Here is a 64,441-nt window from a genome sequence, read left to right on the forward strand (position 1 = left end):
AGAAGACCTACAAGCTCAGCTATTTTCAAGTGGCCAAAATGTATAGGGCTAAAGTGGTATAGTAACTAAAGTTTTCAAATAAATGTAGTTGAGTAAAAGTTAAATATTTGAATCTGAGATGTAGTGGAGCAGCGCCGTCGCTATACATATACGCGCAAACACTGCAAGTAGGGCGACACACCTAGGGGGGGGGCATCAAAAAGTGCCATGCGGCATGCCGACCCTCGACAAACGGTGAAAGTAGTAAGCTATCACATAACTATAACCAATGTGGCTGGTCAATAAGACACTTTAAAGCCCATTTTATCAGTTTAATTAGGTATGCACGGGACAATTTCACATGTTGTTTTTTAGTGCATATCTCAATCCCCTTTTCCATTGTTCTTTGTAGGGAGCGTATACACCCTGAGCACTGAGAACAAACAATATTTTCTGCAGTCCGTGTCTTACAGGTCCCCTCGGCATTCTCTAGCACATGGGCACTAATTTGGAACATGGGTCCGTGTCAAAGTTTACAGGCACACCACAAAGTGTTATTCTGGAGCTGCCACCTCCGTCTGGAATGTATACGTGTCTCCGTTTAAAAGCCCGGCACCAAACAGGGGAGAACATGTCTGAAGAATTAAATATGGCCTGACCACGGCATTATGACATTATGTCACGCGCAGCGATGCCACAGGGAACAGAGAGATCTGTATCTAATTTGTCCGAGCAAATCCACTTTGTCGAGAGAGAGAGCGAGAGAGAGAGAGAGAGAGAGAGAGAGAGAGAGGATAAGAGGTTTCTGCCCTCAGCAACGATGTGCTCAACATAGGGTCATTTTTGTGTAAAGGACGTACCGGTACATCTGTACTGGGAAATGAGTGCACACAAAGTAGCCTACTGATATAGTAGCCTAAATTAAAAGATAATTCGATAACTACTACTAACCTGGCACACCTGGACACGCCTCAAAGCACACCAGAGTGCCTCGACTGTATGAGGGGCACTGGTTTACAATGTTACCCGGGTATAACTGGAGTCCACTGGGTAATCTCATTCGTGTACACTGTACAAGCACACAAACACGCACTGAGGGGAGTCATGTGAATGAACCGCGTCGCGCACACAAACACTTTGACATGAAAGTGTCAGTGAACAGATTCTTCTAGAGTCACAAAGGTGATGTGTGAGCATGAGAGAGAGAGAGAGCATTTAGCTATTCTATTTGTACACAACTTATCCCAAGCTAACTATTTCTGACAGCAAATGTTTAAGTTGAGTTTGAGATAAAGAAAACCAAATGTAGGCCTATGACACTTGGAAAAGATCCTAGTTCAATGGTGTGTGTGTGTGTGTGTGTGTGTGTGTGTGTGTGTGTGTGTGTGTGTGTGTGTGTGTGTGTGTGCGCGTGCGTGCGTGCGTGCGTGCGTGCGTGCGTGTGTGCGTGTGTGTGCCACAAGTTAGAAAGTAATTGCTGACTGTCTTCAGCGCAGTACATGCTGCTTTGCTGCCCTCTTGTGGCATTTTGATTGATTGATTGAACTATTTATTAACCGTTTGCAGAAATACAGTAGCCTACATTTCAAGCACAAACTCAATACAAAGACTGTTAACTGTGAGTGGACAACCCAATTAAGCATTACACTTGTTTACAAGAGGGTCCACCTTGTTCAATTCATCAAAACATTTAGAGACGTACAAATAGACACTTCTATAGTCAAAGAACAGAACAGGAATTCATCATAAAGGAGGTAAAAAGGGAAAAGAAACATATACAGTGAGGGGAAAAAGGGGTGGGCGGTGGGGGGGGATTCAGATTTTTACGGGGGCCAGTTTCGAATTGCAGCCGTCCGTAGGTGCCCTTTGAGAGCGGTTTTGAAGGCGTCAAGGGATTTGCATGTCTTAATGACTGTTGGTAGGGCGCAATGTCACAATGGCGCTGAAACGCTTTATGCGCCTCAAGAAAACTTTGAAAGATGCTTGATTCAATATTTAAACGTTTGATTTCGACCAAAGGAATCGACCATTTCCCGTCAGTTAGTGTGTCGGGCACCATATATGGTGCCCAGGTCTCGTGACATCGAAAAATGAACAAGAATTGAGATCACGATTATCACACGATTCTCATTTTTCCATCAAAATATGTGTTGTCTTTAGTCTGTATAGTTGCTGAACATTACTACATTCAAAATGTCACCTGGAGCCAACTACTGTGGCTTTAAACAGACAACATCAAAGTGCTTGACTTGACTTAAACCTAGCCTCTCTTAAAACCCTGACCCGAATTAATTTCTACTTGCAAAAAAGACATTTCAACCTTACTTTTTACTACTAGGACTTATCAGAGGAAATTATGTAAAAAATCAAATAAAAATAAGTTTTATGCAAAGTTTATAATTATAATTTAATAATTATTAAAATAATAATAAAATAATAATTTACATTTGGGGGATATCTTTCACAATAATGAATAAAACATGTTCGAGACATTCTAATGATCACAAAAAATATATATTACAGGCATCTTACTTTTATCAGAGTTAAAGGTCAAAGGTCATAGGTTAATTTTCATTAAAAATGTCCAGAGATTTTGAAGTTGTGTAAATTTGTGCCTCTGCGGGTATTTATATGCAAATAATGGCAATGACCAATGGCATTGCAAGACTAAACAATGAACATCAATGATGTTTAAGTAAAAAAAAAAGAACATAATTATTTATTTATTTTTACCAAGAAGCATCATTGGGGCTTACAAGGTTTTAAAGTCTCTCTATTGTGTGAACTGAGTGGTGCAACTCCCCTCTCCTCCCTCCTCTCCTCTCTCTCTCTCTCTCTCTCTCTCTCTCTCTCTCTCTCTCTCTCTCTCTCTGTCATTAGCAGGCAACAGTGCAGCACTAATACTATCTCACTCTCTCTGTTTCTGGCAAACAGCGCCCCTACTGGTACTCATTATACTGGTGCTCATACATACATACACAACTCTGTTCACTTCATGGGGCCAGTCCTTCACAGTGGCACACGCGTTACATGAACCACGCGACCGGGATGATTTCCAACCCCTCAATGTCCTGAATTGGCTGCGGCACGCCTACTCTACACTCTGCTCCATTGTGGTGGAAAGCCTGGTAGTCCAGTAATAATGTAATTTGACCTCAAACTAATTGCAAAAAAAACAAACTCAGCTGATTTTGTATCTTACATATGTCCTGAATAACATACAAAAAGTTGCCTGAAATTGTCTGAGGGGAAAGGGTTGAAAATGACCTGTACAGTATGGCCACCATAGACATCCAATATAAGGCAAATCATTTCAGTGGCCATAGCTGTTGTAATATACAACATGCTGTGTACTTGTACAATGTAGTTGTACATGAATATACATGTATGTAATTATATGTATTGTGCACTGCCTGAACTGTAACATACTTTAGAGCTGTGTTAGGGCACGCTGAAGGCCGCGTGCTGCAGGCAGTGATTGTGATGTCTAGTCAGTGACGTCATTAGGACATGAAGTATCCAAGCTATATATGATTCTGTACGTGTAATAAACTGTGTGAATGTATTAATGTGACCAAGTCTTCGTGTCATGTTAATTTGTTCTCCCGGAGCAGGCCTGCCCAGGTATGTCCGTCTGTCCGAACCATGGAAGGGTCAATAAGGTCGTCACACACCAGAACCAGACGAGGGTCCAGTACAGAAGGGTCAATAAGGTCGTCACACACCAGAACCAGACGAGGGTCCAGTACTTGGTATATAATCATAACAATAGCCACTTGCCCAAATGTGCTGACCTCATCACATTTGTGATGACGGCTATGGCCGTTATTAGCCCAAGGAGTGTTTTTATGCAAAACTAATGCTTGGAATGGACTCAGCATCGTGAAAACACCCTAGTTTGACATGTCACATGCTACTTAAAGCAAAAGGAAATTTTGAAATGATTTGCCTTATATTGGATGCCATACTGTACAGGTCATTTTCAACACTTTCCCCTCAGACAATTTCAGGCAACTTTGTGTATGTTTTTCAGGACATTTGTAAGATACAAAATCAGCTGAGTTTGTTTTTTTTGCAATTAGTTGGAGGTTGACTCCTTTTTTCCCATATAATGCCTGTACTATGGTGAGGCGAGGTTGGCTCCATAGACTTAGAGCGAGGCTAGCAGCAGCAGCAGTACACTATACAGGCTACAGCTCCGTTAGAAAGCCCGACCCCAAATGAATCGAATGAATGAAGAAGCCGCTTATATCGCTTTTGCTCAGTGGATGGGACATTTACATTTAAAAGCTATCGGATGGACGCGTGGATAAGGGCATGGTTGTGTGCAATATCGGAGGGTCATAATGACCAACGTTAGCTTCCATGCTAGCTGCTTCAGCTTAAAGAGAGGGTAACATATTATTTATTTGCTAAACTGTTGACACACTTCTCTCAGAAAATCCTTAAGTATGTCAACTATATATAAAACATTTTTTTGGGAGGAGCCACATTTGATATTTTAGCTTTATCAACTGAAATGATCGACATCCGCCATTTTGGAGAAATAAACTTCGGGTTGCCTGATGACGCGCACCGCAGCGTCATCAAGGGATGTCGAAATCTTGTCTCGGTGGAATGCTAACTCGACACGCCCATTGACTGCCAGGATGCCGGGCGCACACTACACTAAAGTATGGAGCAACATTATGTGGACGAAAGCAGCTTGGTATTCTAATAACAAGCACAAATAATAAAGATTAGCCAGGAGAAGAAAGCTGAGTCTTCCATACACAAGGGCCACCGATTCCTGTAACTGTCCAGACTCCAGCCACCAGCGGGACTGTTTCACGTGTAAGTAAACTTTGCTAGTATTAGCTGTTGCCAACTTGGCTATGCTAACCAGCCGATACATGGTGGAGCATCGCACGTTATGCAATTGCATCGGTTTGATAATAATTTATTCTATGCAGCGTTCCTTTTACTATCAGGCTACTGTAAGTGTGTATTTACTGTAAGAATTGAATAATCAAAAGGGAATATTGTGGTAGGGACGGGGGCATTCGTGTATGATAACATGCATTCATTCAACCCAAACATGGAAGCTAAATAGCCTCCAAGTATTTTTCTTTTGCATAAATGAAATTAATATTTAGTGGGATATATTCCAGTCCGTAACAGTGGGCTAGTCTACCGTTCTAATCAAGTCTTTTGTCATTTAGGGGGACATTGCCTGTGTCATGAACGCCAGAGGTGGGGACTTGGACTCGAGACTCGAGACTCGACTTGGACTCGAGTCCCGATTTTGATGACTTTAGACTTGCTTGATCAAATCAAAAATAGACTTGGACTTGCTTGGGACTTGAATGCCAAAGACTTGAGACTTGACTTGACTTGAACGCCAAGGACTTGAGACTTGACTTGACTTGAGCCCTCTTGACTTGAACATTTTCAAGTCACTTAATACCTTACAGCATCTGATTATCTTTTTTATGACATGTAAAATAGTTTGGTATTTGTATATAAAGGGATGCCGCGGATCGGATATCGGGTCGATATCAGCCAAAAAACGTGATCGGGATCGGATCGGACTACAGCGAAAATGACCGATCCATTCCAAGCACTGCAAGCACTCCACTCCAGTCCATTCTAGTACTCCACTCCAGGACTTTATTCCTCCAGCAGTGTGCGCTACAGAGGCATTGGCAGCCCCAGTCACACTTCACAGTGGCAGTCTTGCACAGTGCAGGCTGCTAGGCTAGCCACTAGCTATTACTGCGCGCTGCTACTCAGTGTGGAGAAAGCCACATTGACAGCCGCTCCCGCATGGGAGTATTATATATTCTAAAACAAAAAAGACCCAACAGCCGAGTGCAAAAATGGATTCGCCACCGTGGCAACAACAGCAGCAAAGTTTCAGCCTTAGCTCCATGCAAGCTAATCTTTAGCATTGATTAGCGTCAACATCTTAGACGAGAGACGGAACAGCGCAACAAGCTGACAGCTGAGCATGACGACATGCTCATGTTCTTAAAATGATATATCCCCACAGTCCCCAACAGTTGGTTGACAAATATGACCGCTGTTTGTCAATACTATGTGACAGACCATGCTATGATGCTAATAACTGCTTAAGTGCTAACCAATGCTTAAATAAACAGACACTATTTCCATTGTCACGGACAGACAGTGTGCTGTGTAGCTGTAGGACAGTATGCACGGTTTGGGGATCAGGGGTCCCCACTCCCAGCCAAATGATAGGTTCCATTTGTACACTCTAAATTGACATTGATTTTACAATATAAACAAATACAAAATAATAATTTGGGGTCACAGAGATACAAATTGCTGGGTCCTTAAAATTTTGTGCATAATGTGCATAATACTAATAAATAGTATGGATAAAAAAAGGCATAGAATACAATAAAATAAATTTGTCACTAGAACACTTCCACATTTGAAGTATAGGCTCAAGTTGTTAAAAATAAATGGGTCAGTTATTCTCAACCTATACTCATGTGGAACTTGTTTGTTGACTATTATTCTGGGGAGGTGTTGTTCTCTGTTTTGAGTAATAATATTATCACTTGATCAATCCTGATTCAACATTCCAGACTATAAAATCTGTAATAAAAGGTAAAGATAAAAAAAATGTCTGACAGATTTGGGAAAGCATAGAGCGACTTAAATATGTGCTGGATCGGATTGGATCGATATCGGATCGGTATCAGTTATCGGATCGGTTTTGATGATTTTAGATCGGTATCGGATCGGGAGTGGAAAAAGTGGATCGAGGCATTATGTAACATTCCTCTTCTACCCTGGATTTGAACACCTTTTCAGTGCAAGTAATTACATTTTACCATTGTAATAATAATAGCCTGCTTGCTCAGGGGAAACATTTAATTTGTGTCAGATCCTGTGTCTCGGTGAGACATGACCTTTGACATGATCTAAATGGCTCAATAGATGCTCATGATTTATGTAAATCTTTACATATCATTAATTAGTATTATGTCTTGGTGGGACTTGTTTGGGACTCGAAACAAAAGGTAAGGACTTGGTTGGGACTTGAAACAAAATGCTTAGGACTTGATGGGACTCAAAACAAAAGGTAAGGACTTGGTTGGGACTTGAAACAAAATGCTTAGGACTTGGTTGGGACTCGAAACTAAAAGTTCAGGACTTGGACTTGCTTGGGACTTGAATGCCAAAGACTTGAGACTTGACTTGACTTGAGAGCAAAGACTTGAGACTCGACTTGGACTTGCAACATAGGGACTTCCTCCCACCTCTGATGAACGCCGCCACCATGGTCCAGACTACAGATTCCGGGGAGACTGCAGAATATTGTCCGTCATATATATTTTTATATTGTAAATAAAAGTGATACATTTTGTTGCAATATCATTTGAAGCTGAGCATTGAGCAATGTACATTTCTCTACTTGAAGAGGTATGCGTATGCCTACATAACTATAAATGCCTATATGAATATAATAATGTATATGACATTCTACGATGTTGAGAATCACTGCATAATTATAGTCTAGGTCGTCTATTTCTACTACTGTACATCATAAATCATGTTGTAGCCTATAGCTAAATATTTTAACTGCGTTGATAGAATGGTTAGAATTACCATTGTAGGCTATGATAAATTAATAACATTAGGAACGCAGCCAGTTGGTAGGTGTGTGAATCAGTCATCTGATGAAAAAGGACACGTCAGAGGAGTGGACTTCATTGCACTTCAATGGAGCAGACAAACAAAAGGAACGAGGTGTTTGTTGGTGGTGATTGGTGAACTTTTATCAGCTAAAAGTAGTTATGTTTGCAGAAATTGACTGAATTAACAGTATGCCTATACAATACCCCCACCCCCACAATTATACTGTATATAATGTATAATCTCTACGGCCCTACGAGTCAACATGCAGTCTGTCTAGAGAGACTATGGCTCGCCAGCGTTCAATCTGCTTTTGCAATTCATATGCATATCTGACGTAATGATATTCAGTCTTGGTTCAAATTATACCTTGGAACCAACAGTAGGTATAATTTGAACCAAGACCGACGCATGTAGATGATAAAAGATGGGAACGTTGATATTATTAAGCAAGCACATGATGTGACTGCAATATATAAAAGTTTTCATGTCAAGGACCCCCAAATTGACACTAATCAGCCCGCGGACCCCCATTTGAAGATGCCTATAATTTCAGGGACCACCATAGGCTACGAGAAGATGTTTACGGCTCTAGCAGTGATTCTCATCCCGTTTTTTTACATTTAACATGAAAGCACAACTCAATACAATTACTGTGGAGTGGACGACACACTGATAAAGCATTATACTTATTTACAACAGGGTCCACGTTTAAATGTTATGTTTTATGTTATTAAAGTCTTTCTTCTAATTATCAACTTTCCTTCATGAATATGCTTCATGTCCCGTATTAATCCTATGTTATCATTTGTCTAGAAAAAAACCCTCCATAATAATCATGCCAAGTCACCCCGCTTATAGCCTACTAGTACCCACAGAGAAGCACTCATTCTGGGATAGCTGCCTCTCAGTGGCCCGCTGTAACCAGCCTGGAGAAGAGTTAAGACACGCCCCTCGCAACTAGCCACCGACGCTAGCCCTGTTTCACTATGAATATTGCAAAAACGGTCTGCTCAATTATTAAGAAAACACAACGTGTGATAGCCGAAATATCCCCGGTCATGGTCGTTAACAAAGTTATATATTTACTCCCTTAGTAGAGTGTTTAATATGGTAATTCCCACAGCCACTTTTCAATGTAATCCTATGGGGGCCCGACAATAACCCCCCTTGATGACACGCCATATTGACTCGTGACTTTCCGAGGTGAATGGGCGGTGCTTCGGGAGTTGTTACCTCCTTCTTCTGACAGCTCCCAAAGTACACACAATGACACTATAGTTGTATTGACCATTGTGTTCACAATTATTACACAATTCAATTGGGGAAAGTAGTGCCAAACATGTTACCTACTCTTTAAACATGTCTCGCAGAGGACATCGGAGGCTCGCCACAGCACGAAGCTGTCAAGCTCGATGCAAAGCATACTGCATGAAGCAGTAAGCGTGGAAGTCCGTGCCGTGGTCAGACAATGGTCTGCCCCAACCCCATGTGAGATGCACTCCTCAGCAGTTAATTCCACAGTTTTTGATTGTATTCCTTTGTCTGAAGGGCAGTCCATACTGTCTCCGACCACCGAACTTTTCGTCGGAAAGCTCCGGTACAACTACAACATGACGTCACTCGCAACTTCTGAAACGCATTCCTCCGATTTTTTGTTCTGAAAGCTGCACTCCCAGATGTTGTGACTCTCCGAACTCTACTTCGGAGAAAAAATAAAAGTCTGATCTTCACCCCCCCCCCCAATAAAGTTGTTTTTATTTGATTTATCATGGCCCACCACGCAAAGCACATTTGACTTCATATAGACACTTTATCTGTTGGGGGAAAAATACGTTTTATTCATCATTCTGTGTTGCCTAGAACTGGAGGTCTGGGGAAAAAAACAATAACATTAAGTACATCTTTGTGATGTCACAGATGTACTTCATAATGTTACCGTTTTTTCAGACCTCCAGTTCTAGGCAACAAAGAATGGGGGGACTTTTTATTATTTAAACACAACAACTCTAAGGTATATTAATGACAGTAAAATGTTGAAAATTAGTGGAATTCCATAGTCACTATTCATTGATTCACTCGGATACAAAAAAAAACATAAAAAAAGGTTTCTCACTGTTCTCAGGTTGAATATTGATATGCGATTAAAATGCCATTAATCAAGATTAATTAATTACAAAGCCTTAATTAGTGAGAGACTTGAATCTGTTAGTAGAGAGATGGCAAGTGGATTTAGCCTACTTTGTCATGATTTCATGTTTAGATAGCATTTTATGTAGAGATTTCACTGTAGGCTATAAAAGCATAGCTTCATGGATATTCACTAATTCACTGTTACATTCTTAGCTTACTTATGATTCATGATAACTATTTTTATTTATGATGTATTGTCATGTTTTGTTTTGTTTTTTGTTCTTTCTGGATTAGTCTGCTAAATGCCTAAATTGTAAATTATAAATGCTCTTTAAGTTACAAACAAAGTATTTTTATATTGTGGTTGCGAACGCAGTGAGCCACTTACTATGACAGCAGGGGCTGAGTGTCTGTGTGTGTGTGTGTCACGCTGTTACACCACCGGCCCGCCACCAGAGGGCGCAGCTGTGGCACGCACGCACGCACACACACACACACACACACACACAGGGCGCAGCTGTAGCACACACACACACAACCACACACACACGAGCTGCGTTCGCTTCACGCGTTTGCGCGTCTTACTTGTATAGATACTTTTACTAACTTTAACTGCACAGATTACTTATTTCACCACTGGACTTATAGCACTGTTGATTATAGCATCTTCATGACTGTCTTGTCTACTTTGCAATAGCTCTCAAGACATATTCAGATCTGAACTCCTTTTTGTCAGGTGAAACCAACAGGCCCGTTTTTATTAGCTACCTTGTCATGATTGACTGCCGTGCCAAAGACAAATGACAAAGATCATGATGATAAATCAAACATTTTGCAGGGTGAAACTTCATGAAAAACTCTTCCCTGTATAAGAAGAAGGGAACAGTTTACAAAAGGTAAGAACAGGTACAAAAAGAAAGTAACCAACATTACAATAAGTTAAAAAAGGAGCCAATCTGAAGGATGAAGATCACAGCATGACATTTAATAGCAATTCGTCATTAAGACCTCTAGGTGCCAATGTTTGTAGTGTGAAGATCCAGAACGCCTCACTTCTTTAACAGCAAATCATGATCACCACCTCTATGTGGCGGATCAACTTGTTCAATGCCGCAGAAGCATAGTGAAGAAATGTCATGTTGATTGTCTTGTTGATCATTAAAATGTACCGCCACATGGGTAGTCTCTATCATTTCTCCGTATAGAGCTTTTATGCTTGCGTATTCTTTGTTTTAATTTCCTAGTGGTTTTGCCCACATAGGCTAAACCACACGGACAGCACAGCATTATGACACGGTTACTGGGAAACACTTTGCTTGAATGGGGTTGGCAAAAATGATCAGTTTTATAAGTGTTGTTGCATTGAGTGCAACTGCCACAGCGATAGTCTGTAGTTGCCATTGGGTAGCGGGGCTATAGTGTCTGGCTGGCCTGTAAAGGCCTTTGGTCTGCATGGACAAGCATATCTTTAATATTACGGCCTCACTTATTTACAAAAAGGGGCTCGTGTTTAAAGATAGGCGCTAGAGCCGGGTAGAGGAGCACACTCTTCTGAGACGTAAAATTGGCTTTTGGGAAGGCCTCTTTTAAGAGGTGTAGGATGGAAACTCTTAGCCATTAAAAGGGTGTTCTTGTCAGGGTCTTTCCTATACAGGGTGGTAACTAGTGTGTTGTTGTCTTTAACGACCCACATGTCAAGAAAGTGAACCTTTTGTGAGCTGTATTCACAAGTAAATTGTACGTTGCTATTTAAGCTGTTTAAAGTAGGTGAAACGCTTGTAGTTCATCAATGGTTCCTTGATATAGAAAACAAATGTCATCAATAAATCTATACCATTTAAAAATGTTGTGCAAATGTGCATTTCGTTCTGGGTTAAAAACATGATTTTCTTCAAAGAACCCAACATATAAATTAGCATAGTTAGTCACACAAATGGAACCCATGCTAGTACCAGAGACCTTTGCCAATGATATAGTGTATATAGTCTATATGCTTGGCTGGCGCTTTGGCATTGGCTTTGGGTCAGATCAACATATGGAATGAATTCTGTCCATATATGGAGTGTGTCTTGAGTGTACAGGGTTTGATGAGGTTACGGCCCTGTTGAGAACTCTAGTTTTCGCCGGCTGCCGGGCGCGGCTGCACAAATAACTTTGGGGCAGGCCCGTCTAGAGTTTAAATGGACAGGTATCAGTCAAAAGGGACGGCACGCATGGACGATAATAACCCCCAGCAGGAACCTGAGAAATGGGAGAGGGGGAGAGAGTAGGAGAGAAAAGAGTTTTGTGTTAATCGTTTGTTCCACTTTAGCGATGTGAAATTGTGAATGTAGGTTTTCTAGTGCTGGTAAGGCTACTTTGAGGGGAGTGGGGAAAGGAGCTACTATGGTGGTGAATGGGGTGGAGGTGGTGGGATGCAAGAAGCCTGTAGGAAAGTGGCTTGTGTGCGACGCGTGTGGGGGTCTCAAGGTTCGGGAACCCCCAGGGACACCCAAATGGTAGCCTCGGTACCAGGCTTTCATTTTTGTTGGTGCAAAAATTGAAAGCCTGGAGGAACGCATTGGCCGCTCTGGTCTAAAAGTGTGAGTCAACCCTTCCGGGTGGGCGTCTCTCCAAATGATGTGATGTAGCGCTGCACCAGGGGGGAGAGGAGGGGCCGGGGGTGACGGACAGATCGATGAGATCCAATCAGGGCGTGCGCAAATCTGAGCCGCGACCCGCCCCTCTAGACCAGAAACCTAACACGTTAGCTCAGGCTACCCAAATGGTAACTCTGTCATTTCTCTACCGTTTTGGACGGGGGTGGGCTCATTTGAATCGTGTCGCCCCCTGGGGGCGTCTTTGGGGGTCTCAAGGTTCGGGGACCCCCAGGGACCCCCAAATGGTAACTCTGTCATTCCTCTACCGTTTTGGACGGGGGTGGGCTCATTTGAATCGTGTCGCCCCCCTGGGGGCGCATTTGGGGGTCTCAAGGTTTGGGGACCCCCAGGGACCCCCAAATGGTAACTCTGTCATTTCTCTACCGTTTTGGACGGGGATGGGCTCATTTGAATCGTGTCGCCCCCCTGGGGGCGTCTTTGGGGGTCTCAAGGTTCGGGGACCCCCAGGGACCCCCAGGGACCCCCAAATGGTAACTGTCATTTCTCTACCATTTTGGACGGGGGTGGGCTCATTTGAATCGTGTCGCCCCCCTGGGGGGCGTCTTTGGGGGTCTCAAGGTTCGGGGACCCCCAGGGACCCCCAAATGGTAACTCTGTCATTTCTCTACCGTTTTGGATGGGGGTGGGCTCATTTGAATTGTGTCGTGGCGTCTTTGGGGGTCCCCGAACCTTGAGACCCCCAAAGACGCCCCTGGGGTGGCGACACGATTCCAACGAGCCCATCCAAAACGGTTGAGAAATGGCCGAATGGCCGACATATCCACGGACCTGGCCGACATATCAAACGACCGGCCGACATATCAAACGACCGGCCGACATATCAAACGACTAGCCGACATATCCACGGACCGGCCGACATATCCACGGACCGGCCGACATATCCACGGACCGGCCGACATATCCATGGACCGGCCGTCATATCAAATGACCGGCCGACGTTTTGCACCGGCCGGCTCGTAGGTCGGTACAAATGGATTCTGCCCGACCGGCCGACAGATCAAACGACTGGCCGACGTATCGCACCGGCCGGCCCGTAGGCCGGTACAAATGGATTCTGCCCTTGCTGGGATTCTGGGTGGTATTGGGATTGGATATAAATAGGGTCAGGTAGATTGGCATGGAGGGCGGGGAGTGGCGTGAAGGGCAGGATCAAGGTGTGTTCCTCCGCCTCCTGAACATCTGTTGTTCCAACTCCATTTCTTGGTTAGAAAGTAATTGCTCTATAGACGCCTTAACAGACGACGTCACACCGATAAGCAACATCATGCGTGCGCATACCAGCAGTACAAGAACCCTGCCTCTCATAAGATGCAATAAAGTTCTAACTGCAACTGTGTAAAAAATGCACCATCAAACTTTCAGATGCTGTTTTTCTCCTAGTGTGGAGGAAGAATGATTAGGATTTTTATTGTGATTTCTCTCACTCTTGAAATATAATTATAATCCATTGGTTTCTGTTGTGTGTGAACAATAATAGCAATTCAAATCAGTTCAAAACTACACCTACATTCGCTGTCATAAGAACGGGAGGTGCGATCATGATCACGGTAGCAGAGCCTGTTTGTCCATGGCTGCATGCGCGCACCTGTAACCCATCATAGTGGAGGATATTACTGAAACGATCGTTCACTTTATGGTACAAGCACCAAATTTGGTACACAAGTGCTTCAGAACCTACTCTCTCAGAAAAGTATGTTGTCCACTTGAAAAAAATAAATGGCCACCATTTTTCAAGATGGCCGCCAAATGAAAAGGGCCTTTTGTGGCGGTTCTGGACAACCGTGGGTCCGACCGACTCGAGACCGGGCACTGCACTCCCTGTGGGTGTGTGGAACGTGTGTGAAGTCGGTGGGGCGAACGGTTCTCCGGTTATGTGGATTACAGATGTACAGACACACACAGACTTGAATATATGTCAATGGGCAATGCCCATTGGGTTTTTGAGTGGTGCAACCACTCCTACATCCAGCTTGCAATGTCCGTGTACCTGTGTACCTGTGTACCTGTGTACCTGTGTACCTGTAACTATGAGCACGAGTATGTGACTTATTTATACCAGTAGGGGGCACCAGAAACAGAGAGAGGGTAGGTGCTGTGTCTCTAATATGAGAGAGAGAGAGAGAGAGAGAGAGAGAGGGGGGGGGGGGGGGGGTGGGGGGGGAATTGCACCACTCAGTTCACACGTGTGTGATTTTTTTTTTAGATGATGGGTAAGAAGAGAGAGATGTGATGTCAGGTGGTGTGGGCTAAGAAGTGGTCAGGGCTAAGATAAAGTATATGAGATGTACAGTAAGTGCAAAGAGAGATGGTGAGGGAGGGAGGAAATTATTTGTACCAATTGACCAGACAGTAGACAGTAGGTATATCCAGTGCAGTACATAATAATAATAATAGCTCAAATTTATATAGCGCTTTTCTGAATACCCAAAGCGCTTTACATAGGAACACTAGGAACAGACTTTATTAAGAGAAGAAAACTAAGCAAAACATGGCAGAAACAACAACAGTACAGAGTTAAAAAGATAAATACATGCTGCTTTGTTGCCACCTTGTGGCACAATCGCACTGAAACACTTTCTGTACTTGCCTCTTGGGGAGACCATCAAGTTTAAGTTGCTTGACTGAATATTTAAATATTGTATATTGATTGATTAGTAATTTAGGTCAGATAAGCCCGGTCAACTCCAATCTCCATTTTAACCATGTTAGACTTGTTGAATGTAAATGAAAACATACATAGTCCTACGTTTCTGTGATCAGTGTTGGGCATTAACAAGTTACTTTTAATATTGTAATATATATTATGGTTATGGTACTATGGTAATATATATTATCTGAACTGAGTTATTTTTAAAGATGATAATAATAAGTAACTAGAACTGCACTATGTCGAGTGCATACTTGCTTGTTGCACACTAGTAGACCATAAATGGCCAACTAGTGCGCAAGCAGAGCGTGCAAGTACTTTCGACCGCTGTAAACTGTTAAATCTCAGTATCTCTGTGAAGGAACGTTTGAATTGTATAATCATTAGGTGTAACTATTTGTTACCTACCTACTTTATGCATATAAACACCTAGTATTATTAAGTATGGTTCAAGTATCTATCTATATAAGAAATACAGTTTTATCGATGTAGATATATTCTGGATCCCTTTTTAGTTTTTTAAAGAAAAATAAATCATTGATATGTGATGAAAAAAAAAGTATATAAACTGAATTAAAATATATTATACAGTATAATTATTCTGTAAACGGTGGAATCTCAATATCTCTGTGAAGGAACGTTTGAAATGTCTAATTATTAGGTGTAACTATTTGCTACCTATCTACTTTATGCATGTAAACACCTAGTATTATGAAGTATGGTTCAAGTTTCTATCTATATAAGAAATACAGTTTTATCAATGTAGATATATTCTAGGTCCCTTTTTAGTTTTTCAAAGAAAAATAAATCATTGATATGTGATGATTTTTTTAAAATATAAACTGAAATAAAATATATTATACAGTATAATTATTGTATTACTTATTGTAAATTGTCAATTGTTTTAAATGTATTTCATCTTGGACTATAGTGATATTAATACTAAATCATGATCAGAGTAATATGTGTCTCTAACAATTTCTGTAATAATACTTTCACATTTGTTAAAATATACATGATCTAAATCCGCCATTTGATGTTTATGCAAGAAAACAGCAAATCTGTGCCTGGTTTGCTGGAACCAGATTACACAAATGACCATATTTCTTACGTCATCATTGAGAGCTAGTCATACATATACACAACACGTACTCTGGTCCCAGCAGATCAGGCACAATTTGCTATTTTATTTTTTACTGATTATGTATATAGTATACGTATGACTAGCTGTAAATGATGACGTAAGACATACGTATACATATACTATATAGAGTGTGTAGTTAGTTGTAAGTTAATTAGCGATATACTGTGGTTACTTTGCAGCAAAAACCGTGACAGCTGTCCCGCCATTTGATGTTTATGCAAGAAAACAACAAATCTGTGGCTGGTTTGCTGGGACCAGATTACACAAATGACCATATTTCTTACGTCATCATTAAGAGCTAGTCATACATATACACACCACGTACTCTGGTCCTAGCAGATCAGGCACAATTTGCTATTTTATTTTTACTGATTATGTATATAGTATACGTATGACTAGCTCTCAATGATGACGTAAGACATACGTATACATATACATATACTATATAGAGTATGTAGTTGTAAGTTGATTAGCGGTATACTGTGGTTACTTTGCGCCAAAAACTGTGACAGCCGTCCCGCCATTTGATGTTTATGCAAGAAAACAGCAAATCTGTGCCTGGTTTGCTGGGACCAGATTACACAAATGACCATATTTCTTACGTCATCATTGAGAGCTAGTCATACATATACACAACACGTACTCTGGTCCCAGCAGATCAGGCACAATTTGCTATTTTATTTTTTATACATTTTTACATTTTTTACATTTTATGTATATAGTATACGTATGACTAGCTCTAAATGATGACGTAAGTAATATGGTCATTTGTGTAATCTGGTCCCAGCAAAACAGGCACAGATTTGATGTTTTTTTGCATAAACATCAAATGGCGGGACAGCTGTCACGGCGGAAGAGACCGGGCGGAATTATTACTTGCGCGCTCTGCTTGCGCAAGTACTAATAAAAGTTATAATATTTTTTTTTAAACACCTCCCTCACGCATTAGAAGGACAATACCAGTGACCAGAAGCGGATGTTTTCAATGAGTCTGACATGGTTAATGTGATAAAACTGATCAAATATAGCCTATGTCTTCTAAATTTAGAGTCAAGCAACATAAAAACTGTCTGCGTAGCCTGAATAGACGTTAAAATGTCACCACCAGAAATCTTTTTAAACTGAATTACCCCTGTAATCACATCTGTTTAGAAAGGCAGCACTGCTTATCTCTCAGTAAACACCTGCCTAGCTCTGCGGACAATGAGGACATTGTTTTGTCTGGTGTCTGATGTTCTGAACACATCCAGACAACTTTCAAACACATGTCTAGGCCTCTATGCACAGCCATGTTGGAAGGAAATTGGGCCTCTTCCTTATACTTCCTTCACAGATGTTACCATTATACTAATTAAGGCTTGCTGTACAATTGAACCAAATGGACCCGTAGGGGGTAGCATTTGTACACTCTCAGAGTGGGGCCATTTGGAACCCCCTCAAAGAACAGTGAGGGACCCGGTTTCCAGTGAGCCAACATGCACAGCACCCTGACTCTGTCCATTGTGGAACAGAGCCTTCATTTTATCATTAGTAACACCTGACCTGTGTGAAGGAAGTAAGGAAGTAATGGAAACCTGAATGGTATATCTCCTCACTTTCTAAGGGATGCAGCAGTGCAGATAGCGCCATATATCACTCACATCTTCAACCTATCCATTGAACAGGGACCTAAAAAAGGCCAAAAATGACCCCGGTAACTACCGACCGGTGTCAACTTTGAGCTCTGTATCAAAAGTCTTCAAGAAGATAATTAACGATCAACTAAATGAATACCTCAATAGGAACAATCTAATGTATAAACTCCAAATCTGGATTTAGAAAATCGTACTCAACCGACACATACTCAACAGAACAAATTAGGAAAGAAGTGGACATTGGAAAACTTTGTGGAATGGTGCTTCAGGACTTATGGCGAGTGTTCGACACAGTGAACCACGGTAGGTTACTGAGCAAGCTTGAGGCCCTGGGGGCGGACAGGGCAACATGTAAATGGTTGAAATCATATCTGACGGGGCGCGAACAAAGGGTAGAGGTAAATGGTGTTTTATCTGACCCAAACACCATGGAATGTGGAGTTCCACAAGGAAGCATTCTAGGCCCTGCAGCCCTATTTTCAGTGTACGTGAATGATATGACAGATGCTTGTAACTCTGATTTGTTCCTGTACGCTGATGATTCTGCTCTGCTAATGTCCCACAAGGATCAAGCCACTTTAGAATACTCCCTGAGTGAGGAAGTGGCCAATGTTAATTCCTGTCTTATAGATAATAAGTTATCTTTACAGTCAGGGAAGACAGAATCAATTCTGTTTGGCTCGAAAATCAAATTAGGAAGAACCACAGACTTCAACATCAAACTAAATTTGGAATATATAGCGCCAAAATCAGTGAAATACCTGGGTTGTACTTTGGAGGGTAACATAGACGCATGATTATGAATTCCACCAACGTTCTAGGGTAGACCCGCCTCACCATGTGTCTGATTGGCTCCCGAGAAGGCATAGTTTTACTGAGGTTAGGCCGTTCAGGTTAGGTTTAGGGGGGGTGCATACTTAGTTTAGACTAGTCATTGGTTAGACACGGGTTAGGTTTAGGTGTGCTGCCCCGTGGGAGGTTAGGTTTAGGGTGAGGGTTTGAGATAGGTTGTAGTTGTAGGACTAATGACTGGTCGCAAAAACGAGAACTATCAATCACAACGACTACTGGCCAATCACAGCAGGGCTTTCCTAGAACGTTGGTGGGATACATAATAACGCAACATAGACGGCCAAAGTATGGCCAGCAAGGTGTTGAACAAGGTCTCCGGACTGACTACGTTTCTAGCTCGAACAGCAAGATACATGGATAGGGAGACGATATTAGTGGTGGCCAACTCCCTTATCCTGTGCCACTTTGATTTTGCATGTACACCTTGGTTCAAGGGCTTGATTAAGTCCTTTAAAACAATGCTACAGTCAGCTCAAAATAGACTGATCAGGGTTATACTATAGGGATGGGAGCCAGAACCCATATAGGGAGGGACCAGTTCAGAGACCGTATTGCAGATGTGGTGCTTCCTGCTTTTAAAAGTAAAGTGGGCGAAGGCCACCAGGAAACCAGTGTTAAACTGACATCCAATCTGAGGTCATTTAAACAGAAGACTAAACTATGGCTACTGGAAAAAGTTCCCCTATAAAGGGTCATCAGAGGGATGGATAGGGACGTGCGTATGTGGTGTTGTGTATTTAATGTATATGTACTGTTTATGTGCATGTATTGTGATGTATTTTAAAGTATTGTTCCGTTCAGTGTTAGAGGACCTCAGTGGAAATATGTCTTCGGACTTTACTGTGAAACCCTTGAATTGCTGATTATAATGTTATTAATATGATTGCTTTTCTAAATAAATCAAATCAAAATTTGCTTAAGTAACCGTTTCAAGTAAAAGTATTGTATTCAAAATGTAACTTCAGTAAAAGTACGTACAAAAGTATTGGCATCAAAATTATATTAGTCTTATTCTTAAAATGTCAAAAACCTTTTGAAAATAAATAGCCAATCTATCTCCAAGTTCAAAACGTGTCAGCTTGCAATAGAGACTGCCTGCTTGCTCAGGGGGTAAATTGAATCTTGACCATCAAATCAAAATTCATGTCAGATCCTGTGAGAGACATGACATCTAAATGTCTCCATAGAAGACCAGGGAGACAAAATGCAACGACCCCAAATATATATATATATATATATATATATATTAGAGATGCTCCGATCGATCGGCATCCGATCACGATCGGAGCATCTCTAATATATATATATATATATATTTCAAATATTATCTTTTCCTTTCAGCTGTTCCCTTCAGGGGTCGCCACAGCAAATCATTTGCCTCCATCTCACCCTGACTGCAGCCTCTTCTTTCACACCAACTAAGTTCATGTCTACATCCATACATATCTTTGGTCTTCCTCTAGGCCTCCTGACTGGTAGTTCTCTATCGTATCAGAGACTATCTCTCCACCCAACATATTTCATATGTATGGGGAATGTCCCCACCTCACTTGTGACGTGGATACCTCTTTAAGACACACCAGTGCACTGGCACGCACGGGTATATAAGGCCCAGGTGGTGCGTGATTACACTGCTTTTTTGATCTCCACCGAGCAGTCCAAGACGTGGTCTCCTCAACGGAAGTGCAGAGCAAGTTATCAACAATAACTGCATTTTTTAGACTTTTTGAAAAGCAACTACTCACGAGTTCTGGCAGCCGGATTAATCCACTGCTGGAGGCAGGTTAGAGAGCTGGCGTGGATCGCTCCTCTCTGGATTGCTGTCACACAGCTCGTTTGTAGGTATAGCAAACAAAAACAGGGTAACACCAGCCAAAACACCGTTACAGGCGTATTGCTGACATAGTGTTAGTTTACGCGTCCTGTGGTGTAGCCTGTCTGTCGACCTGTGGGCAGGGACACAGACAGGACCATTGGCTCTGTAATCCTGTAAAGCAGCGGAATAATCGCACTATACGTTTGTATCACTGGCTTGGTGTCAGTTAACGCATCCGTGATGCATATTCCGTGGGCTGGAGTGGACCTGCGGTTGGCGCAGCGAAACATCAGCCCCGCTATAGGATCATTGGCTCTGTAATCCTGTAAAGCAGTGGAATAATCGCACTATACGTTTGTATCACTGGCTTGGTGTCAGTTAACGCATCCGTGATGCATATTCCGTAGGCTGGAGTGGACCTGCGTTTGGCGCAGCGAAACATCAGCCCCGCTATAGGCTTATCATTTAACACAGCACACTATACACTAGTGTATAGTATACAGGCGTATTGTCGCTGGGGCGGCTTCCGCGTCTTTGGTGCTGTGTTCTTTTGCTTCGCCTCGTGAGAGACAGAGCTCCCTGGGGTGTATTGCGGCTAAAGCCGTTCACACACCCTGGTGTAGACTGCGTGGTAGAACCCGTACGGACGGGGGAAGCCACGGAGCAAGCTTATCCTCCGAACCGTGGGTCCTGTCAGTCATAGACAGGACGAGCTAATTCCACAACAAACAAAGTTTGGTCTCCAGTGCACGGTGATATATCGTAGGGTAAATTGTTGCCTGGAAAGTCGAGGGAGACTCTCATAAATCCCTGTTCTAGTGGACCAAACAGTGGAAATTGGTATACGTATATACACTATATAATGCAAAACGTTTGGAGCAGAGTGTTTGTCTCCAACTCAAACACTCTGTGTCTCAGTGCAGCTAGGAAATTCAGGTGCAACCTCCTCCAGAGAGAGAGAGAGAGAGACTATAGAACTCAGCTGGCTGTTGTTTAGTTATTTTTCTATTTGGAAAGATCCCCATTAGCTGATGCCATGGCAGTCAGCTAGTCTTTGGGGTCCACATGAAACATGTTACCGAGAAAAAAAAAAAAAAAACAACACATGAATATCAATATGTGACTGAGAGACAGCAGTGTAAATTGCACATAGGGTAAATTGTGCCCTCACTTCTCAAGCACATTACTATACTCCCCGTTTTTTGAGCATGTTTAAGCAATTAAATTTGTATATATTTAATATAACATATTAAAATAATAGTGTATATAGGTATTGAATTAAATGGAAACAGCAGGGGTTTCTCTGGGGCTGCGTGGGGCACATATGCCCACAGAGGATGGCCATGACCAGTGGGTGACCTGTGGGTTCCCTGGTCATGCTGATAGCAGCTCATGAAGATCCTGACTCCTGTATGTTTTTCTTCCTCTTGCCAGTTGAGGCTAGGAGGAATGAAGGAATCCGACGGCCATATAACACACTATACAGGGGTATTGCTGGCGGGGCGCCAGTTTACGCTCCTGTGGTGTAGCCTGTCTGTCGATCTGAGTGCAGTGACACAGACAGGACCAGTGGCCCGGTAATCCTTAAAGGCAGTGGAATACAACGCACTATATGGGTGTATTATTGGCATGGCGTCAATTCACGCATCCATGCTGCATATTCTGTGGGCTGGAGGGGACCTGCGAGTGCGCAGTGAATATAGTTGTGTATATTCGTACGTCTCTAAATGTTTTGATGAATTGAAGATGGTGGGCCCTATTGTAAACAAGTGTAATGCTTTATGGTATCGCCCACTCTCTGTTAACAGTATTTGTATTGAGTTGTACTCGAAATGTACTGTAATTCTGCAAGCTGTTAGTAAATCAGTAAATCAATCAATCAAAACAACAGCCCGGCCAGGCTATAGCATTAAAACGCACTATACAGGCGTATTGTCGCTGGGGCGACTTCCGCATCTGTAGTGCCGTGTTTTTGCCTCGCCTCGTGAGAGAGAGCTCACTTGAGTGTATTGCGGCTAAAGCCGTTCACGCACTCCGGTGTAGACTGCGTGGTAGAACCCGTGCGACGGGGGACGCCACGGAGCAAGCTCATCCTCCGAACCGTGGGTTCTGTCATAGACAGGATGAGCGTATGGCTGCCGTGGCAGTCAGCTTTCCGCGTTCAGGTGTAGTAGCGCACTATACAGTGTATAGGACGTGCTGAGTCTGCCAGGAGCAAGCCCTGAAATCACAGCCATTTGCACACTACTGTATATACGGCGTATTGCTGACCGTGTCAGCTCACGCGTCCGTGATGTAGTTTCGCCAATGTTGGCAACTCGAGTGTGCCGCGGCTGTCGGGCGGAATACTCTGTACGGTGTATCACGGCAAGGCCGTTCACGCACCTATAGGTGTAAACTTGCATGGTATAATCCGGTTACCGGTTCGAAACCACAAAGTAAGCTCCTTCTCATCCCGAGAATGCACTATGGCTATCTAGGCACAGCTAGTCAACACAGGGTTATTCTGTCACTGCTTCAGCACCGGCTTATATGTGGCACTTATGTGACCATTAGGGCCCGGACCTTATTGAGGAGCTGCAGCGACTGGCTTTCAGGCTCCCCAGGCAGTGGCAGCAGGCATGCTATTGATGCCCTTTGGTGAGGTGCCGTCTGTGGCAGCCCCAGGCCAAGCTGCGATAGGAGGACAAGCTCCCCCACGCTGCCTATTGAGCCACCGGCCATGTTTGGCCAAAAGGCCAGTGCTTTGCTACAGCATCCTAAGGAGGCTGTGGAGGTGCACAGGAGGTGCAGGAATGCTCCGGCAAGGCCATGAGTAGCCTGCCTCGGTCACCCCTCAGGCTGTGCAACCCCAGTCAGGTTTGGCAGTTCCAGGGACCTACGGGTCCGGTTACAGGCCAACCGGCAGGGTATGGCTAAAATGTGCTCGGCGGGCTAAGCCCATACCTCAGTCCTGACAGTTAAGGCCCCAGACCCCACCCGCTGTCTCTCGGGACAGCGGTTGTCCTGGAAGACAATTCAGGTGGACCCCTGGGTGGGTTCCACTATGTCTTCGGGAGGGTGGGGTGCTGCTTACAGCACTCCCGGCAAGGAAGGGCTGAGGGTCTTACAGGCCATCCTCCAAGGCGACTGGCTTGCCATGCTCGACCGGGGATGCTTATTCTCAGATCCCGGGTCTGACGCACTGACCGGCTTGTCTTAGATGACAGAACCTTCGAGTCCCGTGTCCTCCCATTCGGCATATGTCTAGCCCCCCGATTGGACATAGTCCTTGGCGGGAGGGCCTTTGCATCCTAAATTGGATAACTGAATGGTGTGTGCTCGCTCAGAGGTGCAGTGCCACAACAACGTGGCCAGGCACCTGCAGCACTTTGGGCACCTAGGCCGGCACCTCAACAAGAGGCCTTGCAGGCGTCAACTCTCACAGTCCGCAGCGCTCCTCGGCATGTGTTAGAGGGCAAAGCAGGGACTCTGTCCCTTGCTCTAGTGAGTCGGGCCACCCTCAGGTTGTGCCTCCGCCCCTTAGGGCTGAGGGCAATCATGGTGCACTTTGTGCCTCCGGCTCTTCTGAACATGCAGCCAGTGCATTATCTGTCATTCACAGTCATGCACTACGTGGGCGTATCGTTGACAGCGTCAGTTTACACGTTCCACGTTGTTCCAGCGAATTCACACTGCTGTTCACACAGCAGAATGTGACGAGACTGTCAGGGGTGAGCAGAACCACCATAAGGTTGTATTACGGCATGGCCGTTTAAACACCTGGGTGTAATTCTGTGTGTTGGAGACCGGTTGAGCTCCCTCCTCATCCAGAGGTAATCGTGTGGCTAGGCCAGGGATCTGGCAACATGGCGGGCCGCTGTCCCACACAAGGGCGACACAATAGTCACCCAGTTGGTCCTCATACCGTTCATCCCTCACACAATAGGCCAGCAGTCCCTCCTCGGGGAGTGGTATTGTCTGCCTTACGGCATGAGCCAATTAAGCCCGTGGAGACTTGGGCTGCAATGGCTTCTCACAGGACAGCATTCTTGCTGTTAGCACTGCAGTGTCAGCCACAAGAATGTCTCTGTCAGTGAGGGGTGCTGCCGCTTCCTACATGGCAATGCTTAGGTGTTGTCGCCATCAATCCCTGCATTTTGCCTACGGCCTGATCAGAGTGTGAGCCAGTCAGTCTATTGATTTTCACCCTTCCCACCCTCCTATAAGCAGGGTGGTGGAGCAGGGTAAATGGGCCTAACTGTCTTACAACATGTGCACATTCCACACAAGGCCTCGCTGCCGCATGGGTTTACGGCGAGATGCCCTCCAATCTGAGTTTTGTGGGACAGCCTCTTGATCGATGCTGTCAGCATTTATCAGGTTCTACCATTATGTGGTATCAGTGTGGCATCCAGCACCCTTCTCACTGGGTGTGTGCTTAGCTCCGCAGCATAAACGCGATGGGAACTATGCACAAAAACGAAGGCCATCCACTTTTTACTTGTAAAACCGTGATGTGACATAAGGATCATTCCGGTTCAGAGAACAGGGCTTCAACAGTCAGCTGACCGAGTGTTCGGCAGGCTGACTTGAGCGGGAGCGCAGGCCCTGCAGACTGCAGTAACCTCGTTACAAAGAAAGGAAGAGCATTTCCTGAAGGGTGCCCTGAGGCCCAGAGGAGCTCAGGTTAGGGACCCAATCAGGCCCATCTGGGGTTAGCTCCGGAGGCTCTACGACCTTTAGTCAGTGAGCGTGACATGCTCAAGACAGCAGTCTTGTCGGTGTCACATCTGCAAGGAGAAATGGGGGAGTTGCGAGCTCTGTCAATCCATAATGAGCTCTGCAGGCCTATGCCGGATGATGGTATAGTCTTGCCCCAAACCGGCCTTTCTCCCCAATGTTTTCAAAAGGGCACGTCTCAATCAGGTGATTGAGCTCTGTCCTACCATCGTCATACAGACAGTAGACATACAGAGACGGAGTCGGTCCTCACTCTGCCCTATTGGAGCATTAGATTCGTATGCCAGGGCCACACAAGGCCCACAGAGTAACGAACCAGCTCTTTGAGTGCTTCAAGTGAGAGTGCATGGATCACAGAGGTTATCCAGCACACAAACAGGTAGGAGTACCAGTGCCGCCTGGAGGGCAGGCACACTCCACCTGGGGACGCTGTGGAAAGGTGCGTCTCTGACAGACCTGCACAGCGGCGACATAGTCTACTCCGTCTAATGTACATTCACCCGGTTATACCGGCTGAACATGCAGCATTCGCTCCCTTCGGGGAGTTGGTCTCGCATGCTACTCAGCGGTGGGTGTCATTGTCACCTTCACCAGTCAAGCCAGCCTTGCGTCTAGTGGGCTGGCTTGGGCGGCCCTTCACCCCTGTGGTCTCTGGCCTTAGCGTCTTGCAGGGCCGGGCTCTGGGTGGCGCCTAGCGCCTGAGCATTTGGCGGCGGATGGCGTCTGGCTGTCCGGCCGTTCCAGGGGTTGTAAATACATTACATTGAACATACATGATGAATCATTCCAAATTCAGTATGTGCTGGGTCGAAGCCCACTGGTGTTGTCTTTGGGGTTCTGGGACTGCTTCGCTTCCTCACGAGGTGTCTTACAGAGTTCCCCATACATATGAAATATGTTGGGTGGAGAGATAGTCTCTGATACGATAGAGAACGTGTGGTTACGTGGTAACCTATGTTCTCTGAGTGAAGAGACTATCTCTCCACCTCGATGTCGCTCAGAAGCGGTGTCGATCAAGTAAACCAGTGTAATCACGCACCACCTGGGCCTTATATACCCGTGCGTGCCAGTGCACTGGTGTGTCTTAAAGAGGTATCCACGTCACAAGTGAGGTGGGGACATTCCCCATACATATGAAATATGTTGGGTGGAGAGATAGTCTCTTCACTCAGAGAACATAGGTTACCACGTAACCACACGTTCCAACCTCAACATCCTTCCACCGATATACTCAGTGCTCACTACCCTACATAACATATCCAAAGTTCCAAACCATCTCAGTCTGGCCTCTGTGGCTTTATCTACAAAACATCTAACATGCGCTGTCCCTCTGATGTACTTGTTCCTGATCCCATCACATCCTTGTTACTACCAGAGAGAACACATTTTAGTCTCCGCTGCCTCCAGCTCTGCTTCCTGCCTTTTCCTCAGTGCCACTGCATGTCTCTAGTCTAAAACCTCAAATGCACTGATGTTAGATTTTTGAATGTAATTTTTTCTCCAAATGTTGCTTGGATGACCAAACCAACAGTCTAATCTCCACTCGTCAAATGCAGCAGCTTCATTAAAGGCCCGAGGAGTCACTTTCGGCACCCTCCGTGGCTCTCTCTTGCAGTCCATAATTTCCCAGACACACCAAACAGGTTTGCCTTTGAAGCCAATGGCATTATGTAAATGTTATTACATTCTCACAGTATTGGCACCAAAGATCAGTGACTGTGTCAGTCTCAAAGGAACAGTAAAATCACAGAGGCCATTACATTATGGTTTGTAGCACTGAAGAACAATCGGCAACAAAAGCCTTCATAAATAAATTCAGCCTTATTTTATGCTCTCTTTTACAAATACTAAAATTGTCAGATCATCATAACACCAAAGGTGAACATCATAAGAACACAGTAGGGTCTGACCTAACAGTGAATCAACTCATTTAGGCATAAGCAGGTGCTCTTAATTCATAGTGAACTAGAAGTGCCCCTCGGGTCACAGTTCTCCACCAGGATTTAAATTTGGATAAAATCTGAAGGACTAAAGAGTGTTGGACATAAATGGGCCTCCTGGTGGTGCTCGAAAAGGCAGAATTGAAAAATGTAGGCCAGATGTTTTTCCTAGCGAGTGTGCACACGTTTTGTGCATACAAAGTTGTATGCAGATCGGTAGATGTAAAGACGTGACTTGGCCTGCTATAGCGCCACCATGAGGCTGATTTAAAAAATGTCAAGTGGCATTGCTTCCTCAGCCTATAGAGCGTCGCAGTCCCTCCCCCTTTCAGAACAACAAAATGATTCTCCATTCATTTTCTCCATAGGCTTTTCCTAAAGTATTTATTTAAAGACGGTTACGCCGCAGACAAAGCCAACTCGGATCGTGACAAATCATGACAATGAACACAATGTTTTGGGCCGATCAATTAATTTATAAGAAGAAAACAAAAAAAGTGTTGTAACCTGCCGTTTTTTTCTACTTTCTAATTATTTGTTTGGCCCAAAACATTGTGTTTATTGTCATGATTTGTCACGACAAGAGTTGGCTTGGTCCGCGGCGTAAACGTCTTTAAATAAATACTTTCTGAAAAGTCTATGAGGAAAATGAACGGCGATTTATTTTCCAGGTCTCTCGAGGGGGCGGGACTGTGACGCTCTATAGTGGGAATATGCGTGAACAGTTTCACTGCACTCTGGCCCTGCGTTCATGATTTGCAACATTTTGTACAAAACGGGCCACTCCTGAAAACTTTGGAAGGCAATCTTATAGCCAATCAGTGTAGAATCTGAGAAATCAATCAGATTCGTCTTGATCACATGACTACAGAGATTTGTGTACCGATTTGCATGAAATTTGGATTAAATCTGTGCGACTAATATATTAAACAAATGTGTTTTACAGAAACGGTTGAGAAATGACAGAGTTACCGTGTGGGGGTCCCTCTACTGTAGCCTCTACTGTACTGTACTGTCACTGTACTGTACTGGCACACCCAAAATCACCATATATACAGTTAATATGTGCGTGTGTGTTTGTGTGTGTGTTAGGTTGCACCTAACACACACACAAACACTCAGACGCACCCACCCAGCCAGCTACCCACACACATAGCTCCGTAAGGGAGTGGTTGCACCACTCAATAAGTTGCATGTTGTCCTCGGCCTAGTGGAGATGTGCGATTGTGCGTTTTGTTCGAAATGGACCAATCATGCGAGCTTTATAACAGGCGTTATAACAGGCCGTATTTGGGGCAGAGGTTCGTCGCTAGCATCCAGGGAGTGTGTGTGCACAGTTTGGCATGGATGGCTGGGGCCAACAGTGCCGGAGATTAGCCTGTAACGGACGGACGGACGGACACACGGATGAACACACGGACGGCCGGACGGAGTGCAAACATACTCTCTCCCCATGCCTTCGGCATGTTGGAGACAATTATAAGTAAGGTAAACACAAGTAAATGTAATGCCGTGAAAGACAGTGTAGTGCTATAGTGTAGAGTTTGTAGATTTGCTTTTTCCACTAGTTTGGGTCTCCGTGTTGTGAGCTTGTAGATCAGCCATCTATCTTTCACTGGTTTGGGTCCCGGGAAGACATCCAATTTATCTTTTGGGTCTCGACTTAGGATGTTTGGAAACCACTGTATCCACTATGCCATCATCACTAATGTTTAGCTCCATCCATGCAGATGCACGTTTGTCAGGGGATATACCATCTGATATTAAAATAATTTTAATATGAGTTTAATAGGTTTTTTTATATATAAAATTCACATGATGTAACCATGGCAGAAATATAACAGACCAGTAACTTGTGACTACAAGTTTAACCCAATAAGGAAATCATTCAAGTGCGCTATACTTAAAGTGAAACACAGGTTTGTTAAAATAATGGAAGCCGAGACAAGCTTCTCAAAATAATCAGATTTTAAACCAACCATAAAAAAGGAAGTTACAATTTAGATAAGCAGGTTATAGCACAACTTGATATTAAAAGGGTGGGAACAGTTAATCAGGACTTAGTCACGCCCGATATATGGTCATGCCTTGTGACATCACGTGATCATCAATAATATGCCCATATGAAGATCCCTGATGTCAAAGATATTGGCCAGCTACTCTACATCTCACCTCAAACCCTTAGATCTCCATATATGGAGCTGACCTGTCCTGACATTCCATATAGATCTGACCTCATCAAACCCTGTACACTCAAGACACCTCGCCCTTTATAGGGCAAGGTCGCTTCTGTCCGTCCGTCAGTCAGGTCACGCCTCCATATATGGTTCTCAGTCTATTAGGCTACGCAGAGACGAAATGTTTTTATAATCGTCATGGAGGCCCGCCCACGCTGTCGTCCCCCCCCCCCCCCCCCCCCCCAGCTAACCAATCACAGGCAACAGCCATTCTGATTGGCCAGTATGAGATGATGCATGATGATGATGAATGATGATAAGAGCTGATAATTCCGCTAAATATATATTAAACATCAAAACATTAAACGTCATTGACATTGAAAACTTATGTCATATGTAAACGAGCAAATCAGCTAACCAATCATGTGTTGGTGGGAGCGCTTGGCCAATAAGGGACCACCTTATGTACCTTATGTAGCGATGTCAAATGACTGCTAACATAAATTGATGTACGGTACGGTGACAAGAGCGCTCCTCATTTCACACGGGTGTGATTTTTCTATACTGTTCAGTATTCCCTTTTTCCTGTGGGAATCTATTCTATATGCATGAATATGCATCCATTTAGATGTGTATATTTGTATGTCTTTAAATGTTTTGATGAACTGAAAATGGAGGATCCTGACGTAAACAAGTCTATAGTGCTTTTTCTGGTTTTATCCTCTTGGTAGTTTTTGTATTGACCTGCTGAACTCAGCCTATATATATATACCCATTCTGCAATCTGTTAATACAATTTTCAATAAATCAATCAATCCAGGGTGAATGTCAATGCAGCCTGGAGTCCTGCAGGATCCAGTAGTGTTGCCAGCCCTGGATTTTCCATCAATAATAATAATAATAATAATAATAGTAATAATAATAATAATAATAATAATAATAATAATAATAATAATAATAATAATAATAATAATAATAAAGAAACCCTTGGGGGCGCGTGTGGGGGTCCTTGCATTTCAAAAGGTTGAAAATCAGTGGGTTTGGTTATATAACCAACAACACTGGCTGGATTGGTCCACGAGCCTCTCTACGCGGTTAAGCCGAGCAATGAGCATGCGCGCTGGCCAGACCAGCACAAAGCAACACATAACACCAAGAGATATGTTTACTGATTTTTAAACAGCCTAAATAGAAAAGCACCGTTGTTTCACCTAGGGGGGATATATTCGCCATAAAAAGGTGAGTTTGTCTTTATTTCTGGTTATTTTCCCACGAACTGCGGTTCCCTTCTATGCGCGGAAAGGTTTGGTTTGTTTTCATTTGCGCCTTCTGTGGATTCCCATTTCCAAGCAGAAAGAGTTAAGGACGCAAACGCAGGAGAAAGTACACACCGACGCGCGGATTAGAGATTGGATGAACCAATGACTATTCTATCGTTTAACATTGCAGTCCGAGGCTTTATTTGGAACAACAGCATCCTGTCCACGGCGGTTTGGGACGTTTGAGAGCAAATCTATAATGTTGCATATGCCTGGAACAAAATGTTCTTAACTGCCCAACGTTGGAACCTGCCGACTTTATATGGGCCACGATTTGCGCGCCCATGCAAAGTTCCATCATAATTAAGGCAATGCCTGGGGCAATTAAAATGCAGAAATCTAATGTTTTATAAACCAGAGCAATGGTCCTGGATTGGAAATCGTTCACTATTTTGATTGTTTAAATAAAAAACAGTTTCCGATCTTCAGTGTGGCACCTATAAAGCTGTTCATTAGTCAAATAAATAAAGGAAAACAATGTAATTGCGTATCTCTTATAATAGACTCCTTTGTCTACTTGTGTATTGCCTTTATTGTGCATTTATTCTCCGTTTTGTGATAGGCCTATATACCCTAGCCTACAAAGTTGAAAACAAAACAATATAGCTTTAAAAAAGCGTGCGTTTTTTGTTCAGCTAACGTCACTGAACAAAAGGATGCGTTCTGCAGTCTTAGCAGCCTTCCAAAGAAAAGGTGTACATTGTTATTGTGCGCTAAGAGGGGCCCACTTCTCTCCAGGGCCCACTTGTTTGTTTTGGTTGGGTTGGGTTGGATTCATCTCCTTGACCTTATAATGTATCGATTAAATCAATCACAGACAGATATCCCGTCCATCGACAGCTTCGATCGACATTGTCAGCCGACATTGTCGGCAAGCGACAGAATCATATAGCTTGCGATGGAATAGGCTATCATATCTTTCATGTTGATGTTTTTTCTTCTCTTTTTTTTGCATTCTTTGGTTTCAGGTCTTGGAGCGCTCTACTCGCACAAAGGAGGAGCGAGCGGGAGAGTGTGTGTGTGTACTACACACACACACACACACACACACACACACACACACACACACACACACACACACACACACACACACACACACACACACACACACACTCGCTCGCGCACACACAGACAGGCGGCCCATCCCCCTTCACTCACTCTCTCTCACACACACACGCACGCGGGGCGGACCCTCCCCCCCCCCCCCCCTCTCTCTCTCTCTCTCCAAGGCGCTTTCCGCGAATTGAGAACTTTTTGTACCCGAGCACAAAATAGTAGCGCCAGTTTTGAGTAGGCACTGGGGCGTACTTGCAGAATGATGGTGGTGTCTTTAAGAAGTCATTCAGGTTGTAAACAAACGTCTGAGAGAGACTGACGACAGACGAGAACGTGCTGTTGCGCGCACATCGCCCCGTCAATATGGCATAAATGCGCACTCAGCACATTTCTGCAGAAATGTAGCCTGGACACAGATTTATTCTTGGGGGAATTTGATTAATCTATAAATATATTTTAATTAAATTAAAAGCACCTTTTTACTTTGTTTGATACGTGCTCTATAAATAAAGATTAGGCCTATTATTATTATTATTATTATTATTATTATTAATATTATTATTGTTGTTGTTGTTATTTATCCCACTGTGGTGGAGGCTTAGCCCCCCCCCCCCACCCCTCCAATAGTCAGCACCCCTATAGCACCCCCAGTCAAAACATTCTGGAGCCGAAAATAGCAGATCTACAAGCCGCGCTACGAGCTTGTAGATCTGCTTTTTTCCAATAGCTAAAGCATAACATAATGCTTAAAAAATATTTCGCCCCAAAAATCTGAAAACTTTAGAAAACCTTGAGTACCGGTATTTTTACATTGGCAGTCTGATGCCAACACTTACAAGTACGTTTTAAATACAACCTTTTTGTTGTTATTGTGGTAACATTCCTGGTTTTACTCGAGTAACAAAAATAAAGTATTGAGTAGCCTACTTCTTCCTTCCAACCACTAACTGTCGACAGATAGCGTTTCTATGTCATGCTGTGTTGTCACATGCAAGTCGCATGTGCACATGCAACCGCATCCATGTGCTATGTGCTATGTGTGCCTGCAGAGCGGCCTGTAAACCTATACGTTCCTGTTGAGTAAATGTGTCAACTGCCGCAAGCTATTTCTGGACAAAAAGCCTAGTGTTTTTTTTTGTTTTTTTCTGCTTTTCTTTTCTTTTTTTTTTGGGGAACAACATATAATTTAAACCAGTTTACAGACACAGGCGTGGAGGGAACTGAACCATTATACGTCCCTAGAGTACATGCGACCATGATTGTGGACATTCTTACTGGGTTATTCATTAGCCATTGTTTCACTACACGGGTTGTTTCTCGACGTCTGGCTCGGGGGCCATCCAGGGTCCAAATGGACGCTTAACGGGGGTCTGTGACTCTGAGAGTTAACCCAATCTGGACGTGAACCCCTTTTGGTGTTTTAAGCATTATGTTATGCTTTAGCTATTGGAAAATAGCAGATCTACAAGCTCATAGCACCCTGTGCCGTGCTATACGAGCTTGTAGATCTGCTATTTCTTTTGAAATTGTGAAAATGTGGCGCAAATCTTTGAATATATTCTTTCAGAGCGAACGTTTTTTACTCAAATCTTTGCTTCTGGGAGGTCACTGGAACAAGACATTTTCAGATGGGGATCGGCGGCCAAATATCATTCTGGGGGTCCTTGACATGAAAAACGTTGAGCACCACTGACATAGAAACATGGGTTTTTCAGAAAACCAAGAATTGGCCTCAGGTCGAAATGGGTTGAATTCTCATATCATTAGGGTCCTTTCTCTTGGCGGTCCTCCGGACCGGACGTTGAGAAGCAGCGTTTGGTTGTAGAGAAGCGGCCGCCGCCACCCCACTGCGAGAGGCGCTATAGTGTCCTGCTCATGCCTGTAATCTCATGCTAAACCTGACATTGAGTGCACACGGGGGGATGACCACATCCAAAATAGAGCTGTAATCTGGTGGGATTAACCACTTTAACCCCTGGCAGTGTCCCAATATTGGGGATGTCGCTATACAGACAAGCCCATATCTGAAGTGAGTCCGATACAGGGAAGGCCCCCGGTTCGCTTCCCGGGGGCTTTAGCTACGAGCTTGTATAGATCTGCTATTTTTCAACAGCTAAAGTACAACATATATAGGTCTAATGCTTAAAAACACCAAAAGGGTATACCCGCCCTGAATGAATGGGTCAAATAGCTGCAGTGTACTATCTCCCAGTATAGTATAGTATAGTAGAGTGTTTCTCAACATGCTTTCACAATGACACCTTCACTCAGTCTGTGCAAACAGAACTGCTCTGTTTGTACTGTGACATCACGTGAGCCGCTGGGCTGAGCCCCGTGCCGCAGGTTGAGAAACGGTGTAGTAGCTGCAGAAAGTAGGTGGGGTGGCAAAATGTAGGCCAGCGGCGAGTGTATCTGAGAATGTATAGAGGTATTCACTATACTCTCCCTGCCCTGGGGTTGTTGTTGTGCTGAGAAAAAGAACAGGAGTCGTTTTCAAGAGAGCTCGCTCTGCACATGCATTTTTGCGCAAATAAATACACAGTAGTTACATGCATATATGCAGATTACACACACTCAGGTGCACGCGCGCACCCACACGCAAACTGTCCCTTTCTATTTAATCCAGAGAGGTTTTTGTGAATGGATCTCCTTTTACATTATTCTCTCATACACCCATCTCTCTCTCTCTCTCTCTCTCTTTCTCTCTCTCTCTTCTCTCTCTCTCTCTCTCACTCTCCCTCGCTTTCCCCTCCCCCACTCATACATAAAACAAACAGAAACCAGACACTGTGCATGGCTGCTGATGCTCAGTGACAGAGGTGTTTGTCTGTGTGTGACTGTGTGCGTGCGTGAGTGCATGCGTGCGTGTGTGCGTGCGTGCGTGCGAGGCAGAGGGAAACGATGCGGTGCGATAGGGGATGTTCCAGAGCAGAAGTGGTCTGCATTTTATCTAGTGGCGTTATCTGAAGTCTACACCGACCGTATACACATGATACAATAACACGCTGTATGTATGTACTCCGCTCGTATGGACACGCATGGCCGGGGGGCATGCAGGGCGTCACCCTCACCACCGGGAGCAGTTAGGGGGTCCGCGGGCTTGTGCGAGAGATAACACAGATTGGGATCTGATGACAGTTCTAGCAGCTGCACCCTAAACAGTTGTCAACTCCAATGTATGGAGCTATACGCACAGTTGCGCACGCACGCACACACACACACACACACACACACACACACACACACACACACACACACACACACACACACACACACACACACACACACACACACACACACACACACACACACACACACACACACACACACACACACACACACACACACACACACACAACAACACACATGCACACACACCTGCGCCACACACACTCAATAAGGTTCAATAAGTTTACACAGTTCAAAAAAGGTTGCAGCTGCCTCAAGCAGTCACACACTTAACCTGTTTTCATACTGTAGATAGATAGATAGATAGATAGATAGATAGATAGATAGATAGATAGATAGATAGATTGAAAGAGTTCAGTGAAAACGAATGGTTTTAGAGTGGAGGTAAGGGGGGTTTCCAGTGAGAGAACCAGTCTGTCAGCTCTTTGGGAGTGGGGGGCAGGGCGAGGAACTCATGGAATCTGTACCACTGACGTGTGTGTTGGCCTTAGAATGTGTCCAGTGTCTATATACGTGTACACTGCCAAAGCCTGAACTCGTGTTAAACTAACTCTGAGAGTGTAGAAACAGAAGAAAAGTGTCTGTACGGGTCCATTTGGTTCCGCACGTCTTGCGTCAAGCGGCTGACGACGAGTTGGGGCAGGATTTGAGCACATGGCACCGTTTGACGCAATGGGGCTCCCCAATGCGTCAGACATGTTGGTGTGACAGGACCTGTCCTGTTGCGTTGCATGCTGATCAGGATGGATGACTGATGATCCTCTGCCTGTCAGAGTACGCAACCCGAGCGGCGCCGAGTCGACTGAAGCGGACACTGCTTCGGGTGGAGGCTCACACTCTGCTCAAGTTGCTTTTCAATGTTTTTCCAGCGGAAGCAGCATCAACCTGTTCCATTCCGCCGCGCGCGGCACGGCCCGAGAGTGTTGAAAAAGGGTCCCGTCGCGTCAAACCTGGTGGTCAGATTTGACCCCAACTCACCACTATAGTTTGGCTCAGTGAGAATAAAGTAGTAGACTTTGTATTAGTCACTACCTGAAACCTGCTCAGATGTCCGATGTTGGCATGCGTGCATACATTCACATACTGTCTGATACACCCATACAGTAACTGCATGGATGTGAGTGAGTGGGTATGAGTGAATGGGTGTACACCAACATGGGTGTGAGTAGGCTATACACATACCGTACTCTGTAATGTATGTGGATGACTTATATTGTATACAGTATGTGCATACATACATACATTATGTATGTGTGTATAAAGAGGAACTGTGCAGACAACCAACTGCACTGGGAACAATTGTCAATAGATTCATGTGTCAGGGAACACGGGGGAGGGAAGAATAACGCGTGTGTTTTCAAACACACGTGTCCTGGCCTCTCCCCCTGGCTCAATTCAATTCAAATGATCTGTATTGGCATAAGAAAACATGTATTGCAAACAGTGTATTTGAAACAGTGTTTCTAATATGCAGGAAGTGTACTGTATGTGTCTATGATCATGTCTTGATATAGTGGTGCAGGTGGTTAGAAAGTGTAGCTCGGTTTGTGCAGTGGGTGGGTTGCAGAGTCTCGCTCTGGCGAACCAGGTCTGCCTGTGGTGGCCTTTCTCTGTTGCAAGGCAGTCAAAGCTATATGCATATATAGTCAAAACAGTCACCGTGCTCAGGTATTCTGCCACTGTATAGCCTACACTCTTTTTGGGGCCAAATAGCATTCCTTTTTGCTCTGGTTTTGGGTTGAGTGTCAGATAGATTTCTGTTTTGTTTTCTTATCTTAGCATGAGACCTTGTATTGAACTGTACTTTCCTGTTTCTTTTCCTTCCTGCTAACCATTGTTCAATCAATCAATCTGGTTTAGTCCAGTGGGTTTACTGTCTTGTGGCTGTGCTTGTGATTGAATCCCCAAACCAGCTGACTATAGAGCGTCGCAGTCCCTCCCCCTTTCAGAACAACAAACGGCCCAGGAAATGAAAACGCAATGCATTTCCCCATAGGCAGTTCTTATTTAATTTATTTAAAGACCTTTTAAGCGTCGTACGAAGCCAACTCTTGTCGTGACAAATCATGACAACACACACAATATTTTGGACCAAACAAATAATTACAAAGAAAGACAACAAAAAAAGTGTTGTAACCTGCCGTTCTTTTTCTACTTTCTAATTCTTTGTTTGTCCCGAAAAATTCTGTGTGTTGTCATGATTTGTCACGACAAGAGTTGGCTTCGTACGACGCTTAAAAGGTCTTTAAATAAATTAAATAAGAACTGCCTATGGGGAAATGCATTGCGTTTTCATTTCCTGGGCCGTTCATTGTTCTGAAAGGGGGAGGGACTGCGAAGCTCTATAGGGGCATCCCTGTATGTTTTCACTGTAAGTGAGGGCATGTCTGGGTAGGGTCGCTTTATTCTAGCTGGTTATAACATTTAAATGCCGTCTTCTTAATTTTGATAATGAGTGGGTATCGTCCTAATTCTGCTCTGCATGCACCATTTGTTATTTTCCGTTGGGGATGCGCAGAATGAAATTGCAGGGTTCTGCATGCAGACTATAGAGTCTCAATTTTGGTGTTTGTACCATCTGTAAGTTATTGGTTGGCAAAGGGGGACCGCAGACTTCACGACCATAAAGGCTCCCTCACAGACCTTGGGGCCCATGGGGTCCCATGCAGGGGCCAGAGCCAGGGGGGGCTCATGGTTTACTAGATCTGGGAAGATTAACTCCGGACCAGAGGGCTTCCTGTCAGTGCTACTTGTACAGAGACCTACAGACTGCACTTATTATGTAACTCTGCCTTGCCGCCAAGCAGGGAACGCTTACAAAACTTGTTAGGGTGCTTTTACGGTTGGCTCCAACGACTTGAGGGGTAGAAGCAATATTATAGCCGGCCTGGGGCGCTGGTTTGGATTTTCACTAGTTCTAAGATTATTGTTTTTTACTTACCGTAAGTAAGAGTAGCATGGACTCATGACCCGAGGCCAATTCTACTTTGCATTCTAAATCAGTTAGTTCTCAAACCTTTTCATAATTCAAAATTATTCAAGATGTTTTATTATTTATAAAAAAATAGCAGATGTAATGGCCAACGCACACAAACAAAAATCTAAAAGGACACAGATGCTTTCCCGGCTTTAATGGGTTAACACAATGTAGAAATAATAGTCATTGTGCAGAATGTTTGTTTTTCAAACTAACTAAAACATATCAGATCTACAATAGATAGATTGACTTTTTTCAAAAGGAAAAAAAAGAGACATATTACAACAGTGCTTAGGCCAATTGGATATTGTTTTGTAATTATATTCAGAATCTACAAAGACATCACTTGTAACTTTGTAAGTAAAGTTTTCAAATTGGCATAAAGATACAGGTATGTCAAATTGTCCATATAAGAAACTAAGAATTGTATGCACACTTTGTATGTACTTTACGTGTCACCAGTGCTGCCCACATGTCCCACCCTCACGCCACGGCCACAATGGGCCAAACAACCCCCCCCCCCCCCCCCCCCCCACACACACACACACACACATAACCCTAAAACCCATGCAGTGAGCCAAGCCACACAGTGAGACACACACACACACACACACACATGCAGTGAGACATGGAGGCACAACCCCTACTTTTATTGAAACTTTTAAACTCACTCACTCGCACGCACGCACGCACGCACGCACGCACACACACACACACACACACACACACACACCTTGAGTCATCGAAATATGACTTGTATCATAATGACTTACACTTACCGCAATGAGAGTGGAGATATAGATAATGCATGTGACATCTTGTTTAAAAAGGAGGGAACACTTATGGTTTGCACACAACCTGTTGCACAATGACACACATTCAGCGAGATCTACGAGCTAACGACGCGTCACACGACAACATGCCGGCGTACGACAGAGTATATAAGGTGTTTAACTGATAACAGATTTAGCAGAGTGAGAGCCTCAGCATGGGGCTTCATGCTGACTCACTACTTCCACTGTCTTGGCAGAACTCAGAGCAGTTTTGGGAAAGTTTTCCCAGAAAATAACGCGTTCACATTCTGAAAACGCATTAGCTTTATCTGAAAATGACACATTGTCGCAGCAATGCGTCATTTTCAGCTAAAGCTTTCTGGACAATAACAGAAAACAGAGAATACGCTAGTATAGTGTCGACTCCGGTCAACCGCATATAGGCACACACACACACACACACACACACACACACACACACACACACACACACACTAGTACTCACATATTCTCTGTTGACCCAGTCAAAAGCATGCATGAGCTTTCACATAGGCCTATTGGTATTTTTTACAGCCTCAGGATGTTAGTGTGTTAATGTCACCATGACGACATATTCTGGGCTTAACGTGGTGGTAGCATCATAAAGATGAGGCTTGAGGGCTCAAATACATCTCAGAATGTATGTGTCTCACATTATCAGCAGAGGCTCAGAAAACGCCCCATTTGAAGAGATATGCCAGGGACCCCCTCCATAAGAGAAGATTTGTACGGCTCTAGCAGTGATTCTCAACCCGTTTAATTTCAAGGACCGCTGAGGAGAGAGGAAGAAGAATGCAGGGAGGACCCAACACTATCTGTGCGTGAAGACCTTGACAAGTTTCCCAGAGTCAGAGAGAAAGCATTAATATAATTGCACAGAATAATGATATGAAAGGAATGCTAAATCTTAGTGAATATAATTGGTTGAAGCAACGCACAGAACCAACACAAAGTAAGACAGGCCCGTCAAGTGTAAAATCAATGTTAATTTAATTTGGTCAGAGTTCCATTTGTACACTCTCAGAGTCCATTTGGTTCCTAACTATCATTTAGCTGGGGACCCCCTGTAACTCCATTAAGGACCCCTGGGGGTACCCGGACCCCACTCTGGGAACCACTGCTCTAACCACCAATGCAGCAGCCCCCCTGCAGAAAGTCAGCAGGATTATGGGATGAATGCCGGGGAGGTGGAACGCCATCTGTACTGTATACGTGCTCGGCTCGCCGCCTGCCTGTTGCTCATTGACTTGTCATGTTCAATCTCCTCATCCGCCACTGACCTACATGTAGCATGCAGTCTGGCTCAGTGAAGTTGTTCTCTGCCGCACTGCTTCCCAAACTTTGTTTGTTTGTTTGTTTCTTTGAGAAGAAGTGGTTCTCAAACGAGCGGACAAAAGCTGGGATACCCCCGCACGCTGCATGCATACACAAGTTACAAGCTCACAACGTATTGCGGTGCGGCGCGATGTGAGCTGGTAGATTGCCAATTTGAGCAAGCGCAGGTTTTTAACTCTGTGTCTCTCTCACACACACTCACACACACACACACACACACGCACGTGTGTGTGTGTGCACGCGTGTGTGTGTGTGTGTGAAGCCTGACAGTCCTTGAATTGTAAATCGCCATCTTTCTAGATCCGTTTGGGCCCAGCTGGCCATTGGCTGACTTTAAACTATAGTGACTGGAAGCAGAAAGTATTCATTGATGGAGGGGAAAGGAACTGGTTGGAATAACGTGTTCCTTCCAGGCTTCCACGCGCTACGTCCAACCAGGGAAACCCTGTCGGGTGTAAAGGAGCAACTTGGACACTCAGGCATGAAGGAAGCATGAGTTCAAGTCCGTTGCTCTCCCCTTGTCCCCCATATATGGGGACTAGGTTGGTGGAGGGTGTGTAGAGCCCAGGATCACATTAAATGATTGACACAGGGGTGAAAGATGGGTTACAAAATCGTGGGATAAAAATATATATATTAAAAAAAAAGCAGAAAGTATTCATGACCATGTTTATTAAGGTAATACAGTCTAGGTGAAGTTGGGCCCAAATACATGGACCTCTGGAGCTATGGGATTTTTGGGCCCAATGTCAGCGCCACAACAGGCCATTATATGAACTTTCAGGAAGTCAGGATTTCCTACTGGCTTCAGACACTATTGGCTTCACTGCCCCCCTGGGCACTACACTGTCCCTCTGCAATTGATGTTTGCGTGTACCTATGCCTAAATTGTAACTTGTGTCTCCATTTTGTTTTGTAGGGATGGAGTTCCCTGTGGACCTTCTGGCTGACTTCAGCCAGGGCGAGCAGGAGCGCTTGTCCGAGGAGTACATGAAAAGCATCCTCTGCACCAACCCAGACGCACTGCAGAAAGTCACCCTGGCCAACCGAACACAGGTGACAAATGACACTTCTATAAAGTAGAACCCGACCCGTTAACAGAACTTTGCGTCCGATGCCTGTGAGGATAGTGGGCCCCAGAAAGATTGGCAAAACAATTCAGATTTATAATGACAATATAAAACATGATGCCAGTAAATAAGAACTTAAAGTGTGGAACGCAATCGATTGTTTGATCGTTACGCGTGATTATCTGAAGAGGCGCGCGGCCCACCCATTTGACCGAAGATGAGTGGTCAGTCGGGTCCAATGGGCAAGTGGTTCCATGTGTGCACTTATTTTACTGTGAATTGTTGTCTTCATCAACCCATTAAGACCTGGAATGCGACCACTTTAAACCATTTTAAACTTTATCTGAAAAATAATAGCTGATATACAAGCTCATAGCACGGCACTGCTACGAGCTTGCAGATCTGCTATTTTTGGAAAAATGTGTGCAAATCTTTGAATATATATTCTTTTAACTCAAATCTTTGCTTCTGGGGGAGTCCCTGGAAATATGATACATGGGGGTCCTTGACATGAAAAAGTTTGAGCACCACTGATATATAAACGTAGGCTTTTCAGAAAACTGTCATGATTTAGAAAACATTTATAGAATCTGGTCTCAGGTCTCAATGCGTTAAAGTTTTTTGGGTTCTCCCCTTCCCGTCAAACCAGGTGTCCATAGGTCTTACCAACGTGGGTTTCGTCCCTCTGTACGGGTCCAACGACAAGCAGAAGGTCCTGGCCCTCTTCTGCCCGTCGGACCAGCTGACGGCCGTGGCTCTCTACCTGAGGAACCGATGGTGGACCATCGACGAAATTCTCAAGACGGGGAACGCTGCCAGAGACGGAATTCTGCAAGTATGACGAGAGACGTTTCACCAACATTAGGGTTCTGTTCAAACCACTTGGGGAGTCATTAGCCCAGAATAGCCTATCTGCAGCATGTTGCGCTTGTAGATCGGCATGTTGCGCTTGTAGATCGGCTATTTACATTAATTTGGGTCCCGGGGAGACCTCTTTTCTCTTTTGGGTCTCGAGCTAAAACGTTTGGGAATAACTGGTCTAGACTGGTCTAAAGTGGTTAAAGCGGCTTTAAAAGTGATATTTGTTTGTTGAACAAAAACATTTTTTTTGTTTTGTTAAAACGGTAAAGCTCTATATTCGGAAAATAATCATAGAGTTCCAGTTCCAATTTGGTCTTATTTATTTGTTTCGTCACTTCATCCACCAGTATGAGTTCTCTCTCTTGATAGATGAAATTAGTATCCCAACCTGAAAATGTATTCACTATTGAGCTGGAGAGACAAGGGAGACCACTTTTACTGAACAAACATTCTATAGCAATGATTACTATCAGAATACATAACTATTTAACACTTATAATGTGAGCATTTATTTATAACGCTAAACGATAATAGCGATTATGGTGCCATCCCTAATGTCCTTATGTACATCGATACAATGTGTGTGTGTGTGTGTGTGTGTGTGTGTGTGTGTGTTTGCGCGTGCGTGCGTGCGCTCCAGGTGCAGACGGTTGGCGAGCGAATCGTCCTGTACACCCTGAACCGGGTCGTGTACAGGGCCCACGAGATGAGCTCTGAGGAGCTGCCGTTCCTCTGCCACGCGGAGACCGACTACGCCAAGGTCCTCTGGAAGAACGGAGAGGCCGTGGGCTTCTACTCCGTCAAACCTCCCGGTAAACACCCCCCCCCTCATCCCTTTTATAACAGTGGTTCTCAACCCGTGGGCCCGGGGGGGGGGGGGGCATCAAAAGTAATCAAAACTCATCAAACATAGGCCAAACTAAAGTGTCAAATCAGCTCACATCGCTTTGCGTTGGAGGCGTTATGAGTTTTTAGATTTTCACAATACTTAGCTCGCAGCTCGCAGCCTTAAAAGGTTGAAAACTACTGTTTTATAACTTTCACATTCCTATATGTGCAACTTTTCACTTTTTGGGGAGTACGTTTTATTTTATTGAACACTTGTAAATGTATGTAAAGATTTTTTTATTATCCTGTGAGGGAAATTCAGTAAACAGCACGTGGTACTGTAAAAGACATTAAGGCTAAAATGATAACACAAAAAAGTCCATTACCCATTGTGGGCCTATATATTGAATTCATCAACATAGAATAAAAAAATGTACACGATAATACATGTCATCAATAAATACAAACACTATAGCAAAAGCAACGTTAGTGAATGACACCTCCTTTTGATGGAAATTTACATTTACCTCCCCTTGTGGTCTCCTGATATATATCATATCATATAAATCTTTTCAGGCCAGTTTTGAAATAACTCTGCTCACTGTGTGCCTCTTGGTAAACCACACCCTCTTGCAGTGGCAGCCTGTGCTGAAATGAACTACGCCTTCAACAATCTAGAAACCATCCGGGACGGTCGCGGAACGGCCGCGCGTGCACAAACGCGCGTGCACAAACAAACAAACAATAAACAATAATAGTAAGATGCAGCCTGTCAAGTGTCAACCTGTCACCGGGGGACTAAACAGCACACACGCACACAGCGAGATAGAGAGAGAGAAAGAGAGAGAGAGCTCCGCAGCGCACACGTTACAACCAAGTGGGCACTGCCGCACTGAGGTTGAGAGAGACTCGACCAGTGAGCACCAGCCACAAGTTCACAACAACCAGCCGGCCCGGGTACTAACGTATAATTTGTTTTTCTCTTCAACACGGACCCGGCCATAAATCGATCAATAAGCTGCATCGTATCGCATCGCATGTAATAATATCCTTACCATGGCTGATCATATCATGCCGACCCTTCGTTACAATGGCAAGCTTTTCTTGAAGTCCTTCCTTCTCGAAAAGGGCTTTGACTGTAAATACACCACCACAGTTTGTTCTCCTAGTCCAGTCATTTTTGGTGTTCTCAATCAACCCACAGATGGGAACTCGCACAGAAAGTTTCAAACACCCAGTACTCTTTTCTCATTGGACAATATTTTCAGCAGATGGGATCCAAGCAAGACGTTAACGTCACCAAAGGCCAGCTAGCTGGCCCTGGTACTTGAAAGAAAACGCCCAGCAGGGCAAACTCGAAATCTGATTGGCTAAGGAACCTGTCAATCTCTATATTGCTCCCATTCACTGGATTTTCTGCAGGCCTCACGGACAAGGAAATAATCTCATTGGTTAAAAAAAACAAGCGCTGTTGTACCTCCACAGAATGGAAGCAGAGCACCCAGCCTGTCTGAGTGAGAAACAAACAGTGCAGTGGCAGCGAAATAAATACAAGATATAATATTTGTTAAAAAGAAAAACTTATTTTAAAATATAAATTTCTGCATCAGGCAAGTGCAGGGCCAGCAGAGAAGGCCTTGCTGGCCCTGACGGCCCACCACTGCCCTCTTGTGGCTTAACACATTGATTGCTAGAGTTTTCTATTTGCTCAGGCTTGGTGGTGCTGAGCGATTAACATTGGACTTTTGAACTTTTTCGGGGCCCACAGCGAGGGGCCTCTTATAGCGAGAATCACACCGCATAAATCAAAAGAAAGCCTAACTTGTCCACTTCAATTTAAAAATCACACCCCTGTGAAGTGAGCAGTGCAATGTTGCATTGCACTGCTCACTTCACAGGGGTGTGATTTTTATTATTATTACAGTATTAGTTTTTGTCTTATGAAAGCAGAGAGTCTTCTGTTTCATACGGTATATAGTATGTACATGTCGCTATAGGCCTTATTTTGTGAATAATAGTTCTTCAGGTCCATGCCTTGGACCTGAACAACTGCATTCAATAGCCTACTGACAAAATGTACATGGGATCAATGTGTATTTGTTTTCCTCCTAAAAGTAGACATTTAGGGCTTTCATTCAGTGTGTAGTATGTATATGATAATTTATTTATGTTTATTTTTATATCTGCCTGTCAATCTCTGTGACTTTAAACCTTTATAACTCGCTATGATGATAACTTCATGATGATGATGATTATGCGCACATATCTGATCATTGTCTCAATCGCAGTAACAGCTGGGGGCAACAAAAGTCTTGATCAGTGTAGGCTACCTTCCACCGATCGTTTCAGAACGATAGTATAACGGTGAGACGCGTTACTGGATCGGTGAGTTTAGTGGTTGACATGTCTGGACATGTTTGGGCAAAGAAGCACGTATAGGAGCGATCAGCGATGGAAAAGAGCTTCATCCACGGTATCGAGAGAGACGCTAAGCCCGGCTGTGATATCGAGAAAATGACAACTCTGGCTTCCGCAGTTTAGGATGAGACATGTGTATTCGTTATACATTACAAACGGGTCGATGACGTCCCAGACGCCTTCATTGCGGTCTTATCACTGCAATTATAATGAATAAAAATATTAAAATCACACAACCGATAGTGATGGCTGCAGTGCATTGGCTGGCGAAGACGCTATGGCGATCTCCAACAAAAGACATGTAAAGCGGCCAGTTGATCATGGCGGTCCCTCGATAATGTCATTCGTTTCGTGCATCTGTCCATGACTCCGTGTGTGTGTTGCAAACGTTATGAAATGCCGATCATTGCAGATTATTCTTGGTTTATATATGGGCAGAGGGCAAATCGATGCTTACACGGCTGCGTTATATCTTTTTCCGAGAATGAGAGAGGTGCAAGGCAGTTGAAGGCACAGTGGCAGTGGGGGGGGGGGAACTCAAACTGCCAATGCGATCCGAGACGAAGAGACCTCCCCCACAATGCTCCCTCGGGAGAAACCATGTAGAAACAGGAGGGGAGGGGGAATCGAGTGTATTCACACACACTAGAGCATGGGTACGTCCATTTTAGATCCCCTGACATCTGCGTTGGTCTATGCCGTGCAGGCCGCCTCCATTACGTCGTAATGGATGCAGCCTGCCCGCATAGACCAGACCTCTTTTCAGGAGGGGGGGGGCTTTTAACTCCCGGATCACATACCGGATCTTTGTAGAGCCGATCGGTGTTACTTTCTATGTTGTCCGGGCACGTATAAAAATGAAGTACAGTAATCATTAAAAAAACCATAAAAATACGCTATGCGCATACCGTGATCGAGATATAAAAAGCGTATGGATACGTTTCACGCATTTGATGTGTTAAATGAGTATGTTGGACCACAGCTGCCAATATTAGACTGTGAAAAAGGAGATTTTCTGGTTGGGGGGCCAGACTTTGTATTCACTTAGTATTCACTGATGTTTTATCCCTATTTCTGGTCAGACTGAATAAAATACATGCATTGCCTTCTTGGATATGTTCTGATGTGTTTGATAATATATTATTTTTTGTTCCTTTTCGCAGGAAGCTTATGTAGTGTGTTCTCAACTCAACGCTATCAGCTTCCCGTGATGGACTCCATATTTGTCCGAAAATGTCACCGCGGAAACGGCTTCGGCGTGCAGATGTTGGAGGACTTTGTGAGCAGTTTCAGAGATGACTGCCTGGGTGTGAGATACCCCGTCTCCAAAGCCATGTTCAAAGGTACACACACACACACACACACACACACACACACACACACACACACACACACACACACACACACACACACACACACACACGCTTTATACACTAAGCAAAATTACACTTTGGTAGAGGTGTGGGTTGTGTAGTTATCTTACCATGATGTACAATTGGTGAGATATCTTGAGTAGTTGGGGGACGGGATGTTAGTCAGACCCGCGTGGCCGGTTACAACTCATCCGTGCTGCGTAGGGGTGCACGATTATGAAATTATGACCGATAATCCGATTATTAGCAGGGTCATGTCTGCCGATACCGATTCTGACCAATTAAAGATCTAGGTTAGGTTTTGAGACCCACTGGTGTAGCAGAGTGTTTCCAATGAGCCAGCATGCAGAATAGCAGCACCCTGACTCTGTTTGACCAGAATGGAAGCCTTAACTAGTATCGGGTAACACCTAAATGAAATCGGAAGAGGCCCTGAAGTAGGAAGAGTTATTTCCAATATATTTTGCTCCTCTAAATTTTGAATTAAAAAATATAATAAATAATACAATATTATTGTACATCTTAGCCTACCTTGCTTATTGTAAGTCTCTCTAGTAAGAGCGTCTGCTAAATGCCTAAATTGTAATTGTAATATATATTGGACTTTGCTTTTCTTATTGGGTAGCGCTGTCGCCTCACAAGTAATAATAATAATAATGGATTTTATTTATAACGCACTTTACATTCGCAAGAATCTCAAAGTGCTACAGCAGTGAATAAAAGCAAAAGAAACAACACACCATTAAAAACATCTAAAAGAACAGGAACATTTAAAACATAAGGGCAAGGCTATAAAAATGCTTTGGTAAAAAGGAAAGTTTTGAGTCCTCTCTTAAAAGCGTCTACCGACTGTGGGGCTCTTAGGTGGGCGGGGAGAGCGTTCCACAGTTCGGGGGCGACCGAGCAGAAAGCCCGGGTTTGAGGAGGTTGGTGTTTGAGGAGAGGGAGCGGGTTGAGGATTGAAGGGTGACAAGTTCCTTGAGGTAGGGGGGGCGTTGCCGTGGATGCACTGGTGGGTTAGCAGGGAAATCTTGTATTCAGTCCGGAATGAGATGGGGAGCCAGTGGAGTGAGCGGAGGATGGGTGTGATGTGATGTGCTCGTGTTTACGCACTCATCAGGACCCTAGCAGCGCTCTTCTGAATGTATTGGAGCCTTTGAAGGCTCTTGCTAGGGATCCTGATGAGAAGTGCATTGCAGTAGTCCAACCTGGAGGAGACAAAGGCGTGGACCAACTTTTCAGCATCAGGTAGAGTGAGGGTGGGACGGAGTTTGGCGATGTTCTTGAGATGTAAAAATTATGTTTTGCAGAGGTGTTTGATGTGGGCCTCGTAGTTGAGGTGGGGGTCCATTTTAACACCCAGGTTTGTGACAACAGATGAGAGTGGAATGTCCTGGCCAGAGAAGGTGATGCTTGTGATGGGGGATGATTGAACCTGGTGTGGGGTGCCGATGAGAATGGCTTCTGTTTTGGAGCTGTTTAGTTGCAGGAAGTTGTGTTTCATCCACGCCTTTATCTCCTCCAGGCAGATGGTGAGTGTGGATGAAGGTGATGAAGATGGTGACGGGGAGGACAGTGGGGCAGCAGAGCGGGGAGGGGTTGGGTCTAGTTTTATGTACAGTTGTGTGTCATCAGCATAGCAATGGAAGGATAATCCATGCCTGCTGATGACACGGCCGAGGGGAAGCAGGTACAAAGTGAAGTAGAAGGTTTTGATTCACGCTGGGGGCGTGTTCTCTCATTCGCATCATCAGCGCCCATACCCTAGGTGGGGTTGTCCCCTAGGGTAGGTAGTAGGTACCCTCACAAAGAACATGCAGTAATCCTGGTCTTTATACTGCCTCCCCCTGGTCGGCCTGATGGAGGGAAAGGAACTAGTTGGAAACGCGTTCCTGCCACGTGCTACATCCAACCGGGGAAACTCACCCCCCACCAGGTGAAAAGAAGCGGCCTCCTCACTCCTCATGCATTGAAGGAAGCATGAGCTCTGTTCGGGTCTCTCCATAGGTTGGCAGAGGGAGAGTAGCACCCAAGATTTCTGCATAGGCAATTGGCACCGGGTGAAAAATGGGTTAGAAAACTCATTGGATAAAAAATAAAAGAAATTGAAAGTGTGTGCATGGAACTTATGATTGGTTGTGTGTCCACAGTGTGTGAGATGTACCTCAGTCAGTATCCAGGTGACAAAGACGTGCTGTGGGAGGTGGAGGGTGTCGGCAGTCCCAAACAGAGGACCAACATAGCCAACAAGATCCACACCATGAACATGAGTGGTAAGACCCCCTCAGGCAACATTGTAATAGATGGTATATTGTTGCTGTCAGGCAGAAATCTAGTATGTCCACATTCTAACTAGCCTTTTCGTAAACTAACGCCCTACTTGAGCGTACTTCAGCGTCACACACAAGCATAAAAAGTAGATCCACTAGCTTGAAACTGCTACTTTTGGATTATTCAGATCACACGTTAATGTCAGGTGGAAACGGAACCAATAAGAATTGTTTAGGCCTCACTAAGATATCAAATGTGACTACAATATGACTGGGGAATAGGAAAAGCTTATGTACTTTCCTCTTTATTTCTTCCTCAGCAGTATCCAGGAATTTATCATTTACAGAAAAGTCTATCGTGTCGAGTGAAGTGATTGAAACTGATGTGGTGATGGAGGAAATCACCTCTCACAACAAGAACAACGAATCTGTGGAATACACCATTCAAATCTCGGTACGTTTTGTTTCCTGTGTTCAACATTATCTTGCAGACAATATATAATTAACAATTATGAAATAATAAATAACAATCCTTGTAATTTTTAGGAGGAAGTGACCACGGTTAGAGTAGCAAAAGGTAAGGTTTTCAACATACTTTTTCTTTTACATGCTTCATTGTGTGGACTTTAAAAATGAATGCTCATATCTATACATATTTTTTTCATAACAGTTTCAGAGATTGACGCGATTCCTGTGACAACCAGAGTTAGAAGTTCTGGCTCAAAGCAACGGAAGATGAGAGAGGAAACTGAAGAAGTGTCCTCTACACCCACCCCGGACACAGCTGTGCTTACATCCAGTGAATTGCCAGAGAAAATTGAAGCCGACATGAAACAGACACTTCTAGATGAGGAACCTCAGACACCGGAGATCCCCAAGCTCCAGAGAGCCATGGTGGTCATAGTGGACCTGAAAGCATCTTGCCATGAGCCTCAAGTGGAGGAGATGGAAGAAATTACACATATTAAGCAAAATATTCCTGCCAAAAATATGGATGACCAGGTTACATCTCCAACCATTGAAACTCGAGCTCTGCGGAGCAAAACAAAAGCTGTTGCAGATATTCCTCAAAAACGCAGACCCTTGCGGGAAAACCCTGAGGTGGACTACGCAGAAGCCATCGATGATGAGATTGGGGTGAGCTCAAGTGAGGAAGTGGAAGCACCAGTTGCTGAAAAAAGAAAGAGAGGCAGGCCTACGAAGACAGTTGTATCTACACCAACACAGACATCCACTAGACACAAACAGGTTGAAGAAAAGAAAGACAAGGACGAGACAGCTGTAGAAAGTAGCAATGACATGGCAGAACATGTTGTCGAAACCAGAGTTCTAAGGGGAAGGAAGCCAGAAGCACCCAGTCGTGAGTCCAAAATAGTCCACAACCAACAAAAAGAAGCAGAGGTTGAGGAAAAAGAGGAATCTACAACAGCTGAGGACATTAAAGTACAGGAAGAAGGTGAAATAGTGGAAAAACCTGCGGAAACAGATGAACCCAAGACGGATGAGGCAGAAAACACTGAACAGGAATCTGGAACTCCTGACGATGAAAGTGAACGGCCAAAAATCGAGGCGGAAAAAGAACATATCAAAGAGAATGAAGAGAAGACAGAGAAAGGGGAGGGAGTTGAAGCAGAAACACCTGCAGTCGAACCTGCACCTGTATCTGTAGAAGGAGAAGAAAGGGCAGAAGGAGTGACACAAGAACCCCCACCGGCAGAACCTGCAACAGAGGAAAGCCAGGACGTTGCTGCAGTGGAGATGGTAGAAGATATAACCGTACCCAGTGAGGAAGCTGAAGAAGTGTTACCCACACCCAGCTCAGACTTAGCTATTGATACACCCAGTGAACCTGCCCCTGTATCTGTAGAAGAGGAAGAAAAAGTAGGAGTGACACAAGGCACCCCACTTGCAGAACCTGCAACAGAGGAAGGCCAAGAGGTTGCTGCAGTGCAGACAGTTGAAGATGAAATTGAAAACAATGATGAAACTGAAGTGTCTTCCACACCCACCCCAGACAAAGCTTTGGTTACACCAAACGAAGTACCAGAGAAGATTGAGGACAGTATGATACAACCACCTGCAGATGAAGAACCCCAGAAAGAGGTTACATCTCAAATCCCCAAACTCCAGAGAGCTTCTGTGGTCTTAGTGGACCTTAAAACAACTTGCCATGATCCTCAAATAGAGGAGATAGAAGAAACACCTATTCAACAAAGTGTTTCTGCAGAAAAGACTGATGAAGAAGCTGCACCTTCAGTCATAGAAGAGGAAGTGCAAATGGAAGCAGCAGTGACAGAGGAACCTATGGCAGAGACCAATACAGATCAAAGCCAATTGACAGCTGTAGTAGAGACTTGTGAAAATGAAACTGTGCAAAATGAGGATGATGGAGTGTCAACCAACCTCACCTCTGACTCAGCTGTGACAACACTGACTGAAGTCCCAGAGCATGCTAAAATGGAGGTGAACTCAAGTGAGGAAGCGGAATCACCAGTTACTGCAACAAGAACTTTAGGAGGAAGGAAAAAATCTGTTGAAGCAACACCAACACGCAAATCCACAAGACACAAACAGCAGGATGAGGACAAGCAAGAACCAGTTGTCAAAACCAGAGTTCTAAGGGGAAGGAAGTCAGCCCCAGCTGAAGCAACACCAAGCCCCAAATACACTAGAAGCAAACAGCAGGCTGAAAAGAAAGGCAAGGGAGCGGCAGCTGTGGAAACTAACAATGAGGAGGAAGAACCAGTTGTAGAAACCAGAGTTCTAAGAAGGGGAAGGAAGTCAGCCCCCGTAGCACCCAGACGTGAATCCAAAAGAGGCCGCAAAGGACAAAAGGAAGCAGAGGATGAGGAACAAGAGGAACCTATAGCAAAAGTACAGAAAGACGATGTAATAGTGGAACCACCTGAGGAAACAGATGAGCCCAAGACAGATAAGGAGGCAGAAAACACTGAACAGGAATCTGGAACTCCTGAAGATGAAAGTGAACGGCCAGAAATTGAGGCGGAGAAAGAACATATCAAAGAGAATGAAGAGGAGACAGAGAAAGGGGCGGGAGTTGAAGCAGAAACACCTGAAGTCGAACCTGCACCTGTATCTGTAGAAGGAGAAGAAAGGGCTGAAGGAGTAACACAAGAACCCCCATTGGCAGAACCTGCAACAGAGGAAAGCCAGGACGTTGCTGCAGTGGAGATGGTAGAAAATATAACCGTACCCAGTGAGGAAGCTGAAGAAGTGTTACCCACACCCAGCTCAGACTTAGCTATTGATACACCCAGTGAACCTGCCCCTGTATCTGTAGAAGAGGAAGAAAAATTAGGAGTGACACAAGACACCCCACTTGCTGAACCTGCAACAGAGGAAGGCCAAGAGGTTGCTGCAGTGCAGACAGTTGAAGATGAACTTGAAAACAATGATGAAACTGAATTGTCTTCCACACCCACCCCAGACAAAGCTTTGGTTACACCAAACGAAGTACCAGAGAAGATTGAGGACAGTATGATACAACCACCTGCAGATGAAGAACCCCAGAAAGAGGTTACATCTCAAATCCCCAAACTCCAGAAAGCTTCTGGGGTCTTAGTGGACAATAAAGCAACTTGCCATGATCCTCAAATAGAGGAGATAGAAAAAACACCTATTCAACAAAGTGTTTCTGCAGAAAAGACTGATGAAGAAGCTGCACCTTCAGTCATAGAAGAGGAAGTGCAAATGGAAGCAGCAGTGACAGAGGAACCTATGGCAGAGACCAATACAGATCAAAACCAATTGACAGCTGTAGTAGAGACTTGTGAAAATGAAACTGTGCAAAATGAGGATGATGAAGTGTCAACCAACCTCACCTCTGACTCAGCTGTGACAACACTGACTGAAGTCCCAGAGCAGGCTAAAATTGAGGTGAACTCAATTGAGGAAGCGGAAACACCAGTTGCTGCAACAAGAACTTTAGGAGGAAGGAAAAAATCAGTTGAAGCAACACCAACACGCAAATCCACAAGACACAAACAGCAGGATGAGGACAAGCAAGAACCAGTTGTCAAAACCAGAGTTCTAAGGGGAAGGAAGTCAGCCCCAGCTGAAGCAACAGAAAGCCCCAAATCCACTAGAAGCAAACAGCAGGCTGAAAAGAAAGGCAAGGAAGCAGCAGCTGTGGAAACTAACGATGACGAGGAAGAACCAGTTGTAGAAACCAGAGTTCTAAGAAGGGGAAGGAAGTCAGCCCCCGTAGCACCCAGACGTGAATCCAAAAGAGGCCGCCATGGACAATTTATAGAAAAAGTACAGAAAGACGATGTAACCGTGGAAACACCTGAGCAAAGAACCGAGCCCAAGACAGATAAGGAGGCAGAAGGGGAAAACATTGAACACGAATCTGGAACTCCTGAAGATGAAAGTGAAGAGCCAGAGATTAAGGACATCAAAGTACAGGAAGAATATGCTACAGTGGAAACACCTGAGGAAACAAAAGAGCCCATGGCAGATAAAAAGACAGGAGAAAACACTGAGCAAGAATCTGGAACTCCTGAAGGTGGAAGTGAAGTGCCAGAAATTGAGGCTGCTCGGGAACGCGATGAGGCCTCATCTGATGAGGGTGTTGAAGCAGAAACACCTGAAACTGATCCGGTACCTGTAGAAGAGGAAGAAGGAGTGACACAAGAAACCCCACTAGCAGAACCTGCAACAGAGGAAAGCCAGAAGGTATCCTTGGTGGAGAGGGTTGAAGATGAAATCGTACCCATTGTGGAAGCTGAAGAACTTTCACCCACACCCACACCTGACTCATCTATGGTTACACCCAGTGAACCTGCACCTGTATCTGTAGAAGAGGAAGAACAGGTGAGCGTGACACAAGAAACTCCACTGGCAGAACCTGCATCAAAGGAAAGCCAAGAGGTGGCTGCTGTGGAGAGTGTTGAAGATGAACTTCCAAACAATGAGGAAACTGGAGAAGTGGGTTCCACACCAGCTCCTGACGCAGCTGTGGTTGCACCTATTGAAGTGCCAGAGAATATTGAGGACAGTATGACACAAACACCTGCAGATGAAGAGCCTCAGAAAGAGGTTACATGTCAAATCCCCAAGCTCTGTGAAAATGAGATTGTACAAATTGAGGCAATAAATGAAGTGTCAACCGACCTCAACATTGACCCTATTGTGACTAAACTCAGTGAAGTCCCAGGGCAGGCTGAAGAATTAGCTGTGGAAAGTAGCAATGATGACGAAGAAGCAGTTGTCGAAACCAGAGTTCTAAGAAGGGGAAGGAAGTCAGCTCCAGTCAAATCAACACCAAGCCGCAAGTCCACAAAAGGCAACCCGGAAGAAAATAAAGACAAGGACGAACCAGATGTGGAAACCAGAGTTCTAAGAAGGGGGAGGACGTCAGCCCCAGTTGCACCCAGACGTGAGTCCAAAAGAGCCCGCAAACAACTAAAGGAATCAGAGGATGAGGAACAAGAGGAACCTATAACAAAAGTACAGAAAGACGATGTAACAGTGGAAACACCTGAGACAGATAAGGAGGCAGAAGGGGAAAACAATGAACAGGAATCTGGAACTCCTGAAGATGAAAGTGAAGAGCCAGAGATGGAGGACATCAAAGTACAGGAAGGAGATGCAACAGTGGAAACACCTGAGGAAACAAAAGAGCCCATGACAGATACGGAGACAGGAGGAGGAAACACTGAGCAAGAATCTGGAACTCATGAAGATGAAAGTGAAGTGCCAGAAATTGATGCGGAGAAAGAACATACAGAAGAGAATGAATTGGAGACAGAGAATGGAGAGGGGGTTGAAGCAGAAACACCTGAAATTGAACCTGTACCTGTATCTGCAGAAGAGGAAGAACAGGTAGAAGGAGTGATACAAGAACCTCCACTGGCAGAACCCACAACAGATGAAAGCCAGGAGGTTGCTGTGGGTGAGAGGTTAGACGGTGAAATGAAGCAACAGCAAGGCGAAGAGAAAGAGGAGGAGCCTGTTGAAGCAGAAAGTCAAGAAGAAGAGGCTCCAGTTGTTGAAACCCAAGCACCACCCAGTGTTGTGCCAGAGAAGACTGAGCCCACTGTGCCACAAACACCTGCAGATGAAGAGCCCCAGAAAGAGCTTACATCTCAGATCCCCATGCTCCAGAGAACCACTGTGGTCTTAGTGGACTTGAAATCAGCTTGCAATAAGCCTCACATGGAGAACATAGATGAAACGACACCTGAAACGACACCTGAAACAACACGCAGATCCACGCGGCAAAGACCCGAGGTTGATTACGATGAAACAACATGCAGTTCCACGCGCCAAAGACCCGAGGTTGATTACGATGACAACAGTAATGATGACATTAAGGCAGTTCCAGCAGAAGCAGTAATTGATTCTAATGATGAGGAGGACAATGCTACTGAACAAACTGCAAATGAGGAAACGGAGAAACCAGTCGATGAAGACACTCCAAAACGCAGATCCACGCGGCAAAGACCTGAGGTTGATTACGATGAAAACAGCAATGAAGACAAAGTCTCTGAACTGACTGCAAGTGAGGAAACAGAGAAACCAGAGCAGGACGAGGCAGCCAAAGGAATAGATGTGACTAACAGCATCACAGGGGAAATTGAGGAGGATAATGTCATACAATTAGCATTGGAAGAAGATGAGGAAGAAGAGACCGCAGAAACAGCAGAGGAGGAAGGAAGAGATGAGCTTGCCATCTCAAAAGAGTCTCCGAAAGTTGAAACCCGAGCTCTCCGGAACAGAACAAAAGCTGAAGCAGTCACCCCTAAGATAAAGTCCAAACGACGCCATCACGATGAGGAGGAAGTCGAGGAAGTAGTAGAGCTTTCAAAGTGCAGACCCACACGGAACAGACCTGAGGTCGATTACACAGAAGACGGTGATATAATAAGTCCTCCAGTTACACTCTCGTCCGGTGCTAAACCTAGAAGACAAAGCACTAAAGGGAAAAGGCCTGCTCGGGAACGTGAGGAATCCTCATCTGATGAGGAGCAAGAAAAGATCAGCCTAAAAGTTAAAACATGGGCTCTCCGGAACAGAACAAAATCTGAAGCAGACACTCCTAAGATGATGTCCAAACGACGCCATCGCGATGAGGAGGAAGTCGAGGAAGTAGAGCCTCAAAAGCGCAGATCCACGCGGCAAAGACCAGAGGTCGATTACAGCGAAGATGACAAGATGTTAAGTCCTCCGGTTACACTCTCGTCCGGTGCTAAACCTAGAAGACAAAGCACTAAAGGGAAAAGGGCTGCTCGGGAACGCGATGAGGCCTCATCTGATGAGGAGCAAGAAGAGATCAGCCCTTCAGATAAGAAGAGAATCCTACGGAAGAGAACGAGCACTGAGCCAACGCCAGTTCGCAGATCCAAACGCGCCGCCAACATTTCTGAATAGTTTGAATAACCCAAACATATTACAATTACTGCTAAAGGGGACCACAGACACGTTTCTATTCACGATAATACCTGATTTACATTTGGTTGCATATTGCGCAAACACCTGCAGGTGCACGATCCCGGGATCGTGCACGAGCCGGCTCGCCACCAAGTATAAACCAGGTCTTAGTTTTGCAAAGAGCCAAGGGTTGCATATTTATGTATATATATATTTTTTACTAGTTGAATACCTGCTATATTTTAAGTAAGTGTATATATTTTACTATGGCTGTGTGTGTGTGCCATTTGTTTTTGTTTTTAGATTTCCATTTGGCATTTTATGGCCAAATGGAGATTTGGCATTCAGACCGTATAGGACGTGTGGGGACGTGTGGAAACGTTCTATGAAATACAACCGATGGATCCAGAGGACGTAGCGCTTTTTCATTGATATATATATTTAAAAAAAAGGGGGGGGGGGGGGTTGGCACACACACAAATAAAACCCAAAATGAAATATATTCCCCATAATTAGCACAAATCTTTCCACGCGATGTGTTGTATCCATTCACTAGTCAATAACATTGTAGCCTGCTTTTAGCTATGTTTAGTTGAATGCTTTAAAGGAGAATTCCATGCTAGAATGCTTTCTTATCTTTCTTACCTTTCTTTGTAGTTGTTACGTCCCCACCAAAGAGGTCCAGGTGTTTTTTTGTTCAAAAACTCCTTATTGGCTATTTTCCCTACCATAAGCCCTCAATGAATTGCATTGCATTGAATGGGAATTGAATGGGGCTATGGGGTGTTATGCTAGTTCGCTTATTTCCATCGAAAGAAGTAGTAAAGTGTGCCGCTTGGGATATTATTTACATTATGAAGAGATGATATATACAAAGAAATTATAATTTTGAGCAATGGAAATAAGCGAATTAGCACAACACCCCATAGCCCCATTTAATTCCCATTCAATTCAATGCAATTCATTTAGGGCTTATGGTAGGGGAAATAGCCAATAAGGAGCTTTTGCACAAAATAACACCTGGACCTCTTTGGTGGGGACGTAACGACTACAAAGAAAGGTAAGAAAGCCTTTTAGTATGGAATTCTCCTTTAAGCATATTTTGAAAGTGATTCTCTATTTCTTCTTCGCCATGTTTCTAACAAAAGTATATGGTTTCCCAGTGTTTTCACTTTAAACATAAGAGCAAATTGTGGCTGAATTTGGACCCTAAACACTTTCCTTTGTAGCTTAATTAAAACTGTGAACTTTCTCTCAAGCTAAAAGAATATATTTCACTGAGAAATGTCCTTCACAAACTTCAAGTTCTTCATTGTAAATTAAAAAGAAAAAGAAAAAAAGTGTAAAAGCAGCTTATCTTTATTATTTTATCACACCTCATTGCTTACTTTTAAAAGAAAATAACTGTGATTTGTAATTCTTTGGTGGTAAATAAAGCTTTTTATTCTTATTGTTTATTGTTAATCTATTGTCAGTTCTTGTATGGTTTCATCTTAAAATGGAGAATGTCGTATTTATGTCACTTGTTAAAAGTAACTAAACACACTCAAATATTCAAAAGGTATTTTATTATTTTTTAAGCACATTCATTAAGCTGGCATGCCATAACCATTTGAACCTAGCATCCCTATTCTGGGGGGAATATTCGCCTAAAGAGTGTGTGTGTGTGTGTGTGTGTGTGTGTGTGTGTGTGTGTGTGTGTGTGTGTGTGTGTGTGTGTGTGTGTGTATGTGTGTGTGTGTGTGTGTGTGTGTGTGTGTGTGTGAGGGGGGGGGGGGACCACACATGGCAACTCATATCAGGCAACTCATGTCCATCTTAAATGGTCCTGTAATATGAAACCAAATGTACCCGTGTAGATCTTTAATTTCTTGAAACTATAAAGACATAAATTATTGAATTATTTAAATTATTAAACATCTGCATTGCTAATTTACATGGCATATAAACATAATTAGATAATGTAGAATAAGTGTTATTTTGATCACCGTCTGTTATGTCTCCTATATGTAGCTTACCAACATCAATACAGCATGGTATTGTGGACAAAATCATTATCCGATTTATATAACAAATATATTCTAATCTAGTCTTGGGTATGACAGTCTAAATCTTGTCAAATGGTGGTCCGTCAAATGCCCAAATAAATAATGGACTTGAAATGAAAAGGTTTGAAACCCACTGGGTTTAAGTGTTTAGAAAACCATACACCTGTGTATTTACATTTATCAACTTTTTGACCTAAATGTATCACAATCAACGGCAAATGAAGGACCTCAAACCCTGTACCGCACAGTCCAGTTTCCCCGAAAGGGCCCCTGAGAGCCAGGGCCCCTGGGCTCCGGCCCCACTGGCCCAATGGATAATTTGGCCCTGAATTAGCTGGATGCCTTCAAGAGGAGTTATGAAGAACAAAAACAAGAAAAAAGCAGCACTCAAGTGCATGTCACCAAGTAGGTCCTTGCAGGTCCATAAATTATAGCTTCTTTGTCTGTACGTGGCTTAATCAAGCTAGGCAGATTTTTAAAAGCCTTATGCTTACCTGACCCAGACAGAAATGCATAGATCTTACCTACTATGTACCGCTTAACTTAAGAGAACGCAATCAAAGGGATCACTATACAAACACAAACTTCATGAAGGCCACCCACCTCCTACCATATCAAGAATGTAAAATAATACATGTTAAAACTGGCAACTCTGAATAAACAATAAAGAAAACTCTAAAAACACTGGCAAACACAGGATAGAGGTTTGAAGCTGACAAGGACGAAGACATCTGACCCTTCTTCTTCTTCGTGGGGTTTATTGGCGGTTGGCATCCAACTAGTTGCATTACCGCCCCCTTCTGACCCGTGCGCGGGTCAGACTAAACTAAAACTTATTTCTGTAACCTAATCCATACCCTGTGCAATCTTAATAGTATATTGGTGCCCACTCCCGAGTCCCAAGTGATCCCACCTCCACGTTGTCCATTCTATGCGCTACATCCCACTCCCAGGCCCTGAGGCTGTGTGAATTCTTCCCTTAATGTGTTATTCAAGTGTTCTCCAGTTACATGTCCAAGAATCTCTTTGTTGCTTTCAACACCAAAGCAAAGCAAAGTTCTTTGTTTACCCAGGGAAGTGGACTAAGCTCGAGATGCTTGTTTACAGCCACACCCTGCTCATAGAACATTTCATGGTAGGGGTTCAATGCCTTGCTCAAGAGCACTTCAGCGGTGGTAATTTTAACGTGCCGGTCCAGGGATTCGAACTGGCTACCTTCCGGTATCAAGACCGCTCCGCAAACCGTTCGGCCACTGCTGCCCCATCTTGATACCTTCAGACTTACTGTATATCAACTGCACAATCAATGACCATTGCGATGAAGGCCAAAAAACGCTTTTTGTCCATGCAGACGTTTGTATCACTATTGCTTTCCTTCTCAATTCCCTGCTGTAGGCCTACCTCTCTACTCTACCTTTATCCTCACTGGCCTTGCTCCCTTCCACTCTCTTTACAGCTTCAGCGTAGGACAATCCTTTCCCTTCTGCTCTAACCCTTCTCACCATAATCCTTCTCTCTCTATAGGACACCCAATAATGTCCCCCACCACAGTGCACACACTTTGGTTCTTCTTGGCTTTCTGCTCTCTCTCATATGGCCTGACCCGATAGCTCATGTAAGTCAGGTACACTCTTTGGGGTAGATGCTCTCCTGCAAACGTCAAACAAACTGACCCACTTTCCTCTCGTTTCCCATCTCGAAATCTGGACAATCTTTTTGCCTCACACACACCTTCAACAAAGCTCACAAACGCTTGTGGCTTCACTGACAGTGGAACTCTGTCTCACTTATAATTCCCTCGCTCCGCTTACCTTCAAGGCGAAAGGTGCTCACGTCGTGCTCCCCATATGTATTAATAATTTAATATTCAAAGCCCTGTTCACCTGTTTAGCACTGCACAAAAAAATCACCAGACCACTATAGACGAATCCAGGAACGGGTCTCATGGTCGCATCTTACGTATTTCCTGTAGGCGGACTTGACGTAGCTGCAGGGTTTAAACCCTCACCAGGCGCACGTCTTCTACTACAGTGAACGGCAGAGTGACTAATGTTAGTCTGCCTCAAACGTTACTCTTTTACCTGCTTTTTACTAACACTAACATTACAAAGATGCCCAGAACATCAGGATGAACCTGTGTAGTTCATGGCTGCTCCAACAGTGGCAACAAAAAAACAAACAAAAAAACTGAATGTCAAAATATCATGCAATGGTGGCTGAGACCAGAGCCATATAGAGTAATATTTTTTGAGACAAAGCAGTGAAAGATACATAACGTCAGTCTTACCCAATACCCAATCTTTCTGTTTTATGAACACAAGGCTGCGGTACTTTATACCTCATACTTTAAATGCTTATGAGGTATAAAATACAGCAGCCTTGTGTTCATAAAACAGAAAGATTGGGTACTGGGTAAGACTGACGTTATGTATCTTTCAGGACCTTTCACTACATCTTACGCCCATATCAGACCTGGAGAACGCTTTATTTTACAGTCTATGGTTAAGCAAAGTAAGCAAAGCAAAGTTCTTTGTTTACCCAGGGAAGTGGAGTAAGCTTGAGATGCTTGTTTACAGCCACACCCATTCATTGTCATGATTTGTCACGATCCGAGTTGGCTTTGTCCTCGGCGTAACCGTCTTTAAATAAATACTTTTTTAAAAGCCTATGGAGAAAATGAATGGAGAATCATTTCCTGGGCCACTCGCCGTTCTGAAAGGGGGCGGGACTGCGACGCTCTATAGGTGTTCCATCATGCTGGTTTGAAACACTGATAGATGGCTATTTCAACCAATCAGATTGCTTTGCGAGCCTTCGTCAGAAACCACCTGTATAATAGCGTGCAATGTTTGGGTTGTGCAGAGAGTTGGCAAAGTATTTACACTTTACAGTATAGCACTGGATAATGTAATGTTTTCTATTAAGTTTTTTGAGTGTGTGTGTGTGTGTGTGTGTGTGTGTGTGTGTGTGTGTGTGTGTGTGTGTGTGTGTGTGTGTGTGTGTGTGTGTGTGTGTGTGTGTGTGTGTGTGTGTGTGTGTGTGTGTGTGTGCATGTGTGTGTGTGTGTGTGTGTGTGTGTGTGTGTGTGTGTGTGTGTGTGTGTGTGTGCATCAGGTCACCTCCCAAAACCTCTCTGCTGGCCCTGAGGCTGTAACATTGTAACATCATGTTAGTTCAGTTCTACTGAACTTGAGTGGGTTTCGGGGGTTCCCCAAAATCTTGAAACATTCAAAACAGTTTTGAAATACTTTTTCAACACAAATGTTGTATGGGGGGTCCCTCCCTATAGTACAAAATATTCTGAGATGGGGGTCCACGGCCAAATATGGGGGTCCTTGACATGAAAAAGAAAGAGGAAGGCCTAACAAAGAAAATGTCACCGTTTTGTGTGGACACTTTTCTCCCATGGAAGGACTGGCCTTGCTTTCTATTAGAGATCATTGCTGCCATCTCTTGGTATAACCATGTAGTTACAACTTAGACTGCATTTTCACAGTAGTAATGGTCTTATATTCAGGTCCGTTCTTTATGCAATTCATAATCTATGTCTATCATTTATTGATAAGCTACTTTGATTAATATGCAAAGTAACTCAATCAATCAACCAACCAATCAATCAACTATAGCAACAAAAGTGGATTAAAAGTGGATTAGAGCTTAGAGTGGCTATTTTATAGGGACTCAAGTAGTTAAACTTGTTCCCAACCTGTGGGTCAGGATCCCCTGGGGGCTACTGTCCACAGATGACAGCAAATTGAAATATACCAATACAAGAATTACAAAAAAACACTCTCAAAACTAATGCAACAAACTATACTAACTATACAGTAGATAGGAACCAAAAGGAAGCACGCACATCTCCAGAAATTCTACAGGTGCTGAACAAAAAACATACGTAAAATGAAAAGGAAGGGTTCCTTCCTTTTCAACAAACTTTACTATAACATAAGAAAGAGGCAACACTTGTGAAAATCACTGATGTACAAGCTCACTTGTAGCAGATGTACAAGCTCGCATAGCGTCAGCGTGCATGGCACCAAGTGACGCGCTGTGACACCTTGAATATCTTCTATTTTTGAACGCTTAAATCTAAAATGACATGCTTTCCTGGTGTTAATGCGTTAAAGTTGTTATGGCTACAACAGTTTGTACTCCGTGGTGTAAAGTAATTGAGACTTTCACTTAAGTACAATTTTGCAGTATTTGTACTTCCAATTCAAATACTATTATTTATACTTTTTTTGAAAACTTTAGTTACTAGTTACATTGTACATTTTTATTATTATTACAGTAACAAGTAACTTCAGCCCAATATACATTTCGATCATTTGATCTACTAGCTAACATTATTGTGAGTCGCATTGAGAGCTTGTAGATCTGCTATTTTCAAAATATTTTTAGACATTTGAAAACTTGAAATGATAGACATTCTACATAATGAGTACTTTTACTTTTGGTACTTTAAGTAAATCTTAATGCCAGAACTTTTGTAGGCGTACTTTTACTCAAGTGCATTTTGAATTCCGGTCTTTTACTTGCAACAGAATATTTGAATACTGCAGATACTTTTACTTTACTTTTCCACCACTGTTTGTACTTCTGCACAAAAAAATATTTGGGTTTATATGATCTTCACTAGTATCACTACTAATACTACTGTAGCAGAACACTGAGCTGCAGTTTGATCAATTAAGTGAAAACACTCACTTCTCGCAGATTGAGGCCCTTTTAAATGAACATAACATATTATATGTTCCAGGGTCAGTCCTGTGATGGTACGGTGCACAGTCCCAGTCTTCATAGTCAACGGGATATCTACTGTACCAGTACCTGCACAATAAACAACAATGTATTGAACCACATCCACTCAGTCACTCACATACAGTGACTTTGATAGAATTACAATATAAAAGCATGTCAAATGTCTCACTGTGTTGTCAGTGGTGTTCCATCCACCCACGTCGTCCATCTGCCCTCAGTCCTGGTCAGACCAAGTCATGAATAATAACCATCCATTGATGAATTCCTGATTATTTGTACATGATTGAATCATCATTAATTGTATCCAATACATTCACTTCTTCACTATAATCATGGAATTAGATCACATGTAACTATGTCAATGACAATCTGAGAACCCATCGTCAAAAAATAAAGGAAAAATAGCACCCTATTTCCTTGAGTCCTATGTAGATGATGGACAGGTGGACACACTCACACACGCACACACACAGACACGTACACACAGGGACACACACGGACATGGACACAACTAACCTGTTCTTCTCCACTGTTTATGACCACCAGATCAGCTCCTTGATTCAGACATTCTTCTCTACCTTGCTGCCATGATTTTCATTCAGTAGTTATGTAGTAACAGCTGCATCCAAACTTCTTCCATTCACTGAAATACGACTTGTCTAAAAACATCAAACAGGAGATTTACTGATGGATTTTTACGGAGCCCCCTAGGGGACATTTCTAGGTAGATTATTTAAGAGATGGTGGTTTATGTTTTCTGGTATGGAAAAACATTTTAGATGTTGGCAGGAAAAAACAAGGCTATAACATTTTTCTTTTAGGAGATGGAAATGTTTTGAAAGGGGAAAGATCTTTTTTTTGGAGGGGATGACAATTTTCGAGGGGGTGACAAAAATAAATCAAGGCTGTGACTTTTTTTTTTAGGAGATGAAAATGTTTTTAAAGTGGAAAGATATGTTTTTTGGAGGGGATGACAATTTTTTTTTAGGAGATGGAAATGTTTTTAAAGTGGAAAGATATGTTTTTTGGAGGGGATGAAAATGTTTTGAAAGGGGAAAGATATATTTTTTTGAGGGGATGACAAATCTTTTTTAGGAGATGGAAATGTTTTTAAAGTGGAAAGATATGTTTTTTGGAGGGGATGAAAATGTTTTGAAAGGGGAAAGATATATTTTTTTGAGGGGATGACAAATCTTTTTTAGGAGATGAAAATGTTTTTAAAGGGGAAATATATATTTTTTGGAGGGGATGACTTTTTTTTTTGTTAAAGTTTTTTTTTTTTTCACTTCCAAGTTTTCTTTTCAAACTTTGAAAAAAAAAAAACTTTGAAAAAAAAAAAAAAATTAAAAAAAAAAAAAAAGTCATCCCCTCCAAAAAA

At 43.7% G+C, this 64,441-nt stretch overlaps 1 protein-coding gene across 3 annotated transcripts; it reads left to right on the forward strand.

The window, feature by feature from the left end:
• Nucleotides 1-30,459: 30,459 nt before the first annotated feature.
• LOC310872434 (uncharacterized protein) lies at nt 30,460-56,689 on the forward strand. Of its 3 annotated transcripts, XM_083784323.1 has the most exons (11): nt 30,460-30,590; nt 40,959-41,095; nt 41,759-41,944; nt 42,611-42,782; nt 46,380-46,559; nt 48,740-48,862; nt 49,180-49,313; nt 49,406-49,436; nt 49,530-53,387; nt 54,567-55,114; nt 55,163-56,689. In XM_083784323.1, exons 2-11 carry the CDS (start codon nt 40,961-40,963, stop codon nt 56,252-56,254), a joined length of 6,459 nt encoding a protein of 2,152 aa, XP_083640449.1. In that variant the 5' UTR covers nt 30,460-30,590; nt 40,959-40,960; the 3' UTR covers nt 56,255-56,689. The 3 variants fall into 3 exon arrangements, with proteins under 3 accessions (XP_083640449.1, XP_083640447.1, XP_083640448.1); XM_083784321.1 differs by having other exon boundaries at nt 49,530-55,114; XM_083784322.1 differs by having other exon boundaries at nt 49,183-49,313; nt 49,530-55,114.
• Nucleotides 56,690-64,441: the final 7,752 nt, after the last annotated feature.

Source organism: Protomyctophum parallelum, assembly GCF_964188405.1.
Source record: "Protomyctophum parallelum genome assembly, chromosome: 15".
In the NCBI taxonomy this organism is placed as follows: domain Eukaryota; kingdom Metazoa; phylum Chordata; class Actinopteri; order Myctophiformes; family Myctophidae; genus Protomyctophum; species Protomyctophum parallelum.

What these genes read in the sequence shown, in the direction of transcription:
- LOC310872434 (XM_083784321.1), top strand. Translation starts at nt 40,961, where the DNA reads ATGGAGTTCCCTGTGGACCTTCTGGCTGACTTCAGCCAGGGCGAGCAG. An exon ending in CCAGAGACGGAATTCTGCAA is followed by an intron (nt 41,945 to 42,610) that starts GTATGACGAGAG and finishes CGTGCGCTCCAG; the next exon opens with GTGCAGACGGTTGGCGAGCG. An exon ending in CACGGTTAGAGTAGCAAAAG is followed by an intron (nt 49,437 to 49,529) that starts GTAAGGTTTTCA and finishes TTTTCATAACAG; the next exon opens with TTTCAGAGATTGACGCGATT.